The sequence below is a fragment of the Macadamia integrifolia genome, chromosome 3 (assembly GCF_013358625.1).
Source record: "Macadamia integrifolia cultivar HAES 741 chromosome 3, SCU_Mint_v3, whole genome shotgun sequence".
NCBI classification, from domain to species: Eukaryota; Viridiplantae; Streptophyta; class Magnoliopsida; order Proteales; family Proteaceae; genus Macadamia; species Macadamia integrifolia.
This window is the reverse complement of record NC_056559.1, coordinates 1,957,187-2,011,364: the sequence shown is the minus strand read 5'-3', so window position 1 is coordinate 2,011,364 and position 54,178 is coordinate 1,957,187. Positions and strand designations below refer to the sequence as shown.

At 40.0% G+C, this 54,178-nt stretch overlaps 2 protein-coding genes across 4 annotated transcripts; one reads left to right on the top strand and one right to left on the bottom strand.

Moving 5' to 3' along the window:
- Positions 1-34,670: 34,670 nt before the first annotated feature.
- Positions 34,671-36,127, bottom strand: LOC122073684 (protein FAR1-RELATED SEQUENCE 5-like). The gene is made up of 2 exons (XM_042638311.1): positions 35,557-36,127; positions 34,671-35,434 (listed from the first exon to the last, which is right to left on the bottom strand). Exons 1-2 carry the CDS (start codon positions 36,125-36,127, stop codon positions 34,671-34,673), a joined length of 1,335 nt encoding a protein of 444 aa, XP_042494245.1.
- A 2,420-nt stretch (positions 36,128-38,547) lies between these two features.
- LOC122074792 lies at positions 38,548-41,661 on the top strand. Of its 3 annotated transcripts, none has more exons than XR_006139045.1 (2): positions 38,548-38,829; positions 41,155-41,661. XR_006139045.1 is itself a non-coding variant. In XM_042639760.1 (2 exons), the coding sequence occupies exons 1-2, from the start codon at positions 40,544-40,546 to the stop codon at positions 41,439-41,441; spliced, it is 708 nt and encodes a 235-aa protein (XP_042495694.1). In that variant the 5' UTR covers positions 38,548-40,543; the 3' UTR covers positions 41,442-41,661. The 3 variants fall into 3 exon arrangements, 1 of the variants encoding a protein (XP_042495694.1); XR_006139044.1 differs by having other exon boundaries at positions 38,548-40,964; positions 41,068-41,661; XM_042639760.1 differs by having other exon boundaries at positions 38,548-40,964.
- The last annotated feature ends 12,517 nt before the right edge of the window (positions 41,662-54,178 follow it).

Sequence of the window (54,178 nt, the reverse complement as noted above, 5' to 3'; positions counted from 1 at the left end):
CGATGCCGGGCTGCGTACTCTGATGTTGTTGATAATTTCCTGTATATAATTGATATTCAAACTTTATTCTTTTTGTGTATATATATCATGCCTTCGGGCCCAAATGTATATAATTATGGTATCGCCATTTGGGTATCAGGTATATGGGAATTATTACAGGTAAAACTTAGTCTTCCGCTGATTTGATGAGTTGATGTTAGTGTGTGTATGCTGTGGTGGAATACAGTGTCTGATGATCCTGGTAGGTTTGGGTTAACCGGTGTTAACTCGGTCACCGCTCCGGTTCAGTGCGAACGGGGTGTGACATGTGCGGTCTGGCAGGCCAGCGCGCGCAGCATGCGTGCGGGCTGGCCAGCGCGCAGCATGTGTGCAGGCTGGCCCGCGCAGCATGCGTGCAGGCTGGCTTGCGCGTAGCATGCTCGTGAATTATGGAATTTTCTGACGATGATTTTGGGAGATTTGACAGTCCAATTTTGACATGCCATATACCGTCGGAATTGTATTTCTGAGAACTATCCATCTGTATGGTCATCTTGATCAGATTCCTTCGTATATAAAAAGTTAAATTTGGACCCTCTTCTTTTCTATGCAGGGGCTTCCAGGGTTTTCAGATAGGGGGATGAATTTGGGGTATTTGGGTAAGTAGGGGATTTTTCATGTTTCCAGTAGGCTTGCCAATGTGCGTACATACAAAAAATGTAATTTTTCAGGGACAAATACGGGAGATCCGACGGTCTGATTTTGACGTGCCATATATCATCAGAATCATATTTCCAAGCACTATCCATCTGTATAGTCATCTTGACCAGATTCCTTCATATATAAAAGTCAAATTTGGACCCTCTTCTCTTTCGCATAGGGGTTTTCAGGATTTTCAAATAGGTAGGGAATGTTTCTAGGTTTTTCAGGTCAATCATCATCTCTGTTGATCGGAAGTCGGAAGCCAAAAGTCATGTCCAAGATCTGCATTTCATCATAGCCAGAGGAGGGTGACAAACAAAATTGGGTGTCTACACCTCCCTTTCCCTAAAGCTAAGTAGTGAAGCCCTTTTAAGAGTTGCTCTCTAGTCAAGTAGGGAAGCTTCCATTATTTGTGGTGCATCCCTCAGGCTATGTAGAGAAACCTACTTATGTGCCTCTCTCTAGCTTTTTTCCCTTTTAGTTGCACTTTTATTATTTATTTCATCACTTTTACTTTATTACTTTTTATTTCAGCACTTTTACTTTCAGTTATTTACTTTTTATCTGTGTGGTTTGAAGTATTTAAATTCCTAGATGTGTTGGTTAGGACACTTTTAGATGCATTTGTTTTAGGGTAGTAGTTAGAAGTAGATCACCATAATTAATCGATATACTTTCACATTACTAAAAGAAGCCAAAAATAAAGTGGTTGCTCTCCTTATATTCGACCCGTAGCTACACTGATCCGTATACTTGCGGTTACTTTTAAATATCAAACAAGTTTTTGGCGTTGTTACCCGGGAGACAGTTCCATGTTATTTTTTGCTTTCTTTTGGTAAATCATAGTGCTTTATTTTTCTTTTTCTTTCATCATTTATTGAATTCCTTGGAAGAACAACTTGCAATAATAGTTGTATCGATGGAGGTCGTCAAGCCTCACAGTATGGTAAAGATAGGTTTTGCCTATAGCAGTACCTTAGGAATTGAGCAACCCCGGATCCCTGCCGGCAAGCTCCCAAAAAGCCAAAAAAAAAAATTCCATTCTTTTGTGCTTGTCTTATTCTAGTTGTCAATAGTTTTCTTTTGCATGAGTGTTAGGTGGATACGTAATACTGAGAATAGGTTAGAAAGAAGAGATCCACCAAGTAGTGACCCTATACGTATACTCTTATTAATACCTTTCAATATGGGAGAACAACAGCAAACCCTCCACCCAAATCTGTGAAAGATAGGTTCTACCCTGCTAGAGCAGCCCAACTTTCCTGCATAGTCTTACCGCAAGCCCAAGGCAATAATTTTGAGCTTAAATCTCAGTACATCACTATGTTGCCCCACTTCTATGGGCTGACCTCTGAGGATGCATACCTATTTCTAAGGGGATTTGAAGAGGTATGTGTTTTAATTAAGATCCAATAGCTTTTTGATGATGGTATTAAGTTTAGGTTCATCACTTTTGCATTGAATGACTAAGCTAAGAAGTGGTTATATGGGTTACCCACAAATTCCATAACTACATAGGAACAATTCACAGTTGTCTTCCTCAAGAAGTTTTTCCCAACTCACAAGACCAATAAGCTTAGAAGTGATATCCTTCAGTTTAGGCAAAAGCATAGTGAGTTCTTTTCTAATCTTATGGAGTGATTCAAGGATCTACTCCAAGAATGTCTTACCATGGCCTAGACTTATGGTAAGTTATGTTAAATAATTTATGAGAGTTTTGATAATCCAACTAAACAAATGATAGAGTATATGTGCCCTCCGGGATTCACATCCTTTACAGATGAAGGAAAGGCATGGGAATTCTTACCTACTTAGTTGACAAATCCCATGAGTGGGAATCAACCCAAGAAAGTGAAAGAACCATTGGAGGGAAAGGACGTTTTGTGGATGGGATAGTAGCCAAGGAAGCCCACTTGGATAGCCTAATCATAAGGATTGAGACTATTGTTCCTAGAGAGCCATCTTTAGTCAATATGGTTAAGATGTGCAGTTGGTGCCAGTCCCCTGGACATGTTATAAAAGAATGCCCCAACACCTCTGGGGGCACTTCAATTGACAGTGCTAATACCTTATATAGTAACACTTACAATCCAGGGTAGAGAAATCAGCCAAATTTCTCCTGGAACCAGGGCAACCAAGCAAGGCCTTCCAATTTCTATAGTCAAGGACAACTTGGATCCCAAAGGCCTCAACTGCCTTTTGCCCCAAATACTTTTCCTAGGCCAAATGTAGGACCTCAAGCTAGTTTTCCTAGGCCCCCTCTCTTATCATTTTATCAGCAACCCCTGGGTTTACCAACACTGGAGAGGCAAGTAGATTGAATGACTTGAAAAAGAATATGACTCTTCTTATAACAAGCCATCAAAATCTTACAAGAGAACTCACCCAAGTTGTCTCAATTTTGCATCAGAGGGAGAAAGAAACATTGCCTAGTCAACCAGATCCTAACCTTAGGCATCAATCTATTAGTTCACAAGCACCCACTAATGCATCACTGAATGTGGTACAAGATCAAACCCAACAAGGGCCCTCCAACCAATGTCATGTTGTTTATGCCCTTCACAGTGGTAGAGAGTGCCAACAGAGTGTTCCTAAATCTTGCCCATCTATTACTCTGGTTAACTCTCCTTCTATTGAGGACACAAGTGTGCCTCTTATTCTAGGTTCGTCTAATGAACCTAAAGCAACTAAAGATGATTTGGTTGAGAAAACCAAACATGATTCTTCTGAAAAAGAGCAAATTCCTAACAGTCCTTATATTCCCCTTATCCCCTTTCTTAATCACTTGGTAAACAAAAAGAAGACTGCTTCCATGGGCAATTTTTGAAGTCTTCAAAAAGGTATCAATGAACATCCCTCTTTTGGATGCCATATCCAAGATCCCGGCCTATACAAAGATCCTGAAAGATTTTGTAGAAGCAGCTAAGAAGGACATCAAGGTCATCTTAAAAAAAATGGTTGAAACACATAAAGATTGGGTGGACAAGTTGCCACTTGCTTTGTGGGCATATTGGACCTCTGTACGATCCTCGACAGGGGCAACCTCTTTTTCTCTGGTATATGGTGTGGAGGTGGTTCTACTTATGGAAATCCTAGTACCATCCCTAAGGGTGCTTCTTGATAGTCAATTACCTGAAGGAGATGGGTGAGGCCAAACACGATGAGCTCAACTTTCTCAATGAAAGGTGTATGAAGGCCATGGATAATCTGAAGAAATATCAACTGAGAATGGCAAGGGCCTTCAATAAGAATGTGAAGCCCCATCACATAGAAGAGGGTGAACCTATTCTTCAAGAACAAAGAGCCCCAATTTATAACCCAAGAGGGAAATTCATGCCCAACTGGAGTGGCCCATTGACTATCAAAGAGATTCTACTAGGCAAGGCTATGAAACTCATAGACCACAATGGCAAAGAAATACCCGGATTGGTCAACATGGATCAACTCAAGAAATACTATGTCTAATAGGGTGAATAGCCCAAACTATGTCAGACTTGATTCCTCTCAAGGAATATATAAGTAACTTGACATGTGCATGCACAGTCTTAACCATCTCAAGGTAATAAATTGGTTCCTAAATTAATAATCAAGGTATCTTAAAAGATCATCATAGTTTGTGTCCCCCAAGAATTGCCATTTGGTATGCATGGCCATTAGGTATCTGTCATTCACCTATGGTCCGTCAAATTCTTATCTAGTTTTCTATCCCCCAAAAGTCACCACCTAGCATTTATCAAGGCCAGTTTATTCCCCATCCTTGATTAACAATGGTAAAGGTTTGGTTGTGTCAGTAGTTAATGAGTAATTCTTTGATAAATCATCACATCTTCTCTTTGCTTATGATAACTGCAGGATAATTCATGGGCTCCTTGGATGAGACGTTGAGAAAATGGACCTTGGACATAAGCATAGTAGCACTAGGACTAGTAGAATCCATGAATATGTTAATGCTCGGCCGAATTGGGTGCATTAATCTATATCACAATCTTCTCCGATAGATGCCTTGGCATTGGGATGCTGATCTTCATGTATTTTAGTTTGGGTTGGTTGAGATCTGTCCGATTCTCGAGGAATTCTGAGTTTATATGTTATCTCCACCCAAGGGTAAGTTGATTCAACCATCTTTGAAGAAAGACTACTCAGAAGAGATTCAAGACCTTTTTGGATGGGAAAAGGAGAAATGATGCAATTCATCAGATATGGAAAGATTAATATTCCAAAGGTGGCCAAGATCTTCATTCAATACCTACCACTAGGAGGAATCCATCAGCAAAGGTCACAGGATGCTTATCTACTATATATGATAACTCGCTATGTTCTCAGAACTCCGAGACGTGGTGCACCAACTATCCTAATAGAAGTGATAAAGCAACTGAAGAAAGGAAGAGATATCATTCCCACAATCCTTGCAGAGAGATTCAAAGAACTTGATGACATAAGCCATAGCCATAGGTTTGGACTTTATTATTATCATGGAAGTCCCGCCATTTTCCAACTATGGCTACTTGATAAGCTGAAGCTAAACAGGTTATTAAATGGAGGTCAACTAGGGGCTCTTGTTATCAAGAAAGGAGGAAAGCCCCGGAATTCAAACTCACTGATGATTGGAAAGAATAGCTACAAGGAAGAACTACAAGGGACATTGCATGGTAGTGCCTAGAGAAGCCACAAAATGATTTTCTGATGTAGACCCCTGGCTACAACTATGTCAGGTTGATGGGATTGACTCACATGTCCTTTTATTTGCCTATGTACATCAGCCGACAATATGGGGCTCGAGGCAATGGACCCAGAGGAGTTAGTAAACTTTCACCCACCCCAAGAGTTGTCTCCCCACCTTGTTACTTACCTTTCTTGTCTATGGTAGGAAAGTTGTTCCCCTTCCCATGTAATTCACTTGGTAGTAGAATGAGGAAATATTTCATTTTCGTGTTATCCTAATTATTCTAATTATGACTTGAGTTGTGGAATTGATTATGCCTACAGATTTCAAACCATAAACAAAAAAAAAAAAAGACTTTCTTTGTGCTAAAGATAGGTTTCCATTCATAAGATGCCAAAATAAAATGATGAACAAACAAAGGGGAGGGAAAAAGAAAAAGAAAATATACATATGTTTATGTTTACAGGAAATACAGGAACAAATCCCTATGGGTCAAAAGTCATCATCTGAACTATGCTTGGCATCATCCTCATGGAAGGTCGCAAAACTGAAGGGTCCCAATCCTGAACCCGTCAGCTTCCATTCCTGGTCCTTAACCTGCCTCCGCAAATGGGCATTTTCCTATCGGTAGGAGCTAACCTATCTCCTCAAGGCCTCGTTCTCCCTTTACTGGTGGAAAACATGGAATGATTAAGAAAAGAAGCAATAAAAGAGGAAAGAGATAAAAAACAGGAGAGTACCCTCTCAACCACGACCTCGAACAAACCCTGATATATCCTCCTAAGTTCGGCATAGAGCTCCAGAGACACCTGAAAACAAGCATGTCAGTCAAAAGGAATCAAGAATCAATCAAACAAGAAATGTTTTGATACTCACACAGTTATATGGGATAGGAAGTCCTAGAGAGGCATCTCTGTCCACTCTATGCTGCAAGAGCTTAGGAATGCCTAGACGAGTCGCATTGGGATAAGACCAGCTCGGGAAAGCACTAAAGGGACTGATGGCCATTCGAAGAGGTCCCCTCACAACAATGGAAGACTCAATCTGAGATGAGGAGGCAGCACCTACTCATGACCGAGTAGGAGGGGGAGCCAGATGTCGTGCCCTCCATTGACAGAACATCAATAAAAAAAGAGAAGAATTTGAAATATGGAAAAAATTTTCAAGAAAGGAAACATACCAGTGGCCCCCTGGGACCAAAGGGAGCGCAGACCGTCTCCTCCTCGAGAAAGGCCTCGTAATCCCTGCTTTGATCTATGAGAGAGTCATCCCACACTCCTTCAGCCCATATCTCTATCTCACTCTCGGGGAGACGCTTCGGGTTAAGCATAGTTGATGGGGGATTGTAGGGACGAGAACGCATTGCAGGATCGGATCACTTAGGAGTGATGTGCTCCCCCAGATACCAGGCATAGCCCCAAATACCCCCTGAATAATGCCCAGCTCTCTATTAGGAATTTGGCTCGAGCAAACTCATCAGGGTTAAAGAATTGGAGATCCTGGAATGGCCTCAAGTTGACCTACAAAGTTAAGAAGAAGCGAGTACAACACAAGGCAAAGGAAAAACTTGACACTAGATATGGATTACCTCTGTAAGACCATCCAGAAGAGAGCAGGGAGTGGTCTCAGTGGGATAGCATTGGTTCCTCAATACCTGAGTATCTCCCCATCTATTAGCCATGGGGAATGGCAAACTTAGAGGATCCTTCAGCACAGGGGCTAAGATCTCTAGGTGCTGTAACACCAAGGATGAATTGAGATATCAAAATAAGGATGTGCAATAAAAAAAAAGAGAGAAAATAACAAAAATAAATGCAAAGTCACCTGGAGAATATAGCTTGCCCCCTTGAAGCCCCGATCCCCATATGCCGGTATGTCTAAGGTCCGCAGAAGGTATGCGTAGTTGGCCCCTCCCCAATCCCAAGAATCGGCCTCCTAAACATTCTGAAAGAGGTCAACCATGCGAATGTCCACTTCACCCCGAAGGTCACTAAAAAGACACCGTGCCACAGGAAACAAAAGAAAGGAGTGAGTTACCTGTGCAAGGTTACCTAGGTTCACCCTCAGATCTTTCCTCATCCAACGGGCACTGATGACACTCAAGTGGAAATGTGTCTGATCATCTGGAATCTCAATACCTATCACTTCTTTAAACTCTCGCACTGACAAAGTCTCGGGAATAGATAGAGGCCTCCCCCGGAAGGGTATGCTGGTCATAGCATAAAAAAAAAAGGGTATGATGGTGATCTCACCAGTAGGAAGATGAAAAGAATGGGTGCTTAGCCACCACCGCTCCACCAAAGCTCCTGCCACTGCCAAGCTGAATTTCCTAGTCTCTAGTGAAGCCAAGCAGTATAGGTAAGTTGAATCCACTTACCCCTTTGCCCTACGAGGAAGCATCTTATACCATTCCCAAACTATATTGAGATGGCCATACCTGGCCAATGTAGGGGGTGTTCCCTCACCATGTTCCTAAAATAAATGCAAAAAAAATGAATAAAAATAAAATAAATGCAAAAATGAACAAAATAAGCAAAAATGAATAATAATGAAAGGAAAAGGAAAAGACTTACCCATTTTCCCACACCGCATTACAGATGTGGTCTCGGGTCCAGGAAAGTGTCCACCCAATGTACCAATCTGCGGGACTGTCATCCCCCTGGGAGGATGTGCTACATCTCTCTCCACCGGCCAGCCGAATCTCTCCTGGAGTCCTTCTCTTTCTCCTCTCGGCCATATTTATCCAAAATTATAAAGAACCCCAACAAGTTTCACAATTTGCAAAGAACCCCAAGAAGTTTCATAATTTGTAAAGAACCCCTAGAAGCCTCACAAATTGCAAAAAAGACTAAAAAGACTTCAAATTCTCCAAATGGCCCCCTCCTCGAGAACTATGAAGATAAGGAGATCTTCGAAGAAATTTGAGAAAATCCGACGAAATGTGAAAAACTTTGAATCTTCGAAGAAACTCAAGAACTCGAGCTCATTCGCTCACGAATCATTCCCAACTCAAGAAACTCGGAATAGTGAGAGAACAGGAGAGGGGGGACCATTTTATGATTAAAAACTCTTCCTTCCAAAATAAAAGTGAGATTCTAATTCCAAGGTGCAAATCAAGAGTTCTTACCACAAAAACAAAATTCAAAGTAATTTCTTGTGGTAGGTAAAAAAATTAAAATCATATGGGAAGTAAAATCTACTTGGTAGATAAAATCACATGCAAATGGGAAAGTGAAATCTACTTGGTAGATTAAAACACATGAAGATGGAAGGTAAAATTGGTAGAAGGTGAAATCTAAGTCAAAGATTGTGAGATAGATGGAAATTATCACATAAAGTTTAAAGATTCCAAATCAAAAAACAAAGTTCAAAGATTCCAAATCAAAAGTCAAGATTTCAAATCAAAATCCAAAAATCAAAAGTCAAGATTTCAAATCAAAAATCAAAGTTCAAAGATTCCAAATTAAAAGTCAAGATTTCAAATCAAAAGCCAAAAATCAAAGTTCAAGACTCTAAATCAAGAGCCAAATTTTTAAGAACCAAGGGCTTGAATTCAAGGTCCCAATCTCATGACTCAAATTCAAAAGAAAGAATTTCATTGACTCGGCCCCAGGTGGCCCAATTTCATTGACACAGCCCCAAGTGGCCCAATCCCGTTGAATCGGCACTAGGAGCCCCAATCTCTTTGAATCAGCTCCGAGTGACCCGATCTCATAAACCAAACTCCCTAAACTAGCACATGGAAGCCTAGGTAAGGAAAATCCAAGAATCAAATGTTTTTTCCTATTGCAAGATTGGAAGAGCAGCGAATTTCTCTCTTATAACCATTGGTCCCAGATAATCCAGATTGGTTTGAAAGACCCAGCCTGGAGACCAAATTCCCATGCCGACACATGGAAAGCCCGGCCCAGGAAAAGTCAAAGATCAAAGTACTAACATCTTTTGCAGGATTGGAAGAGCAGCGAATTTCTTTCCTACAATCGACAGCCCAGGTAAAAACTTCAAAGTAGTTAAGAGATATTATTGGTTGCATTTTCAACTCTGTCATTGATGAGCAAGATGATGTCTATACATGCTTTGGATGATAAAATGTGGTAGTTCTTTTCTTTGCCCTTTGGCTGTTGGCATAAAACTCGGCCAAAAAGGGACATTATGAAGACACCCAATTTTGTCACCCTCCCTCAGCTATGTTGACTTAATGATCTTGGACGTGATCTTTTACTTCCGATTGATAGAGATGACAACTGACTAAGGTAACCATTCCCAGGAGCATTCCATACTCACCCAAAATTTCCAAAAAACCCATGCAAGAGAAAAGAAGGGTCCAATTATGACATTTTATATACGAAGGAATCCAGTTAAAGTGACCACACAGACTCATAGTTCTTAGAATTACTATCCAATGATATATGGTACGTCAAAATTGGACCATCAGATCTTCTGCAATCACTCCCGAAAATTACACCTTACGTGCCCAAACCCCGCCCATGCGAGCACCCATGCCTTTTCTTGAGTGCCCAAACCCCACCCATATGAGCACCCATGCCTTGCCTTGAGTGCCCAAACCCCACCCATACGAGCTCCCATACCATGCCTTGCACCCCTACCGGCCAAGCCCCGCATGTACTAGACTGAGCCCCACGTGTACCCGACCAAGCCTGCACATACCCAGCTGAGTTCCAGTACCCATGTCAGAGTTCCAGCACCCATGTCAAAATTCCAACACCCATACCAAAGTTTTAACACCCATGACAGAGTTCTCGCACCCATGTCGGAGTCCCAGCACCTATATCAAAGTTCCCACACCCATGTTGGAGCCCCAGCACCCCTACTGGAGCTCCAATGCCCCTGCTGGAGTTCCAGCACCCCTACTGGACCTCCAGCACCTCTAATGAACCTCCTGCACCCTTGTTGAAACCTCTGACACTCTCGTCAATTATCAGAATCTCTCTTCCAGTGATCGATTTAGAGAAGGAATTCCCTCTTCACCTGCCTGTGTACCCTACATTGCCCCACTAGCGTACCCTACACTACGACCTGCCATTGGTTCAAAAAGGAATATTTTTACATGATTGGTCCAAAAAAAATATCTTTCACCGTATTAGCTATAGAAAATTAGCCTCCACCCTATTGGTCTAAAATTTCTTACTTTCACCCCATTGGTTTAGAAAAATTACTTTTTAGTACAATTGGTTAAGGAATTTTCTCTCTCCTCCCTACTGATCCAAAAATTCTATAAATACCCCCCTCCCTTGGATTTTTCACACCAACATACCCCATAACAACAAGTCTCCTATTGAGCATCCCATAGTAGTGAAGCTCTACCCTCTCTCCTCCCCTTTCCCCTCTTTAGGTTTTTCAAGTCTTCGAAGAGATCTTCGTAGGATTCGAAGTATTCTTTGGATCTTCGAAGTGTTCTTTAGGCCTTCAAAACTCTTCAATCCTTTGCCTACATTGAGTGAGATTTCATGTAGGAAAAGTTTCCCCTTAGTCTCCCACCCCCTTTTAAGGTTCTTCCAGTCTATGGAGAGATCATAATATTCCTTCAAATCTTTGAAGTGTTCTTCGGGCCTTCGAAGTTCTTCAACCATTTAGATTTTAGCCCATTCCTAGTGGAAGCTCTGTCCAAGTGCCACCTCAGCCTAACCCTCCCATAGCCTATCCCCAGTAGAAGCTCTGCCTATGTGCCATCTCATCCTAGTGTTGGGAAACATGTCCACACTCCTTGCTATGTTTTGGTGTTAACAAACAGACAAACGTCTTTAACTTGGTTTGATAAAATGTGATTAGCTTAAAGAAAGTGTAATTAGTTTGAAGAAACACTTAGAAGGTCGAATCAAGACATCAAGGTTTGAACTCATGCAGACATGACCTTGAAGCTTAAAGACATTCAAGACCCAAGATAATAAAGACATTCAAGACCGAAGATGAAGACATCAAGACCCATAATGATGAAGATATCAAGACCCAATATGAAGACCATAGGATAGAGAATATATTTTGTAATTTGTACAAACATTGCATACACACGCACCTCATGCATCATACTAGAATGACCTTAGGTGGTAGAGTGCAATATGCTCTAGTAAACTATGAAAACATATTAACCTGACTCAAGGGAATTTTGGGCAACCTTAAATTCAGTATTGAGTCGTGATTCCAACGCAACTAATTTCAGGTCAATCTGAGGTTGGACCAAAACATTATGGTTAAAACACTAACGATTGGTCAGTATGATAGCATTCTGTCAAAACAGTCTGTCATGTTGGTGGTCGATCGAATGGAAGCCCCAGTTGATTGGAACTGTCCAAGACCATAGCCGATCGATCGGTAGAAAGTCCTGGTCAACCAGTGCCTCCCTGAAAAAGCTCCAATGGCTAGTTTTTTACCTTAACGGCTCTTTCTGGTCGATCGGCTACTGATGGCGATCGACCGGTGGTCCTAGAATACAATCGTTAGAGCCTGATTTTCTACCTAAAATGCTTCACTAAGCTCACCTATAAATACTCAAATCACTCTTAATTAAATAAGAATTAAGAAAGAGCATTAAGAGAATTATTGTAAGAATTCAAGAGTCATTAAGATTATTCTATCCAACTTGAGTTGTTTGATTACTCTAATCCCAGCAAAAGACTCAAGTCTCAATCAAGTCCTCCACTCTCTCCTGTGCAAGTCAAAGCCATAAGAGAGGAATTTAAAAAAGGTGCATCATTCATCTCTTATTCTTATCATTTGCATCACACTTGAGGTATTCCTCTTATTCCACTACTTCTTATTTATTTCTGTTTTTACAATTCTAGACTGTACTTAGGATTGTAAGGATTCTCTTATCCTAAAAAGAGGAAGGTGTCTCTCTACCTTCAAAAGAGATTGTAAAGGCGCCTCTCTGCCTGTAAAAGAGATTTGTAAGGATACTCTTATCCATGAAAAATATTGTAAAGGTTTTCTTCCCTACCTACTGTACTGAAAGGGAGAACTAGTGGAATACTTTACAAGAGGATTCTTGTAGGGAGTGGACTAGACTCAGATTGAGTCGAACCACTATAAATCTTGTGTGTGTGATTATGCCTATTTTAGTTATTCAACATCGTTTTTAACTTGCAATCACACTTGGGACCTATACATTGAAAAAAGTTAATTTCCACTAGTATAACCTATTCAATTGGTATTAGAGTGGGAGCTCAATTTATTTAAGACTATATCATCTTAAAAGTGAGTCAAAGACCATGGCCACATTCCAAGGACCACCAAAAGGCATGAACGCCTCGAGACCCCCTTACTTTAATGGAGAGAACTTTTCCTTTTGGAAGTGCAGATTAAAAAACTTTGTGTATGGTTACAACATTCTTGTATGAAGAGCCATAGATAATGGACTATACACCATCATCAAAATAGTTGATGAAAAGATAGTATCGAAAGATGAAGGGGAATGGACAGCTGAAGACATCACTCTCATCCAGTATAACTTCCGTGCAATCATGTTCCTTCAATGTGCCCTCAACGAACAAGAATTCAACCGAGTCATAGCATGTGACACAGCTAAAGAGATTTGGGATATGGTTCTTGTCACACATGAAGGTACAGCAGAGGTAAAGGAAAGAAAGGTAGACCAACTCGTTTCTGATTACAAATCCTTCTTTATGAAAGAAAATGAGTCAATAACTTCAATGTTTACAAGATTTACTGATATTGTGAACAGTCTCAAAAGTTTAGGCAAAACTTGTACTAACATTGAAAAAGTTAGGAAAATCTTAAGAGCCTTGCCTGCAGCTTGGAGACCCAAGAAAACAACAATAGAAGAAGCCAAAGACTTGACAAAAATCTCTTTGGACTACTTGCTTGGATCTCTACAAACTCATGAAGTAGAGTTGAACGTTGACAAACCAAATCCTGAGAACAAAAAGAGAACCATAGCTCTAAAGTCAACTCAAACTATCGAAGAAGTAAGCGATGATGAAGAAGATGAAGAATTCGATATGAAAAAAGAAATTTCACTCATCACGAGGAAATTCAACAAGTTCCTCAAAAAGAAAGGAATATTTCAACACAAGAACAAATCCTACGAAGACAAATCCAATGGGGAAAAAGGTAAATCTAAAATTAAACCCAAGAAAATCTCTTCTAAAGATATAGTCTGTTTTGAGTGCAGAAAGCTTGGACACTTCAGAACCGAATGCCCACATAAACCAAAGAAGAAGGCTTATGCAGCCACATGGGACTCAAGTGATAAAGAGGAGAAAAGTGAATTTGGAGAAGAAGTCACCAACTTCGCTTTGATGGCCATTAGAGATGAAGAACAAGAGGTATGTTGAACTCAACCTGAATCCTTAATAAGGGACTCTAATAAGGAGCTTCAAGAAGCCTTCGAGGCCTTGTATGAAGAAAGTATCAAATTAGAGTCTGATAAGAATGAACTTGAAAAAGAGGTTGACACACTAAATAAGAGAGTGGATGCACTGACCTCAAAGGTGAGTGAACTGGAGGAAGAAAGCTTCAAGTTGAACTCCACCTCTACACCTTCACCTAAGGGCAAAGAAACCTTGAAAATATTCTTGGATCTCAAAGGAAAGGTCCAAATGAAAGAGAAGGACTGGGTTACAATGGACAAAATCCATCTAGAAGTCAGAATCAAAAAAGGGGTGACCAAAGAAACCAACCATCCACCTCTTACATTAAATGTAGTTTTTGCAAAAAGACAGGACATTCCATAAACCAGTGTCACTCCAAGAAAAAGAAGAAACCCAATTCTCAAACTGAGAGACCAAGAGTCAGGCATGCCTACTATTATACGTCCCTAAGAAGGTAATATAGTTCTCAAGAAGACTCTAGGCCTATGCCTAGGTATATAAAAACCCAACCTCAAAGAGAATACTCTATTGAGAGGCCCCAAAGACAATACCAAGGGTATGAGAACTACCCTCAGGAGACTTATAGACCACAAGGGAAATACCAAGATCAAGGATCCTATAAATTTCAAAGATACTATACTCCTCAAAGATCAAATGGACCTTATGAACATCAAAGGACCCAAGGAAACCCAAAGTCGTCCCAAAGGCAGAACCAAAGACCTAAAAATTATAAAACCATTTGGGTTCCAGTAGGAAAGTTTAACACTAACAATAATGGACCTATGAGATTATGGGGACCAATATACGATTAAATTTTTGTTATAGGTTTGCTTGAAGAATAAGGCAGAAGCTGAATGGGTCATCGATAGTGGATGCTCCAAACACATGACATCCAATTAGAACCTATTCTCAAGCTTACGGGACTATGACGGAGGATGGGTCTCCTTTGGAGATGACAGCAAAAGAAAAATTGTTGGTATTGGAAAAATTAGACTTGGAGGTATTTCAATCTCAAATGTTTACTTTGTGAAAAATCTGAATTATAATCTCCTAAGTGTGAGTCAGTTATGTAGCATTGGATACAAAGTAGAATTTAATGTCTCCCATTGTTGCATTTAAGATGCAAATGATAATTCAATACTAAAAGGGTCTAGGAAAAACAATATCTATGTTTGTATGCTTGACGAATCAAGTTCCTTGAATGCATGCTTGGTTTCTAACCATAGTGAGTCTTCATTATGGCATAGAAGACTTGGACATGTAAATGTCAAGTTGATTCAAACCATTGCATCCAAGGATCTTGTGAGGAACCTCCCTAAAATCAAGTATGAAATAGATAATTTTTGTGATGCTTGTCAAAAAGGGAAACAAACCAAGGTTTCCCACAAGTCGAAGAATATTGTCTCTTCCTCTAGACCATTGGAACTACTTCATTTAGACTTATTTGGATCTATCAATATATCTAGTATGAATGGTAAAAATTATACCTTTGTAATCGTTGATGACTACTCTAGATACACTTGGACTATTTTTCTAAAAAACAAAAATGATGCCTTCGATGAATTTGTAACTCTATGTAATAGACTGCAAAATCAGAAAGGGTATACTATAACCTCTGTGAGGAGTGACCATAGAGGAGAATTTGACAATATAAGTCAATTTGACTTATATTGCAACAAGCATGGTATTGACCATAACTTCTTTGCCCCTAGAACGCCTCAATCTAATGGGGTAGTTGAAAGGAAAAATAGGTCATTACAAGAGACAGCTCGGACTATGCTTAATGAGTATTCATTGCCTAAGTACTTTTGGGCTGAAGCTATAAATACAGCCTGTTATGTACTAAATAGGATATTTCTTAGACCTTTACTGTCTAAGACCCCTTATGAACTGTACTTTGGTAAAATGCCAAAAGTAGACTACTTTAAAGTTTTTGGGTATAAATGCTTCATCTTAAACACCAAAAACTATCTTGGAAAATTTGATACAAAATCTAATGAAGGAATATTCTTAGGATATTCACTCAATAGTAAGGCATATAGAGTTTTTAATAAAAAGTCATTAATGGTTGAAGAATCTATGAATGTACGATTTGATGAATCATTACCTAATGACTTAAACAAATCTCCTATTGATGATGATGATATCATGATTGATGAGCTTAAGAACAAAGTTAATGATATTTCTCTTGATGATTCAAATGATGTCACCATCAAAAAAATAGAAACACTTCCTAAGGAAGTCATCCCGCATAGGAATCATCCCTTAGAAAACATCATAGGAGATCTAGATGGAGAAATCCAAACTAAATCTAAAACCCGAGAGGTATGCAATCATACTGCATTTATCTCAAGGATCGAACCCAAGAACATAGAAGAAGCACTAAAAGACAGTGATTGGATTATCACTATGCAAGAGGAGCTTCACTAGTTTGAAAGAAACAAGGTATGGAAACTTATCCCAAGACCTGAACACCACACCATCATTGGTGCTAAGTGGGTCTTTCGCAATAAACTGGATGAAGATGGGAACATAGTAAGAAATAAAGCGAGACTAGTTGCCAAAGGATATAATCAGCAAGGGAATAGACTATGATGAAACCTATGCACCAGTAGCAAGGTTAGAGTCCATTAGAATGCTACTAGATTTTACATGCCATAAGGACTTTAAACTATATCAAATGGATGTCAAAAGTGCCTTCTTGAATGGATACATTCAAGAAGAGGTATATGTAGCTCAACCCCCTGGTTTTAAAGACCCTAAGTTTCCAAACCATGTCTATAAACTTGAGAAAGCCCTGTATGGCCTCAAACAAGCCCCTAGAGCTTGGTATGAGAGATTAAGTACTTTCTTGATAGAAAGTGGCTTCTCAAGGGGGAGGATTGACACAACCCTGTTCATGAAGAACTTGAAGAATGACACACTCATTGTTTAAATTTATGTAGATGATATCATCTTTGGCTCAACCAACGAGAAAATATGTACTGATTTCAGTAGCAAGATGAGTAATGAATTTGAAATGAGTATGATGGGAGAGTTAAATTTCTTCCTTGGACTTCAAATAAAACAAACTGATAATAGAATTTTCATAAACCAAAGCAAGTACACCAAGGAGCTGCTAAAGAAATTAGACATTAATAGTCAAAAATCTTCAGACACTCCGATGAGCTCATCCTTGAAACTAACTAAGGATGAGGATGGCACTTCTGAGGATGTAGTTAGATATAGAGGCATGATTGGGAGCCTTCTATAACTAACGGCAAGTAGACCTGATATCATGTACAGTGTATGTGCATATGCTCGGTTTCAAGCTGATCCTAAGAAATCTCACCTCACAGCTATAAAAAGAAATTTTAAATATTTGAAAAGCACATGTGATATTGAGTTATGGTACCCCAAAAATCAACCCCTTGACTTGGTCAGCTTTTCAGATGCTGACTTCGCAGGCTACCATATCGACAGAAAAAGTACCAGTGGTACCTGTCACTTTTTCGGCTCTTGCCTTGTATCTTGCTTTAGCAAGAAACAAAACTCCGTTGCTCTATCTACCACCGAAGCCGAATATGTTGCATCTGGTAGATGTTGTGCCCAAATCCTTTGGATGAAGCAAACTTTCTAAGATCTTGGAGTGAGTTTCGAATCTTGCCCAATCATGTGCTACACCAGTGCCATAAACTTGAGTAAAAATCTCATTTTACACTCAAGGGCAAAGCACATTGATATTCGACACCACTTTCTATCAGACACCATTCAAAATGGTGATGTTTCTCTAGAATACATTGAAACCGAGAAACAACTCGTAGATATATTCACTAAACCACTAGGTGAAGAGTGTTTTAGCTTCCCAAGGAAGGAGCTTGGCATTTGCAACCCATTTGGTTGAATTAATAAACATTCCTTCATGCATATTTATTCCAAAAGCCCAAACTTGAAAAACCCTTTCAAAATTCACAATTTTCTAGGTTTTCAGGCAATTTTGGAGTCTTTCATTTGACTACCTCAAATCTTCCGATCGACGACCTCTGACCGAAAGGATTACCGGTCGACCGCCACAATCTACCGATCGACCGGTGCCACCTAAAAATCGATTTCAAACTCCTTTAAAATCAATTTTTTGAACCACTGTGTCTCATTTTAAAAACCCCTTTTGGCCTAAAACCCTATTTCAACTATTCCTCTCCCAAAACCCTAGCTTAGAACCCATTTCTAACATAGATCTCTCAAGATCCTCTCCCTTCCCTCTCAAAAAAAAACCCTTGCATCTCTTCTCTTCTTACACCCTTCATCATCATAGACTCTCACCGCCCCCACAGAGGCAAGAAGATGGTAGCTCAAAAGGGAAAAAGGAAGGCCTCTGACAAAGATATCTGGTTCTCCTCCTCCATTGCTCAAGAATCATGGGATCTCTACATCTCTCGACACATAGAGCAAGGTAGAACCATCAATTCCGAATCTTTGTCTAGGTATGACATCAAAGACCTATTTGATGCTTTGGGATGGGGCAACATTCTCAAACTAGAGTTCAACTGTTATCCCCACCTTGTCAAAATGTTCTTTCGCAACCTTACTTTCTCTGGTGAAGGTGACAACCTTCTAGTCCATTCCTATGTTAAGGGAGTTCCTATAGATATAGACATTCTGTTATTAGGAGAAATCCTAGACATCTCTATGGCAGGGTAACTCAAATACTACCAACCCAAGACCTATATAGAACAATTTATGGATGTTGACTGTGTGTACTCTAGCATCATGAAGGAATATGCTAATACTCACAAGATTAAGGCTAAGGAACTCACCGATATAGGGAGGATTGTAAATCTCATCATCTCCTACAACATCCTACCAAAGAGTGGTCATAGAGATGAAGTCTCCCCATTTCATGCTTATCTCACCTACTGTGTTTGCAAGATTGTGAGCATCAACCTTCCTTACATTTTTCTCAAAACCATGATTATCCATGGTGATAGACTTCAAAAGGGAAATCTTCCCTATGGAAGGATGATTTGCCAAATCCTGGACCACTTTCATGTGGATTTTTCTAGTGAATCATTTGAACATTTTCCTCAAGAGATCAATCTTTCCACTATTCGCAAGATACACCTTCTTCCCAAGCAGACCACTGGCTCCAAAAAGACTGATCCTAGACCCAGCCAGCCACAGCAACAAGGAAGTGATGATACGTCAGCCTATGTGACCATTGCCGATCTTCAGAAGGTTGGGAACATCATCCTTGCCCAATTGGTGAAGATGGAAAGAAAGCAGAATGAGATTCTCAAGCTCCTACGCAAAGATGAGGAAGATGAAGATGACAGAGAAGAAGAAGAAGAGGACGACACAGAGGATGAGGATGCAGAGGATTAGGAGTCCTTACTCCTTTTATATAATCTTACTAAACTCTTACTCTGTTTTTATCTTATGGAACTTAGTCTTTGTTTTAGTCTTTTATGTTACCTTTTGCTGAAATACTCTGAGATACAAAGTTGAACCTATGGTAATTTTCTATTTTTTGTATTATATTAGTTTAATTTTTCTTTGGCACATACTCAGGGGGAGCATTTTAATAACTTGTGTAGTTTTGATTCCCTTTTTTCTGTTAACAAAAGGGGGAGAAACATCTATAAACATCTATCTTTATAGTATCTATCTTTGTTGAAATGACAAGTATCTATCACTGAATTAAAATATCTTATTAAACTTTGCACTGTGCTACTGTCATTTCTTGTATTTGGTTATATTTCCTGTGTTTGTTTGTCATCACCAAAAAGGGGGAGATTGTTGGGAAACATGTCCACACTCCTTGCTATGTTTTGGTGTTAACAAACAAACATACATCTTTAACTTGGTTTGCTAAAATGGAATTAGCTTGAAGAAAGTGTAATTAGTTTGAAGAAACACTTAGAAGGTCGAATCAAGACATCAAGGTTTGAACTCATGCAGACATGACCTTGAAGCTTAAAGACATTCAAGACCCAAGATAATAAAGACATTCAAGACCCAAGATGAAGACATCAAGACCCATAATGATGAAGATATCAGGACCTAAGATGAAGACCATAGGATAAAGAATATATTTTGTAATTTGTACACACATTGCATATACACACACCTCATGCATCATACTAGAATGACCTTAGGTGGTAGAGTGCAATATGCTCTAGCAAAGTTGTGAAAACAGATTAACCTGACTCAAGGGTATTTTGGGTAATCTTAAAATCGGTATCAGGAGATGAAACTTTCATAGATATTGTAGGAAATTGAGTTGCGATTCCAACGCAACTAATCTCAGGTCAACCCGAGGTCGAACCAAAACGTTATGGTCAAAAACCTTACAAATGGTCAGTATGATAGAATTCTGTCAAAATAGTCTGTCATGTTGGCGGTTGACCTGCTAGAAGCCCCAGTCAATCGGAACCGTCTGAGACCATAGCCGATTGATCGGTAGAAAGTCCCGATCGACCTTTACCTCCCTGGAAAAGATCCAACGGCTAGTTTTTTACCTCAACGGCTCTTTCTGATCGATCAGCTACTGATGGCGATCGACCGATGGTCCCAGAATACGACCGTTAGAGCTTGATTTCCTGCCTAAAATGCTTCACTAAGCTCACCTATAAATATCCAAACCATTCTTAATTAAATATGAATTAAGAAATAACATTAAGAGTCATTAAGATTATTCTATCCAACTTAAGTTGTTCGATTACTCTAATCCCAACAAAAGGCTCAAGTCTCAATAAAGTCCTCCACTCTCTCCTGTACAAGTCAAAGCCATAAGAGAGGAATTTACAAAAGGTGCATCATTCATCTCTCATTCTTATCATTTGCATTACACTTGAGGTATTCCTCTTATTCCACTACTTCTTATTTATTTCTGTTTTTACAATTCTAGATTGTACTTAGGATTGTAAGGATTCTCTTATCCTAAAAAGAGCAAGGTGTCTCTCTACCTCCAAAAGAGATTGTAAAGGCGCCTCTCTGCCTGTAAAAGAGATATGTAAGGATACTCTTATCCGTGAAAAAGATTATAAAGGTTTTCTTCCCTACCTACCGTACTGAAAGGGAGAACTGGTGGAATACCTTACAAGAGGATTCTTGTAGGGAGTGGACTAGACTCGGATTGAATCGATCCACTATAAATCTTGTGTTGTGTAATTATGCCTATTTTATTTATTCAGCATCGTTTTTAACTTGCAATCACATTTGGGACCTATACATCGAAAAGAGTTAATTTCCACTAGTATAACCTATTCACCCCCCTCTAGGTTATTTTACCTAACCCTCCTATAGCCTATCCCCAGCGAAAGCTCTACTGGAGTGCCACCTCAGCCTAGCCTTCCCATAGCCTATCCCTAGCTAAAGCTCTGTCAGAGTGCCACCTCAACCCAAAATCCAAAAGTAATCGTTCCTAATTGGAACTCTGTTCGAATATCATCATAATCAGCATCTTTCAAGAAAGGAAGTTGGAGGTCAAGACCATCTTCCCCTAAGCCAAGAGAATTCACAAAAAAGTTCATACCAGCATCAACTAGGGGGTCCACCCCTCTTGACCAGAAATAGGGATCAAGCTCAGGTATAATTTATGAATAGAATTAGCATAATGTAGACTTTATATAGACCTTGTTTTAGTGTACATAGTTATTTAAATTCAGTCAATGTACATATATGTGATAACTTAGCCATGCATGCAAAATAGGAATAATTGTGAAAAATATTCATTCTTAAGCATCTAGTAGGAAGATCGGTTGAACCGGATAAATTGGGTGCCTAACACCTTTCCAATTCTACAACCTGACACTTACCCTAAATCTCTAGACCAGACCAACTTTCGGGTCTTTTCTTAGGAATTGGGCCCACCCCCAGGTCCTAGGCACATAACCCTAGGTAGTGAGTCCAAACCCTTTTGCATGATCCTGATCCCCATATTGGACCATCAGCAAACTCCCATCTCAAATGATGAAGTTTACACTTTTATGAAATAGGCCTCCATGTATCTCCAAGTGGCGATATGGCAGCATGGGACCTGCAGAGTAAGCACAGATGACACACCCCTCCCTCATGAAAGAGAAAGAGAGGAGAGAGGATGGAATGCATCCAAGTCCTTTCCCCCCAAAGGGGAGAAGAGATATCATCTCGTCTTCCAACCACTACCCTCATAATGTGTGATGCTTCAGATTTTGCCAGAGGAGCGATTTTGGGTCAAAAGATTAATAAGCTATCCACTGTCATTTACTATGCTAATAGGACCCTAAAGGATGCACAACTCAACTATACTACCACTAAAAATGTAATTTTAGCTATTGTGTTTGCACTAGAAAAAATTCGATCTGACATAGTTGGATCACATGTGGTGGTGTGCACTGATCATTCCGCTCTTAGATACCTTGTTCAGAAGAAGGATGTCAAAGCTCGTCTCATTAGATGGGTTTTACTTTTCTAAGAGTTTGATTTGGAAATTAGGGATAAGAAATGAAGTGAAAATCTAGTTACAGACTATTTATCCTAGCTTCCCAATTTCTTGACTGTCGATTCTCCAGCCAATGAGAATTTTTCACATAAACAGTTACTTGTAGTGTCCAGTGAACCATGGTTTGCTGATATTAACAACTTCTTAGTTTCAAGTGTGATTCTGGATCATTAATCCACCCAAGATAAGTATCTATTCCTTTTACAAGTTAAGCATTTCTTTTGGGATGATCCCTATCTTCTCAGAGTTTGTCCTAACCAAATTATCAAACGTTGTGTGCCTGATCATGAGCAGCACTCAATTTTATCTTTTTGCCATGATCATGCATGTGGTGGACACTTTGGACCTAAGAAGACTGCCGCAAAGGTTCTCCAATACAGATTTTATTGGCGCACTTATTTTAGAGATGCTTTTGATTTTTATAAGGTGTGTCTCACCTGCCAGTCTTTTAGCTATATCAATAAGAGGAACACGATGCCCCTCAACCCTATTTTGGTAGTTGAGAACTTTGATGTGTGGGGCAGCGATTTCATGGGACCATTCCCTAATTCCTTTAGGAATTGGTATATAATTTTGGCCATTGATTATGTTTCAAAATGGATAGAGGCCATATCTTATAAATCTAATGATCACAAAGTGGTGGTCTAGTTTCTCAAAGAGAACATTTTTTCCTACTTTGGTACACCACGTGCTATAATTAGTGATAGGGGTACTCATTTTTATAATCGGCCTTTTAAGGCCTTGATGAAAAAGTATGGAATCACTCAAAATTTAGCTACCCTTATCACCCCAAACTAGTGGCCAAGTGGAGGTATCTAATAGGCAGATCAAACAAATCTTGGAGAAAGCTGTTAATACCAACCATAAGGATTAGCCCCTTAGGCTCATTGATGCAATTTGGGCCCATCGGACTGCATTCAAGACTGACCTTGGTCAGTCTCCCTACCGTTTAGTGTATGGGAAAGCCGTCACTTACTAGTTGAATTGGAGCATAAGGCCTTTTGGGTCATCAAGAAGCTCAACTTTGATTTGTCTGATGTGGGTATTCATCATAGGATCCAACTATCTAAGTTAGAAGAACTTCGGAATGATGCCTATAAAAGTTCTAGGATTAACAATGAAAAGACCAAAGCCTTCCATGATAAGCACATTCTGCATAAATCTTTTACAATTGGTGATAAGGTCTTATTATACAACTCTTAATTGCATCTTTTCCTTAGTAAGCTTAGATCCCAATGGGATGGCCCGTTTATTGTACATAATGTATATCCCCATGGGGCTGCGGAGATTTTGAATCCAAGAACAAGGGTAATTTCAAAGGTTAATGGTCAGTGTTTAAAACCAGACCTCGAGCTTCCTACTGCTACTAGTGAAGAGGTCATGGATCTCAATAAACCTCTTTACATAGATGACTAATTTTTAACTGCATTATCTTTGCTTTTACTTCTTTCCATGCATTGAGGACATTGCATAACTTAAGTGTGGGGGAGAGAAACCAATTTCCTTTTTTTTTTTTTTTTTTTTCCTTTTGTTTGTGTTTATTTTTCTTTTTCTTTTTGAGCTTCCTAAGGATGAAATCCCACTTTGGCTTTCGGCTAATGATTATACCATTCAGTTGCTTAATGTATGAAAGTAAGAATTTTGATTAAGGTACCCATCTTGAACGCATAAAAACCCTATTGAGAAAAAGAAACAAGCTTGTGTCTTGAGGTGAGACTCTCTTTTGAAAAATAAGAAATCCTTGTTTTACAATGTTGGATATGTAAATCTATGGGGTCTTTGGGCTCTTGATTTGGGGCTGAGACCTTCTTTTTAGATTGGCATGAGTTGACAAATATACAATTTTAAATGAAGTGTGGAAAGTGATATAAATGAAAAGCAAGAGTTGATTTCCTTAGAACTACATAGGGCATTGTGCCTCAGAAAGTGTGGTTTCTTGATCGAAACTTTAAGGAAGAAATTTCTGAAAGAACTCTAGCGTCACTGTCTATGTAGGCATATGCAAAAAAGCGAAGCTACATAGTAACTTAGGTGTCTGTTGTTTGCTCCACCATATCATTCAGGCCAACAGTAGTGGAGTAGGATAGAGTTTACAATTAAAAAAAAAAACACAGCAGGAAAGTATTTGCAAATGTCATCAATGCTTTGGTAACATGTTTGGTCAAAAACACTCCAACACCTTAGTACTTGGTTCCCTATTACTTCACAAGTGATTTTCCCTTAAGATAGGGATGTTTTGGAAGAGACAAGGTGAGTTCAGAACTAAGAAGTATGCTGGTGTCTAAAATTGATATGGAGTAATAAAAATTCAAGTGTGGGGGTCCCTAGATCAAGTGTAAGATGAATTATCTTTGCTCTAGATAGGTATAGCCCTTACCTTTATCCAAGGTTGGGATTGATTTCTTTTTCTCTGAAATTTGGGTGTATATTAGCTGCAAACACCCACAAGACACAACTCGTCCACTAGGGGTGACCTAGGGGTTTCAAGGCTTGTTGCACATGCTAGGTGCAACCATGATTCCTGCGAAAGTGAGTTAGGTTTTTTGTTATTTACTTTTTGTTCTTTTTGTTTTGCTCGAAGACTAGCAAAGTTTAAGTGTGGGGGAATTCTAATGAGCACATTTATGAGTGAAATCTTAGGTAGTAAAGCATGCATTTTACATATTTAGAATGGAGCGACATTGGGTTTTTCTTTCTTTTTTGCAGGTTTTGCATTTACAAGGCCTTAAGAATATCAAGCACTGTATCTTTAATTTTACACATAAAGAGGTCCTGTTTCTTTTCATGGTTACGAAAAGGACAAAATTCTAAGCAAGATGGACATGTTACATTAAAGTACACATTCGTTTTGGCACCCGTACAAGATTCTTTTTGGGTCAAAAAAAGAATAATGGACCAGAACAAAATCAAGATGCAAGCCTATCCTGTCTGCAATTGTCTCAGGGGTACAAGAGAATATTCTAGATGCCAACAAAGAAGGAAGGATCCACACACTTCGGAGCTACACTCTCTCTCTTCCACCTTGGGCCATTTTTTTTTTTTTTTTTTTAGAGCTTTTGTGAAGATTTTCTCTCCTATTTTCCACCTAGCACAAGGGGGCATGGATGGAATTTCCAACTCAAATAGAAGATAGCCCAAAATTGCGCAAATCAAGGAGAGGAAAATCGTCCAAGATAGGTTTTTAAGCAAGATAGAAGAGAGAAAAGAAAATAAAGAGAAAAAAATAGGCAAAAAAAAAAAAAGAAAGAAGAAAATCGTGGAGATCTCCTCTCTCTCCTACGATTCTCTCCTTTTCTCTCTTCTCTCTCCTCTTTTTTGGCTAAAGATCATTTGTATTAAAAAGAAAAAAGAATGAAAAAATATTATAGGGAATTGATTGGAGAATTAGAAAAACCCCACTCAGATAAAGGGATGAAAGAGAAAAAACACTTTTCCACCTTCGCCATTGCCATCAGCAGAAAAGAACTTCTAAAACCTTCACACCTCCATAGTGACAATCAAAGAATAGAAAAAGATGAAAACTAAGTCATCCTATATCTCAGACAACTCGAAGCATCAATTTCCATATCCATCTTGACCAAAGCAAGCCAGGTGCTCACTGGGTCTGAAATCTCAAAACGAGCAGCCAATTTTGATAGAAAATCTGCTATAGAATCTGCTTCCCGATAGCTGTGAGTGATTTTCCACTCCACACCCTCTAGATACCTCTGACAAATAAGCTGTAGACATGCAACCCTAAAATGATGCAAAAGATAATGGAAAAACAAAACAAACAATGCACACAGATTTTACGAGATTCGGCAAGGTTGCCTACGTCCCAGGTGAGATGAGACCCTGCTTCACTATCAATGGAGAATAGGGTTACAACGCTCGTCCTCACAGCTCTCAGTATTGCTTGCATTACAGAGAAAGAAACCCTCGCTCCAAATATATAGCAAAAAACCCTAATCCGAAAAGTACACAATTGTCCTCAAATAAAAAATTCTAGGGGGGGGTTGCGCCCCCTACACCCCCTGCTATGTAGGGGGCCTCCTGCCCCCCTTGCAACCCCCATGGCTAGCTAATTGGCTCGCGGGACCGTTGTCCTGCCTGTCTAGGTGTTGTGCCAGTACTTCCTTGATTAAACTACGACGGAATACAAAACATCGTACACCAACAGAAGCCACCTTCGATAAACAATCCAAGGAACTTTGTTTTTGAGAATCAGAGTTACCATAGCTATCTAGATCTTTTGAACTCCCAGTTTTTCAGCATTCTCTATACCTGATATAATAGCAAAGAACACCGCCTCAAATTTCGTATGAATTCCAAGAGACTCCCTGTAATTAGCCATGACCTCCGCCCTTTCATTTCGAAAGACACCCCCAGATCCAGATTTTCCTGGATTTCCAAGAGACCAGCCATCTGTGTTCAACTTCCACCACCCTCTCAAGGGTCGACATCAGAAGATTTCAAAGAGATCCTTCGGCCTGCACTGAATTAAAGGAACTCACATTCTCCTAGCGCTCAACAGATCTAAGATTGAGAGAGACGAACCTGTGTGGACCAAGTGTTGAGACACTATTTCACGATTGATCATGGTAAAATAGCACTCCATTGGCTTATATTCTCCCTCATATCTTCTAGCATTTCTCTCCATTCAGATACTGTATGGAATCAGCACAAACCATTTATTCCAAATTCTTTGAAATGGGACCATTTTCGCTTTTGATTTCCACCATGAAATTAAGTCTTCCATCCCTACAAAAGTTGGCCATTGAAAGCCAAAACTGTTACAAAATTTCTACCACATTGCAAATGCAAAATTGCATTCATAGAACATATGATCTCTTGATTTCTCATCTCGACCACACAGGTTGCATCTAGAAGGCAATACCACCCCTTGTTTCTTCACATTTTCATCAATTGGAATTTTATTTTTGATCAGCCTCCACCCAAACACTGCTTGACGCGGTTGGATCTGTGAATTCCATATCAAAAACATCTACCCCACCTTAGACAATTTCCTTTTGATATTTTCCCAAGCCGATTTAATAAAAAGAACTCCAGAAGAAGTAGGCCGCCAATGACAAACATCCTACAAAATAGTCAATTTAATAGACTTGATCTGCTCAATTATAATTTCAAACAAAACAGCTTCTACTTTTTGCAGTGCCCAACATCCACCTAAAATGAAAACTGAGACTTTTGCCCTCGGAGAATAAAAAGAATCAATGTTAAGACCTAGCATTTCAACAATAGGTTTATTTCTCAGCCCAGTAATCTAGCCCAAAATTAATATTCTGACCATTACCAAACGACCATTGCTCCTGAGACCCCACGGAACTCCAAATTTTCTTGATACTGGCCAGATGGAAGAAGACAGGTGCCATTTTTTCAGAGATCGGGCAGCTTTTAATAAACAAACGGGAAAAAATTTAGTCATAGAGGAATTTTCGTGATTGATCTGCCTTGCCCAATTTACACAAACAAAAACAATTTTAGAATTTTCTGAGGTTAGCTTGTGTCTGTCAGAATTTTCCTCGCGAGTCGAGGTTTCTTGAAACCGTTTGAAGGTTCTTTCTTGCCTTAGGTTGGGTTTCGCAGAGTGGGGCTTTCTCCTTCCCGAGAGAGGTACCAGGTTGCGTGGGTCTCTCACCGACGCTTCCCTCCATTGAAGGTTTCGGATGCCTCTTCCTTCGAGTTGGTGCTCTGTTCTCTTATTACAACCAGACTCTTGATTCTCTTTAGGCTTTGTTTTCGTTTGTTAGTGCTGCATTCTCTGCTTTCCAGAATTTTCTCCGGATTTGTTCTTTGTTTGCTAAAACTATATCTGCTCCAGTTGTGGCGGATTTGTCGTGTTGGATCCTGTTGTGGCTTACGTCTCCCTGGTTAGACTATTAGGATTAAATCGCAATGGTGTCGGTTTCCTGATTTCTTGTATAATGTCCGATCGTTTCTGTTTGTCTTGATTTTGTATTCTTGATTTTTTTTTATTTCTTCTGAAGATTTTAGTGTTTCTTTCTTGTTAGATCTTTTCTTCGTTTGTGCGATGTTTAGATTGTAATGGTATTAGTTTCTTGATTTGCCTTTTAATGTTTGATCTTACTTGGTTTCTTTTTCTCCTTTTCTGCAGGTCTCTAGACTGTTAGGATTAAATCGTAATGGTGTCGGTTTCTTGATTACTTGTATAATGATCGATCACTTCTGGTTGTACTGTTTTGATTTCTTGATTTTTTTGATTTCTTGATTTTCTGATTTTAGTGTTTCTTTCTTGTTAGATCTCCTTAGTTTATGCGATGATCTTAGGTTTTAGATTGTAACGGTATCGTTTTCTTGTTTGCCTATTAATGTTTGATCTGATGTGGTTTCTCTCTCTCTTTTTCTGTAGGTCTCAACATTTTACTATTCTTGCGTAATTTTTAGATGTGCTTATCCATTTCTTCACTTTAGTCTGTTTGTTTGTTTGGTGCAGAATAGCAAATCCTTTGGATGGATCCAGAGTTAGACGGTGCAATCTCGTCAGAATGGCCGGAGCTACTTCAATCAGAACCAGAAGAGGTGGATTTGGATACATCTAATCTAGGAGTTGACTCTAGCTTTGTTAATTGGACTTTTGTCCTAATCGGAAAGGTTTTCTCCACCAAGCGAATTCCTACAGCTCCTGTACCAAAAGGACTTGGAGTGGCCTGGAGTCTTCAGAGAGATCTAGAAGTCAGATCAATGGGGGAAAATGTCTTCCTCATCCAATTGGCTAGTTCTACAAAAGTGATGGTGGTTCTAGATCAAGGTCCATGGCTGATCAAGAGTTGTCTTCTAGCTCTTCAACCCTGGACACCGTCAGTACAACTCCAGTCACTCTCCTTTGCCTCTTTTTCGATTTGGACCTATGTCTATGAACTGCCTTTCTTTCTTCACACTAGAGAAGTTGCAGTTCGTATTGGTGGCAAATTGGGGAATTTTCTGCAAGCCCAACTGCCTGTCTCTCTTAGAGCTCTAGGGAAGGCTCTGGCTATTCGTGTATCTCTAAGAATAGGCTCACCCCTGTGGCCAGGAATGCGCCTTTTTCGGCCAGAGGGAAGATCACTGTGGCTGGAATTCTGCTATGCCGAGCTACCGCTATTCTGCTATTTCTGTGGCTTGATTGGACATGATAGTCTCTCCTGCCCTATCCAAAGAGCTCTCCCAGGGGATTTTACCTCACCAAAGGCAATGGATCTAGATCCAGAGGTAAGAAAGCAATGTTGGGATGTCTCTTTTGGGGAATGGCTCCGACTGGGAGGATCAGTGGCCAGGCCAACAGCAGATGTCCAAATGCGGTTAGCAGCTAAGTCTATTCTCATAGGTTTGGAGCTCCACTCTTCTTTGCATACTTCTTCGGATTCCATGGAGCAGGATCAGGTCCCATCCTCTTTCACTGATGGTCTGCTGTTCTGGTTACTCCATTCGGCAGAACATTTTCACCGACGATCTAGTTTGAACGAGGTAAACCTAAACAAGCGGTTTGGAAGATTGGGAGGAGGCTTTCGGCGGCTTCCCCAATAGAACCTTCTGGATAGTGTAAGATTCCAGCCCTTGGACTCGGAAGGCCCAACTGCGTGTCAGCCCAAGTCAGCCCATTTTACTAGTAGTGTAGTTGGACCAAGTGAGGAGGCCGACTTTACATGTATGAAAACTTTCTCTGGGGCCCAATATGGAGGCCCACAATTTGTCTTTAAATCCCCAAAGGGTAAATTTCAGGATGTTGTGGGTCCTAAGGTCACCTCCCCCATGGGCTTAAAATCTAATCAAACATCTTTGGGCTCGCAACTACTTGATAAGGGGTGTCCTGTGGGCAGCCCGCTTACTCCTACAAAATCATTGAACCCAAGCCCATCCTTAAGGATAAAGAATGGAAGCCCAATCCTTCATGGGCATACACCTTTATCAGACCCAGTAACCCAGTGCCCTGTTGTCCATAGTCCTCGGGCTGGTCCATGGCAGGCTATCTTATTAGAAGCGCCAAATCAGTGTGACCAGGAGACTAATCTTGTTGACCCGTTTGCCCAACATATTACTGATGCCAATAGTACTCAAGCACTTAGCACTGTGGGCCTGGGGAATGGTGGGAATTTGGTGTCTGGTGCTGATGCTTCATCTTTACAAGCTACCATGTCACGGGATCTGCTATCTGAGCAAGATAATTATGATAGTGATGCATCACAGTGCCCCTTGACTTTGACAAAAGCATCTAGAATGGTTCTGATTGCTGAAGAAGTTCAAGAAAGAATGCAAGAGCCCTCCTCTGTTACCTTAGGGGAACTGCCATCTCCTTCACAATCGCCGGTGCAAAATAGAGTCTGTAAAAGACGGTTGGGGCGCTCCTCCACCCCTATTGCACAGAAATTTAAGAAAATGCGCATATCCTCTGATGCTGGGTGCCCTACACATAATAAAGGGGTTTTGTTCAAGAGAGCTCCTTTATCTGATGCATCCAATGGTCAAGGCTGGCGGAGGAAAATTAATTTTATGACAATTACTAATGCTGTGTCTACTGCTGAAAAAGGGTGGCTGCCCTAAAACAGCTGGAAAAACATCCTCTGCCGCGAGGAACTGGCACGGCGCGGCGAGGCGAGGCGCGAGATGACAACACGTGGAGCGAGAAAATCGAGCAGTGTTGGTGACGCTCCGATTCCTTCCACCCACTTCATCGGATTCCCATTTCACCCGATTCATTTCACCTGTTATAGGTTTCCTCATTTCATACTCCAAAAGACCAGCATTCCCCATCTTCCAGCGACCTCGATCGGCGACGGCGATAGGGTTCTTGTGACCGTGACGGAGCAGCGAAGATTTCTTAACCAAGTATATCAGCGACAACAAAGCCTCCTACGATCAGTCTTTCATTCTTGTTAGGGCTGTTTCACCTCAATCGTTCATATCCATTCCAACCTATGTGATTTCTTTTTCAGAGAGGCCAGCGATTCTTTTTACGGGAAACATCGACCAGCGACGAAGGTCGAGCAACCTCGACGGACCAGCGACCAAAACTTCTTGCAGTAGTATTTCATTATGTATGGGATTATTCTCTTGTATATGCCATTTGTTAGATGTTTCAATTATGAACACAATTTTTACCAACATCTGTTTCAAGTATGAAAACAATCAAACCTTTTCACTGAGCTGCATTTGGGTTATTTTCTTGACGCCTTAAATTCTATTGAATCTCTTGAAAAATCTGTAGAATTATGGATAAAGTTGATGTAGGTGAAGATGTTGAGACTATGCCTCAGAATGGCATGTTATTTAACTCAGAGAATGAGGCTTATGATTTCTATAACAGTTATGGAGACGGGCTGCAATCCCCTGTTTCAGCTCTTGGTGATGGGGGCAAAGCACGGCAGAGGCTTGGTGGGGATTTTCATTTCGGTGTCAACCCTTATAGGGCTTTTGGTGGCTGTGAGTCCTATGGGTCTCACGACTCCACCAGTCGTGGTTACTCAGCTTGGGGTTTGAGAGAGTTGAACTTGAACACAATGCCAATGATCCACTGTCCCCTGCCTTTTCATTTTGGATGAATCAGAAATAGCCTACCCCCATATATTTGGTATTTCAGTCAATAATTTTTAATCATTACTTAATCTTTTTGGATTTGTTTGCTAAATGTATGTATTCCCTTTGCCAATCAAACCTTTGTGAGGTGAATCTTTAGCTCAAAATGGAAGAGCAACTGGGAATTACCCAGAGTATGATGGTTCGAATCCATCAAGATTCTAATTACTTGTTTCTGTGTATATGGATGGTATTATTGTTGTTGTATACATTCTAAGATTTCTTGGTTGTTTGTAGAGAAATTAACAAAACTGAGACGTAGAGTGAAGCCAATAACTGGACCAGTAGTAGTGAGTGGCTTCCTTATGCTCCTAGGAAGCTTTCCATGAATTATCAAAACGTTTGATTGACTCAATTGATATATATATATATATATATATATATATATACAGTTGGTTCGTTCAATTGCATTACTAAGTGCTGAAATTTCTCCAAACACATCACGGAAGCCTACTAGTTTGGTGGGATTTGAAACAGGACATTACAGTAAGGTGAGTGGATTTGGTAAGTGGTAAGGTGGATGTATTGATCATAATTGATACAACCCAGCCCAGCCCCGGTGCACCCCTAATCAAAACAATGAGAGAGGGAAATAGAAAGATTTTGAGTCTCTTGATACTGTTTCTGAACTCTCAAGACTCGTTATAGGATATGGAAAGGGAAAGTTGGGTTGAGACTTACCCTAACTCCAACCCATACCAAACACCACTAATGACAGTGGTGGTAGAACTAAGGAAAGTGGTTGAAAATTAAAAGAAGCAATAATAAACAATAGCACAATGGTATGAGAAAGGTGATTACTTCATATGGGGGGAAAAAGACAGTAGTGAGCTTTTGTGGTTGTCTCAACATATTGGAGGGGCCTCTTTCCGGGCTTTAGTATTACATGTTTCAAAAGAAGGCCAGGACAGTTCAAATTTTGATAGATGGGGAGTTTGAAAACTGTAGTTGCAGGGATAGCAGCCAAGCAATATTGAAGTCAACTGATTCAACTCTATTGATTCCAAATAATCTTTCTGATTCAGAGCTCTCTTTTTTCAGATGGGTACACCATAAAAGGAGGGAGGGGGAAAATAACAGCACCTGATTCAGTACATTGGAGGAGCCACTGGGATTTTTGTGGTTGTTTCAATACATTGGAGGAGCCTCTTTCCAGACTTTTAGTATCACATGTTTCAAAAGACGGCCAGGAAAGTTAAATCTTGATGGTTGGGAGTTTGAATTTGAACACTATAGTTGCAAGGATATAAGTAGTCATCTGCTTCACCTTCCATGCCTTTGTTCTTTTTTCCACCAATCTATTGTGGATATAAGTAACAAATCCACTTCTAAAACACAAATGCATGCTATTGTTTATTTTTCATGGGCATATGATTGTCCTTGTCCAAAAAAGTTAAAGAGAGATTCAAGCAAGGGAACATGTGAGTCTGTCTATTGGAAAAACTAACTGTAAAGTTCATCAATTCTAGAATTTCCATGAAAAAGAAAAGACTTCTTCGCATGGCCAAATCGAATAGAAAATTTTGGCTCAATGGAGTGGCTTCTTGTTGAAATAATTGAAAAAAATCAACTTCTTTATTACAGGTAGGTACACATCTTCTTCCAAAGCTGGTCCCAACAGCCTTCCAAAGCTTTTGTTGGCAAACAAATTCTCAACTGGAGATTGCAAGTGTGGAGGTAATTACTCCAACATTGACTCAATAATCCGAGAGAAAATTACTCAATAATGCCCTTAGATCACTTTTTACCTGCCACCACATTGACTCAATAATCCGAGAGAAAATTGCTCCAACATGTATACAACAACAATAATACCCTCCATATGCAGACAAACAGGTAATTAGAATCTTAATGGCTTCGAACCATCATATCCTGGGTAATACCCAGGTGCTCTTCCACTTTGGCCTAAAGATTCACCTAACAATCTAAAATGGTTAGAACAAGATAAGATCCAAACATCACATAATGACAATTCCCATAAACATAGAGCAATAATGTAGAAATAGATACGAATGATCAGCCATAACAAAATTAAAATTATGAGATCTAAAAGTGCAGCCGCAAATCAAAATTACTTTGTTCTTAACATCAAAATGAAAGAAAAGAAATCATTTATCTTGAAAATGATGTATAGGCGTTGTTGATACTTGCGAGGATAACTGAGAAAGAGCTTGCTCATAGGTTCCCTGCACAAATATAAGTTCAGAATGAGAATTTGTAAATCATTAATTTGATTGTTAGGTGAATAAGATTGAGAAGGTATGTTGACAATTACCAATAAGACTTCTGCGAAACTAAATGGCATCATATTCGATAATGAAAATTCATCAAATGGTTCAGGAGGTGAAGCTTCAGAAGCTTCAATGATAATCGGTCCTCCACTTTTCTTCTTTTTTTTTCCATTGTTTTTCAACCCAACTCTTCTTCCTTTTACCACTTTTACAAGATTTTTTCTTCTTCAATACCAAAACAGGATTTACAACTGGGACCTGAGTAGGCACAACATCAGGTTGGTTATCAGATTCAGTGATACTTTGAAGCTGTTTATATAATTCTTTAGAGGCATTTTTTACCAAATCAAATCCTTTAGCACTCTTTGAAGCTTTCACTGCTATCTTCACAAGTTGTGGACAAAGAAGCCTATATTGTTGAGTATAGTCTAGGTTTACATCTTCTACAATTGTTTTCCTTTACTATCTTCTATTATCGTGCTTCTTGCTGACCGTGTCCATTGCCACAAAATATAAGCATCGGGAATATATTTAATATCTAGGACATCCAAACTTTCAATGAATGGCAACAAAGAATCCTAGATGTTTCATATTTCTAGCAACTACAACTAATTTTGGGGCCATCTAGATTACAAAGGACCTTGTACACACGGTTTGAATTAAGAACCCCAACCAGATATTGACACAAGGTAGTACCTACACTCCGAAAATTTATTTTACACCCAGTTATACTGCTCCTGAAATTGCTCAAAAGCATAAGGAGTATAGACTTCCCCAACTTGTTTCATAACTGGTGACATATAGAACATTTTTCTTGGTAGTTTGTTCCTTGCATCAAACTCAGCTTTTAATTCTTTAGCTCGCTTATCGTTGACAATTCTTTCAAAATGCTTAAAAAATTGCACAACGTCCATTGTGGATTTTAAATAATCCTTCAAACCACCATTCAAACTCTCACTGAGTTGCGTACTCCGCATACCTAATGTGAATGTATTTTTTATATAGTAGCTTGCCCACTTATATCTAATCTTGTAGATACGATTCAACCATGTGCTATCCTCCATTCCGTGATCAGTAAGTAATTTATGCCAAGCTTCCTCAAAATGTAATTCATCCTCATATTGAAATATATATTTTTTCAAATCAGTGAGAAATGAAGAGCCTTCTTTCATTAAATATCCTAAATGGTTAATGCCATGTTGCATTATATGCCATGTCTTTAGCCACGTCTCCAATAATGCATTCGCTATAGCATCTTGATCTGTCAAGATTGTTATAGGCTTCTTATGCCCATGTGCTTCCGCGAATGCATCAAATAACCACTTGAAACTTTCAGCCGTCTCGTCATATAATAGTGCAACCCCAAATATAATGATGCCTCTGTGATGATTGAAGCCAACAAATACCCCAAATAGCCTACACTCTTTGTTAGTGCAAAATGTAGTGTCAAAACTAATGACATCACCAAAATGTGCATAATCTATTCTCATATTCACATCAGACCAGGAAATATTATTTATTTGTTCTTCATTGTCTAACTGCATTGAGTATTTAAAGAAGGATTGATCCAAATTTGTTTTTCAAAATATTTCAACAAAATACCTACTTCACCATAAATGAGCGAACGCTGCCTTTTAGTTCGAAGATAGTTCAAATGATTTTCACTCGTGTACCCCAGATTCTCTATCCCTCCAGCCTGCCTACCCATGTACTCAAATAAGTTTTTAGGCTTAATTCCCGAATCATCAACCAAATTAATTTCATGTCCATGTAAATCAGAAATCTGCCTCCGTGAACGCATAAAATGGGTAGTACCCTCAACATGAAGTTCATTGTTATGTTCTTCAACTAAGTCATGACACTCGTACTTTCCATTTTCTATCAAATGTATGGTCATCCGTGCCTGACATTCTGTTCTTGTTTCAACTCGAGATTTACTTGTAAGACCATCTCTCTTATCTTTTCCATGAGAACCAGCTTTACTACATACAAATCTTCTATTTGTCATGACGGTCCTATCTTTGTTGCTCCAATGAGCATAATCTTTCCTAATACTAAAATCCACTGCTCCTCCATAACTGTTATAGAAATCATAAGCCTCATTCTCTGAGTTAAATAACATGCCCTTCCGAGGCTTAATCTCAACATCTTCACCTACATCAACTCTATCCATAATTCTGCAGATTTTTCAAGAGATTCAATAGAATTTAAGGTGTCAAGAAAAAAACCCAAATGCACCACAGTGAACAAGGTTTGATTGTGTTCATACTTGAAACAGATGTTGGTAAAAATTATGTTCATAATTGAAACATCCAACAAATGGCATGTTTAATATAGCATATATACAAGAGAATGATCCCATACATAATGAAATTTTGCATTTCCTAAAAAAAAAAAAAAAAAATGAGCAAGTGAAGAAAAGCTCGTATTACAGAGAGCTGTTTTCCTCTTTTTTTTTTTTTTTTTTTTTCTACTTGTAGCTTGTTGCTTGAATGTCGTCGTTGGTCGATGTTTCCCGTAAAAAGAATCGCTAGTTTCTTTGAGGAAGAAATCACACAGGTTGGAATGAATATTAACGATTGAAGTGAAACAGCCCTAACAAGAATGAAAGACTGATTGTAGGAGGCTCTGTTGTCACTGATATACTTGGTTAAGAAATCTTCGCTGCTCCGTCGCGGTCACATGGACCCTATCACCATTGCCGGTTGAGGTCGCAAGAAGATGGGGATCGCTTGTCTTTTGGAGTATGAAATGAGAAAACCTTATAGCAGGTGAAATGAATTAGGTGAAATGGGAATCCGACGAAATGGGTCGAAGGAGTCGAGGCATCACCAACACCGTTCGATTTTCTCGCTCCACGTGTCGTCATCTTGCGCCTCGCCGCGCCAGTTGCTCGCGGTAGAGGATGTTTTTCCATTTAATCACCACGGGGGCCATGACTCTTTTATGTTGGAACTGTCACGGGTGTGGTCAGCCTCTGACGGTTCAGTATTTGAGCAGTTTATGCTCTAGTATCAGACCAAGCATCCTCTTTCTGATTAAAACAAAGCAACAACAAAGGTATATGAATAAGATCAAGCGTAGGTTAGGCTTCCCTAACTCCTCCTTTTTAGATCCTCAAGGGCCTGCCGGTGGTCTTGCTTTATTTTGGGATGACTGTATCTCTAACTATTCTTTCTACTTCTTGCAGATTTTTTGATTTGACCCTGGATGCCCCTTTTCTTTTTTCTCTCATCAGACTTACCTTTGTATATGGTGACCCTCAAACAGACCTCCGAGCCGCCTTCTGGAGTGAGCTAGTTTTACTAAGCCAGTCTATCTCAAACCCATGGCTTTGCATTGGTGATTTTAATGAAATCTTATGTTTAGATGAGAAGTTTGGAGGGCGACAAAAAAGTTTGACCCAAATCTCTGTGTTTTCTGATGCCATTAATAACTGTAATTTACTGGAATTGTCTTTTTCAGGTCCTCGCTTTTCTTGGTCAAACAAGCGACATGGAGATCAATTGATAATGGCTAGTATTGATAAAGCCTTTGCAAATGGCGAGCTCCTTGGACAGCAAAATCTGTTGGAGGTTCGGCGACATACTATTGTCGGGTCAGACTAGGGGTGTCAATCGGTCGGTTCGGCTCGGTTTCAGTCCGGGTTGAGTCAGTTTCGGTGTGGGAAAGCTGAAACTGAAACCGAACCAATAAGGAAATTCCGGTTTCGGTTTGGTTTCGGTTTTGATACGGTTTGATTTTGATTTGTCTTTGGTTTCTTAAATCGATTTGTAACCAGGTTGATTTTGGTTTTTGGTCCAGTTTGGATTCGACTTTCCATACAAATGTATACAAAACTATGCAAATTTTGATTTTTTTAATGAATTTTGGAGTGTTTCGGTTTCTTATCGGTTTGGTTTCGGTTTCGGTCCGGGTTTTGAGCCGATTTCGGTTTGGTTTTGGGTTCATCCGGTTTCCGGTGCGATTCGGTTTGATTTTGGGGTTGCAATACTCCAAACTGAACCGAACCAATAAGGCTTTGGTTCAGTTTGGTCCGTGTTGTTATCGGTTTGGTCTGATCGGTTTTATCAGTTCGGTTTAGGAATTGACACCCCTAGGTCAGACCATATCCCGATATCAATTCATTTCCACCCGCAACCTAAATGTAACGATCGACAATTCATTTTTGAGTCAAGATGGGTGGGCCACCCAAATTTGGAGAGTGTAGTATCTCAGGCCTGGGCTCATAACTCTCAAGGATCTACATCCTATAGACTCCAATAGAAACTTCGAAACCTTTCCAAAAAAATAGTAGAAACTTCGAAACTGTAGCTTCCGGCTAAAGCGGTGGAGTTGGGAAAAAAATCATCTGCAATTCCGATCTCGTACAAATTTGTGAAATACCCCCTTTAGGGGATGACACGTGTATTGATACCAATGCAATGATCCAGATCTGATTTAAATGATTTAAGGTTTTATTAGTTGTAAGAGATCTGGACCATTGTATTGGTATCAATACATGTGTCACCCCCTAAAGAGGGTATTTCACGAAATTGTACGATATTGGAATTGCAGACGATTTCAACCCGTAGAGTTGTGAAATGTTTAAAAATGGGCAGTTAGAAATAACAAAGCTCACTGAGCAGCTGGAATCTGTACAAAGCCATCCGCAGCGCGAATCCATTCAAGAGAAGGAGATTTCAGTGAGGCAGAAATTAGAAGAAGCCCTAGTGGGTGAGGAGCGCTATTGGGCTCAGAGATCTAGGATCCAATGGATCAAAGATGGAGACAGAAATACCTCTTTCTTCCATACGGCTACTTCCCGAAGACGCGAGCTCAACTACATCTCTTGTCTCCGCAATTCTAGTGGGGATTGGATCCCGGAAAGCCAAGGTTTGTCTGATCTTATTACAAGTTATTTTTCAAACCTCTTTACCTCCTCCACTATGGGGAATATTGCTGATTTCTTGGACTGTGTCCCTACTCGGGTTACTCCTGAGCAGAACCAAATACTTTGTTCTCCATTTACTGCTAAAGAGGTTAGGGTTGCTGCCTTCCAGATTGGGGTTTTTAAAGCCCATAGTATTGATGGACTTCCTGGGAAGTTCTATCAGTTGCATTGGAATATTATAGGTGCTGATGTGGTTAATGCTGTACAATGGTTTTTTAACTCTGGTCACATGCGTAAGAGCTTTAATGAAACAGTCATTGTCCTAGTTCCAAAACATAAAAGCCCTAGTGAGTTGCACCATTTCCGGCCCACTAGTTTGTGCAGAGTCATTTACAAAATTATTGCAAAATGTCTTGTGAATCGGCTCAAACCTTTTTTACATTCTTTAGTTCATCCATTTCAGAGTGCTTTCATCCCTTCTAGGGCCATTTCGGAAAATGTATATATTGCACATGAAATTTTACACCAAATGAAGCACTCTAGTCAAAAAAAGGGTATATGGCTCTAAAGTTGGACCTTAGTAAGGCATATGATAGAGTTGAATGACAATTTCTAGAACATATGCTGCACAAAATGGGATTTTGTGCCACGTGGGTCAATTGGACAGTGCAATGTGTGTCCTTGGTTTCATACCATATCAAAGTACATGGTAGCATTGTTGGGAAGGTCACCTCTTATAGGGGGCTCCGTCAAAGATGGCCCCTAAGCCCCTATCTTTTCATTTTATGTCAAGATGCTTTTTCTTGCAATTTCATTAAGGCTGAGAGATGTAAGGAGATATATGGGTTTAAAACTAGTAGATCGGGTCTTGTAATATCCCATCTCCTTTCTGCCGATGATTGTCCCTTTTTCTCCAAAGCAGGGGGTAATGAAGGTCGGCAAATTTCTAGGCTCATTGAGAATTATTGTAGTGTTTCTGGGAAAATGCTTAATGTTGATAAAACCAGTATTTGGTTTAGTCCTTGTACTCCCATCTCTTGTCGTGGAGAGGTCTTTAATGCAACCGGGTTTAGGGAGGTTCCTGACCTTGGCAAATATTTGGGTCTTCCAACCAATTTTGGTAGATCCAAAAAGACTCTCTTTTCTTACATTATTGATATAGTGCAGAATAGACTTTCTGGGTGGAAGGAAAAACTACTGTCCGCAGTAGGTAAGGAGATACTCATTAAGTCTGTTGTCCCTGCTTTGCCCTCTTACACTATGTCAATGTTTCTCCTTCCTTCCTCTTTATGCTATGCTTTAGCTAAAATTGTTAAGACAGTTTTGGTGGAAGGATAGCACTGGGAAAGGGGTTTGCTGGATTAAATGGGCCCACCTTTGTAGGAGTGAAAAAGAGGGAGGGCTGGGGTTCAGGGACATCCACTGCTTTAATATTGCTCTTTTAGCTAGACAAGGGTGGAGGCTCATTCAAAATGAGTCCTCCCTTTGGGCTCAGGTGTTTAACGGTAGATATTTTAATTCTTCTTCATTTTTGGAGGCTAAGCCTAAGGGTAGTTGCTCCTGGGCATGGCGTAGCCTACTCAAGGGCTGTATAGAGCTATTGGTAATGGCTGCTCAACAACTATTTTTAAGGATAGATGGATCCCTGCTCTACCGGGTGGGATAATCATTAGCCAAAACCAACATGCATCTGTCTCTTTTGTGTCTGAACTTATTATGCATACTGTTAGGAAATGGAACTTACCTCTCCTTAGATCTATCTTTATGGAAGATGAGGTAAAGGCCATTTCCCAAATTCCCCTTTGTTTGTCTCCAAAAGATGACAGTTGGCCCCTTTGTTTGTCTTCAAAAGATGACAGTTGGGTCTGGGGATTGTCAAAATCAGGAATTTTCTCTGTAAGGTCTGCTTATTATACATCTCTAGCCCGGCTCTCAACTGGATCTGCATCTTTTGATCCCTTTTGGGTTGTCCTTTGGAACCTCAATATTGTTCCCAAAATAAGATTCTTCATTTGGAAGTGTTGCTCTAACTCTATTGCAGTAAAAAACGTTCTCTTTATAAGACATCTGGCCGCTGATACTCTATGTCCACTATGTAGCAGTAAGGATGAATCTATTGTGCATGCGCTGTTCCATGGTCAGTGTTTCAGGGATTGGTTAAATTTCGTTTTTGTGAAGTATATAAATCTGTGCCTAATATGCAAGATTTTCATATTCTTTGGTCTTCGGTGATCTGGCAGATTTGGAAGAGTAGAAATGGCGTAGTTTTCAATCGTACCCCCTTGATCTTTAAGGAGTTTTAACTGCGGTTGCTGCATCCATTGCAGGACACATTCATTCTGAAACCCTTTCTGTCCCTGGTAGGCCTTGGCTGAGAGAGGTCGCTACGGGGCTGCTTCAACCTGAGTGCTCAGTTGTGCATACGGATGGTGCTTGGAGGGCTTCAACTTGCAAAGGCAGTAGAGGAATTATCATTGAATCTTCATCTGGGGATTTCTATGTGGCTTACTGCCGTAGTGGACTCTGTTACCCTGCTATGGCTACAGAAGCTGAAGCAATCCGTGATGGCGTCCTTCTTGCTGTGTCATTAAATCTCTCTGCTGTTTTGATTTGAAGTGATTATTTGCCTCTGGTTGTGGCATGTAATAGGCGCAATGCCTCGTTAGATTGGGCTGCTCGTTCGATTGTTGATAATTTGTTGAGATTAATAGGTTCTATTTCTTCTGTAACCTTTAGGTTTGTTCTTCGTGAGTCAAATAGGGAGGCACATTTTCTTGCTAAGGGTGCTTCTTTGTTCTCTCTTTCTCATGTCTGGTGGTTCCATCCCCCCCCCCCCCCCCCCCCCCACCCCCACCTTCACCTTTCTTGTAACCTTTGCTTTTCTGGGAAGGATTTGTTCCTTCTCTGACTTCTTTTAATAAAATTTGTAGTTCTGTAAAAAAAAGCAATTTACATAAACATGCAAAATTTACATCTTGCAACCTCCTTATTCCTAAACCTCTCTCGCATTTGGGTTTGCAAGTGTCCTCTCATTTGACTACATTTTTTTTTAAACAATTCCATATCCCCTGACCAGATGAAGTTGTGCATCCATCTTTCCACCAATTTAATGGAGGAATCAGGCCACCAATAAATACCAAAATTGTGAATTGGGATGCTTGAAATCATTGACCTCACCAACTCAACCTTTCTTGCCATAGATAATAACTTACCCTTCCAATTGGCCAATCTACCCTTTATCTTATCCAGTAAATGGAACAAAAAATCTTTTTTAACTCTCCCTTTAAAAATTTCCACCCTCAAGTATTTTGTAGGTAATCTAGCTGGTTGAATACCCAAAAGGTCAAAAATATAGTGTTTTCTGTGGGGGGCCACTTTTTCCAAAAAACAAGCTACTCTTTTCAAGGTTAAATTTTTTACCAGAGAAAGCCTGATATTTAACCAAAAAAGATTGTAGGCTCTTCACATATTTTGTTGATACATTCATAAAAATAAAAATGTCATCAGTAAAAAGTAAGTGAGAAGAAGTAGACACACCTCTAGGGCCTGGAAGTGACTTCAACAGCCCCTCGTGAATCATTGCCTTCATACCTCTACAAAGGACCTCTTCGGCCAGAATAAACAATATGAGAGATATTGGGTCACCTTGATGTAAGCTTCTACCCACTTCAAAAAACCCCATAGGGCCACCGTTTACTAAGACAGAGACTCTAGAGGAAACTAGCAAGTGATGGATCCATGAAATCCACTTCATAGAAAAGCCAAATTTTTCCAAGGTTGCGAATGAAAAATCCCATGATAGCGAGTCGTAAGCTTTTTGAACATCAAGCTTCAACCCCATTCCACCTCCCCTCACTGTAGAATGCATCAAATTTTCCAACTCTAATGCAAGACTGATATTTGAAGAAATAATTTTCCCTTCTAGAATGCCCCTTGTTCCTCTGAGATCAACATGGGCAGCAACACTATCATCCTTGATGACATAATTTTAAATATGACTTTACATTAAAAATTACCCATACATATGGGGCAAAACCTATCAAAGAAGCACCATTGACCTTTGGAATCAGGGTAATGAAATAGTTACTTATCCCTTTTGGCAACGTTCCTACAACAAAGAAAGAGATAACAACCTTACAAAAAGCATCCTCTACTATCTCCCAACACTTCCTAAAAAACTTTCCCGAGAAACCATCAGGACCTAGAGAGCTTTCAGGATCTAAATCCCACACAGCCTGCTTTACTTCATCCCTAATTGGAAGGGACTCCAAGTTTGCTACAGTGACATCAACAAATACCTTGGGAATACATTCCAACAGCTCCGGATGCACGGACACTTCAGCAGCTTCATGAAATTTCTAGAAAAAGCTAATTATATAGGAGGCAATATCCTGCTGATCCGAAATCCAAGAACCGTCCCCCCTTTTTAAAGAGTGAATCTAATTGCGAGCTCTTCTTATCTTCACAGAAAGATGGAAAAATTTAGTATTTCCATCGCCCTCTTTCATCCACCTCAGTTTTGGTTTCTCTGCCCATAAACGCTCGTGCATATGATTGGCTATGATTAATGCCGTCATCAGCTTCTTTGTTGAACAATTCATCAGACATACCAGACACCTCGATCACCTACTACACCTTTTTTAGTTCCATCGAAGCCTTTTCCACCTCTTCATTTAAATTTGGAAACGTTTCTCTCGCCCATATTTTTAGCTTCTCCTTTACATGTTTTAGCTTCTGGGCAAGAGCAGATATAGGATTTCCTCCAACATGCACATTCCATGCACCTTCCACTATAGACAAAAAAATTTTATTTTCCATCCAGAAACCATGAAACCGAAAGGGGCAGTTATTCGGCTTGGGCACACACTGAGACGGGACAAGAAGAGGAGTGTGATCTGAGCCTGAACTCACCAACACCCGCTGCCCAATGTTTTTGAAGGTGTCCAACCATTTTTCATTACAAAAGCTACAGTCAAGAACCACTGCCACACGACGTCTTCACCGATTGTTTGACCAAGTGTACTTCTTCCCTTGAGAAGGAACAGGTAATAACCTACATACATCAACCATTGCCTGGAACTCAGCAGCAGAACTAAGAATAAAATTAGCCGGGCCTCTTTTTTTATGGGACGTCAAGGTGGCATTGAAGTCCCCTATTACAGCCCAGGGCATTACTGAGGATACCTGCAACTCCAAGTCTAGCCACAATTGACGATGCAAAATTTTAAAAACACTTGCATGAATAAATGACATGCCCACTTTCTCTCCCGCCCAATCCAGCATTGTAGAAATATGTTGCTCAAACATAGCGACCACCACTGGGTTTTGAAGACCCCTTTTCCATATTATCCATAAATTAGGCACTTTATCTTGCCTCAAATTATGAATGAAATCTACTTCATAACCCATTTTACTAAATAAAACGAGGAATTTACTTACCTGAACCATAGGTTCAGCCAAGCATAAAAAATCTGGAGCAGAGTCCTTTAACATACATCGAAGGGCACTTCTCGCTGCGTCCTTCCTTACACCCCAAATGTTCCAATAGAGAACATGCATGGATCACTGTTTAGAGGGACGATTTTTGTCAAACTTTTTTGCCTGACCTCCACCCTTCTTTTTCTGCTTGCCACCTGCTACCAAGCCATCCCCCTCCTTCTCCCTAATCTTTACAGCCTTATCCACCAGCACCACCTCTTCATGAACTACCAAAACAGTCCCTCTTGTGCATTCTACCACTGCCATTGAGGACACAACATGGTCACTCCTTATTACCGTATCTGAATGCTGGCTTCCAAATGCACCCCCACGGTCACGACCACAAGCATTAGCCTCTCTTCTAGAGCGGTTTGGGTATCGTGCTTCTGAAGCTTGAACTGTTGCAGCATTTATAGTCTCCAATTCCTGGCCGACTTCCATCTCAGGTAAATCAAATTGAACCGGGTTTGATTCCGGGTTGATTTCCAAACCCACCTTAGTTGTACCTGTTTTTGACTCTATAGATGCCTCACTCTCGGCCTTATTTTGAGAAACATTATCCATGTTTCCTCCCTCCTTTCCAAATTCATTTGGACTCAAAAAGGAAGAGTCCAAATAGATTTGAATTCCTCCTTCAAGTGGATGCTCCATACTTGGAATATTCCTATCAATAGGGATATTCTGATTTGGAGAATTTCCTATCTCGTTTGGTAACTCCCTCACCGAGTTACCCCTAGCTAAGTCAACCTCTTCATGCTCGTACACCGCCCCTGGAATTCCCGGTTCCTTCTCTACAATGATGTTCTTTGTATCTTCTTCTTTCTTTAGTCTATAGTATGAAATCAAGTGCGCGAAGCACTTGCAGTATCCACAATGTTCTCTATGATCTTTATAAATGATTTTTTTACGAAAGCCAAACATTTGAGAAGTGCCTGGCTCAAGCCTTTTGATCTGAACCTCTTCCACCCTTGTGGATGCTTCAGAAATATCGATCTCCACCAGAATGCGAGCAAAATATCCCAAGATACTTTGCCTTGTTTGCCTATCTAATGCCACAGGGCATCCCACACCCTTCGCAATAGATAACAAAAAATTTTCATGCCAATACTCCAATGGCAGATTTGGCAAACGAACCCAAACCAGTTTGGTGATGGGCTGCTTCTCATGGATATTGAAGTTGGGTTTCCAGTGCTGAAACCGAATCAACTGATTTCCAATCCTTAAAGGACTTCTTCACCATATCGCTGCTTTGTCTCCCTCACATTGAAATTGGAATATCACATATCCCTTTCCCAAGGGATGCATGGTCACACCCTAGCTTAAATTCCATGTATCGAGCCTCTTCTCCCAATGCATCTAGAGAAATAAGCTGGAAATTTACCCGACCAATCAGCGTAAAATGGAAATTTTGCCTCTTTGTTTCATAATCCTACTGAGGAATTATGATTCTTCGAATGTTTCCTGCCTAAATCGGATCTGGTAAAGAGTCGATCACTAGCCATGTAGAACCTCCCAACGCTCTTGCATAAGAACGCTTAGGTGCAGCTATCTCTGTAGCACGAGCAGGGGCAGGAATCTTTGGGCCACGATCCAGAGCTTCCCTTGCCCCACCATCATCTTCCTCCTCCTCAGTAGTCCTACCTCCCAAATCACCACACTCTCTCTCCTCCGCTCATTTTTTCCCGCCCCCAAGTGCTCCCTCTTTGTTTGTTCTCTTCTCTCTCCTCCACATCATCACCTTAGACCTAAATCGTTGGACTCTAAATCCCAATTAGGAAACCTAAATCATTGTATTCTCTCTCCCCTATCTCCTATGATTTCTCTCCCATTCTCTCTTCTCTCCCATCCACCTCATCACAACCTAAGTCGTTGGACTCCCTCTGTCCTATTCCCTATAAATAAAAAGTATCCAAGAGGGGAGGGGGTACACTACTCTTTTAGGGTTTCTCTCTTTCTCTAGCACTTCACTTTTAGGGTTTTCTTTTCCCTAGTCTTTCTCTAGGTTTTCTTTAGTTCTTCTTCTAGTATTCTTCTTACTTTTTTATTTAAGCACTTATGTAATGGATTTTTTTTTAATGAATGCAAGTTTTTATATTTATTGTTCATGGTATTCAGTTGTAATTTTACCTTCTAGTTCTAGGCTTATTTCTAAGTGACAAGAACCAAGTGTGGAGCACAAGTTTTCAAGTTCAAATTTTCCTTCTCCAGGCCTAGAAATTTCCGATTTGGTTTATTCCAGATCTGGTTTTTAGGGCTGGTAGTATTTCAAATCAAACTAGAAGCAACAAGTTTTAATTCAAGTATGGAAGTTCAGGTAGGTAGGCTTCAAATTCCAAGATGTGTTGGTTAGGATGCTTATAGATGCATTTGTTTTAGTCGGTAGTTAGAAGTAGATCACCATAATTAATTGATACACTTTTGCATTATTAAAAAAAGTCAAAAATAAAGTGGTTGCTCTCCTTGTGTTCGACCTGTAGCTACACTGATCTGCGCGTTTGTGGTTACTTTTAAATCTCAAACAGTTGTTTTGATGGTTGAATGCCAACTTGTATTGCCCCCATTCTTTTGGATTCGAACTTGTAAAGAACCTCAGATACATCTCCATAGTTCAGTTAACCACCTCACTTTGGCCATCCATATGTGGGTGATATGCTGAACTGAGATTGAAACTGGTGCCATTGAGTTCAAAGAGTTGTTTCCAAAAATTTTTAGTGAACGTGGGATCCCGGTCACAGACTATTGTTTTTGGCATTCCATGCAACTTGAAGATGTTGTCAAAGAAGAGTTGAGCGACTCCCGTAGTTGTGTAAGGATGAGATAGAGGTAGAAAGTGGGCATATTTTGAGAGTCTATCAACCACTACCAAAATAACCATTTTCCCTTTGGAAGTGGGTAGGCCCTCCACGAAATCCATAGAGATTTCTTCCCAGACTCATTCAGGTATAGGTAACGATTGAAGCAGTCCAACTGAAGTTTGTAACTTTGCTTTGTGACATTGACACGTGTCACATTGGGCTAGTCTTTCAAGGATTGACTTTCTCATATCTAGCCAATAGAAAGTAGTCCTTATCCTTTGCAACGTCTTCTGATATCCCTCGTGAGTGCTGTTTTGGAACTGGTCAATGATAGTGCTAATCGTGGGAGAGTTTGTAGGGAGATAAATTCTTGATTTAAAATATATAACTCCATCCCTAATTTCCCATGGGCCCACTACTTTGTCATCCACTATATTTTTTTTAGTAATTGTTGCAGCTCCACGTTACTCTTGATCTCCTCCTTGATCACCTCCACCCAAACATAAATTGGGTAAGATATGGCTACTAGTTGGTGGGACGCACTCTCCACGTTTTCCTCCTCATTCCTTCTAGATAGGGCATCGACCACTATGTTCTCCTTACCTTTTTTATACTCCACCATGAAGTCATAGTGCATCAATTTTTACAACCACCTCTACTGAGTTGAGGCAGTTATCTTCTGCTCCCAGAGATATTTTAGGCTTTTTTGGTCTGTCCTCACCACAAATTGTTGACCAATTAGGTAGGGCTGCCATTTTTGAAAGGCCACCGCTAATGCCAGGATTTCCTTCCCATAGGTGGAGAGTAGTAAATTTTTCCCCCTGTAAAGCATGGCTAAAGAAGGCGATAAGCCTCTTTTGTAGGAGAACAACTCCTATTCCCAATCCACTCACATCACACTCCACAGTAAAAGTGGTTGAGAAGTTGGGTAGGGCTAAAACTGGTGCACGTGTCATCTCCTCTGTCAGTCCTTCAAAAGTCTCCTCTGCCGTAGGTGTCCACTTGAACATATTCTTCTTGAGAAAATTAGTAAGGGGCCTCACAATCTTTCCATAATTCTAGATAAATTTATGATAATACTCTGTAAGACAAAGGAGTCCATGCATAGCTTTAACTGATTTCAGTTTTGGCCAACTCAACATCGAGGAGATTTTATCAGGGTCGACTGCTACTCCATTGGAGGAAATAATGTGTCCCAGATAATGAACTCTTGATTGTCCAAATTGGCATTTCCCCTTCTTCACAAATAAGTTATGTAACCTGAGGAGTTGCAATGTGATCTCCAATTATTACAGATGCTCTTCCCATGTGGTACTATAAACCAAAATGTCGTCAAAGAAAACCAATATAAATTTTCTTAGGTAGTCTTTGAATACTTGGTTCATGAGTGCTTAAAAAGTTGAGGAAGCATTGGTGAGGCCGAATGGCATTACTAGGAACTCATAATGTCCATGATGAGTTTTAAAGGCCATTTTTTCCGTATCCTCAGGAATGACCCTGATTTGATGATATCTGGTCCGAAGGTTGAGTTTGGAGAAGAACCGTGCACCATGGAGCTCATCGAGAAATTCATCTATTAGAGGAACTGGGAACTTGTCCTTAATGGTGATTTTATTTAATGTGCGATAATCCATGCACATCCTCCAAGTACTGTCATGTTTCTTGACTAAAATCACTGGAGATGAATAGGGACTGTTGCTGGGTCGGATAACCCCTAAAGAGAGCATCTCTGCAACCAATTTTCAATTTCTTTTTTTTTGGAAATAAGGATGTCAATAAGCCCTTGCACACACTTGTTGGGAATTGCTCTTGAGAGGAATTCGGTGGTCATGAAATCTGGTCGGGGTAGTTCGCTTTGTTCAGCAAATACATCCTGATAATGGTCTGTAGACACCAAATTTTGTCCCCCCCTCAGCAATGACGAATTACGGGTAATGAGGAGACAAATATTCTCTCTTTCGAAAAGAATTCAAATTTTTGGCAAAAATACAGATTATCCCAGAACTTGTGATCGGTCAAACCCGATGTTGTTTAATGATGCGGGGAAGGAGACCAAAAGTGATCGATGCCTTTTTTCATAATAGGACAGTTGAGCCTAGCATATGCTCGATTCCCGTATCATTGGAAAGCATTCAGATATATGGTCCAATTGATATCTTGTACAGAAAAACCAGATACCTAGATGTGCCGTATTGCCTACCTAAACTTTAAACCAGTTAAATCTGAACCAAACCAAATCGACCCGAACCAAACCAAACCTAAACCAAACTAGACCAAACCTTAAACCAAACCAAATCAAACCACCCTAAACCAACCCCCAACCAAAACTTGCCACCTTTTCTCAGGTGATAAAATTTTCACTGCAATCCTGTAAGGCTACTGCTTTGGGTGATAAAATTGCCACCGCAACCACATAGGGCTACTGTCGCCCAGCCTACGGGGTAGCTGACCAGTCTATGGGCATACTTGGAGGTATATCGGGGTGCCACGACCTTTTGGAGGCATATCAAAGTGCCATGGGGGGAGGGACCTTACATGGATGTGTGTAAGGGCCTTACCCCCTTCTATACCCCCTTACACGCCCCTAAACCCCCTGTATATGCTCTTACATGGAACTTTTACACCGATGCCTCATTTTTTCTATAAATAGAGACCTCGAGTCACCGAGAAGAGCCCGGCAAAAAAAAAAGCCCCTGAAGAAGAAACCCTGTTCCAAAGACCAAAAACCCACAGAACAGTCCTGAGAAAAAAACCCTGTTCTAGAGACCTAAAGGAATGTCAGTGCACATACCAGGGCTAGCTATTTTTTCTCCAGAGGCAACCATAACTTCAGAAGGTTGCTGACACATTGGAATGAGTCCTACTTTGTTGGCGAGCTTTAAACTCAAGAAGTTGTGTGTACTCCCTAAATCAACCAAGATAGTCACTGCCACATGTCCCAACTATCCAATAAGGCACATTGTTTCTGGGATTCTTACCCCACACATTGCGTGTAAGGAGATCTCAGGGACGCCTCCCACATCTTCCTCTGGTTCTGGATCTGGTTCATCTGTCTCTTCTTCATCACAACCTTCGAGTAAGAATAGCTTCTTGCACCTCTGTCCAGGCACAAATCGCTCGTTACAATTGTAACAAAGCCCTTTAGATCGCCTCTCCTGTATTTTAGATGTCGTTATGCGCTTAACAGGTAAGGTGCTTCCTCCTCCCATGCCTTCCCTGCTCATGGTGTTGGCTTTGCATGGCTTGAATTGAGGGTTTGCACGCCTTTGTGAAATGTTTTGAGCCTTATATAGGCGAGCTAAGCCTATTGCACATGAGAGTGTAGCAGGTCGTGTAGCCAAGACATCGGCCTTGATGTTATCCCGGAGTCCACTCACAAAACAACTCACCTGTCGTTTAGGAGAGAGTTGTCCTACCTTAGATAGGATCTTCTCGAACCTGGCCTGATAGTCTCACATAGAAGATATCTGTTGGAGTTTAGTCAGTTCACTAAAGATATCCTAGAAAAGGGTAGGTCCAAATCGCACATAGAGTCCTTCATAGAAGGTTGCCCATAAGACCACATCGTCTCCCTGTTTGTACAATTGGTACCATAGCTGAGCTTCCCCTTCAAGGTGGAATGAAGGCAATGCAACTCTCTTGTCCTCAGGTGTTTGATGGAATGCGAAAAATTGCTCCACCCTGTAAGTCCAACTAGCAGTGTCCTCATCTCCATTCTATCGAGAGAAATCTAGTTTGACCATTTTGGTTAAGTAGGACTGCTGACTTTGGTGCATGCGCATTGTCAGATTGTTCTCCTGAGATCAAGGTTCTCCTTGGGTTTGTGAGGCCGCTCGTGAGTTTTCCCCATTCTCCCCTTCAACTCGGTTTGGTAGGGTAGTACTCATACATTCAAACTACTCACTGATCTTGTTGAGCACCTCCTGATGTCCATCTAACTTCTTCAGGATTTGTTGTTGCCCTTCATTGAGTGAACTTACTTCACCTTCCAACTGGTTCACTCGTTGCTCCATCCCTATGCTCTGATACTAGGCTGGTATATACATGGATGACCCCTTCTTCCCTATGTTGCCAAAAGTGAGTGAATGGGAAAGAGAGACCAATATAGGGTTGGAAAGAGTAGAAAAAACAAAACAATGGCTCTATCAAGGAAGCCAATACCTCCCTACTCGTGAGAGAAGATTTGAGTTAATTTCCAAGCTACGTTCTCCATCTTCTATTCAGGTATTTAATAGCAAAATAAACACGGTTACACCCCACTACCTCACCCTATAACACCTCCTACCATAACCCTTCCAACCCATTACAAATAACCTCCCATGATCGTGGTCACGATCTGAATAAAGTGACAACTGAACACATAAAATAACAACTACCACATTTACATCAAATAATAACTACTAACACTAATATCTGGATTTCACCCAAGAGACGTCGTAGGTAACACATGACTCATGCATTACCTCCCATGCTGACCTGGCACGTAACATAGTGGCAGAATTCTTGATGTCCATTCTATTCTGGTTAATGTTTTTTTCCTGTTAGTGCTAGATTCTAATTAAATGTCTACTCTTCACCATCTACCATTGGCTCGAAGGTAGGTTGTTGGTACATATACATATATTAGAGTCCATTTAAATTAGAAATGCAGTGAAAATAGACAAAAAAAAGCGTGAATCTGATTGGTGGTAGAAGTTGCAATGGGTGAAAGGACCTCCCTTCTAATGTTTATAGTAATACAAAATATGCTGCTTCTCACCCCCAACCCCCAAGAGAAAGGCCAACAACAATGCTAAATCAGAAGAAAAAATTCACTTTATTTCCAATCAAAACTTTTTTGTGTTTCACCATTCAACTTTACTTCTAATTAAAACAAGACCCAATGCATCTGAATCAAGTTCTGATCACAAGTTTGCTCCTTATGATGGCTCATCTTTCATCAATCAGTCCACTACTTGCTGTCACCATAAATCTCCTCTACGTCTTTGGCAAAATTGCCAGCCAAGAGCCAGGTGATCAGTTGTAAGGCATGGCCTTTAAAGTTTAAACAACCTTGCATGGAATCGATCCCCTCTAATTCTCCTTCCCACAGAATGTACTGTGTGACAAGAAAGCAATAGCTACTTCCAATGCATTAACCATACATAATACCTTACCTAGCTACCTCTCGTTTGTCTCATGACTTTTTCCTTTTGCTAGTAAATTAGGAAAAAGTTAGTTTCTTTTTCAGTTTCTTTCTCTTTTTCTTTTTCTTTTTCCTTTTTCTTTTTCAAAGGAAAATATAAAATCAACAACTATACAAATAGGCAGTAGTAAGACGGTGGACTTGGTACAACAGTAAAGCTGTTCATTAAAACCAAATGATTGTAGATTTGAGTTAATAAATAATCTCTTCGCAAAGCAAGGATAAAGCCGCGTACATTATGACCCTACTCAAACCTCACAGTGGGAGGATCCTTCAATCACAGTGTAAGCCATTTTTATATAGCATTAATTGTCTTAACAAAGTAGGAACAACATCGCAACATTATTTTGGAGAACTGCATACATATTATTTGCCACTGAGACACTACATTTATTTTTATTTTATTTTATTTTTTTGTGCAAAAGCCCCTTAGGGCCAAAAAAACTAACAAGCCCCAAGAGGTAGAAACGCAAAACAATATCCAACAAATTCTCAAGAAACAAGGATACCCAATGACCCTTATCAGGATAATCAATCGTCCATTTAGAAATAGAATCAGCTAAAACATTCTCCGGCCTATATACATGATGGAAACACATAAAAAAAAAAAAAGGAACAGTATTCTAAATTTGTTATATTAAAGTCAGCCTGTTTATTAAGATGTTTAGCACATTATTCATATTATGGGAGAAGATTCCAGGAAAGAAGTGGTGAAAAGGGATGTAGATGCTTTCCGTTTAACAATAAATATTGTCTTTAAACAGGTTGAATGGTGAAATAGGATTCATATAGCTGAGTCCACTGAAATTTGTTAGAATGCTTAGTCAATTTTAGTGTTCCTCTGAGTGTGTGTGTATATATATATATATATATATATATATCTCAAACTGATGGTGTTATGGCAGTTTTGGATTAAGTAACGCTAGCTCAATTTGGTGAATGTCATGCTCGATTTTCTATACATATAAAGTATGAACTCAAAACATGGAGAACAAGTTAATTATATATCATTTATGTTTGATTTGACAAACACAGCTTGATGGCCCAGCCTCATTAGATATTATTATGAAATAGATCCTATTTTGCTTACTCAGGTTCTAGTCAATCAGTATGCATGTATTTCATCAACAAAAGATGACAGAATTTATCATAACTATGTTCGCCTATTCCTCTAACATGTCAAGGATGAGTGGATCCTGAACAGCTATTTGGCACATGAAAGCTCACTTGTAGGCCGCCAAATCTCCAAGATCCCTTGTTCAGATATCAAATTTCAGTCTCAATACAATTTGCCAAAACATAAATTATAGTTAACTGGTCACACCTTTTATATCCAGACACAGGCTGCAGTGTGAAAAGACCATGCTACCTCCATACGGTCAATGCCCTTGCCTTCTCTCCCAGTGGCTCATGTGCTGGTATATAGCCACATGAGCTGTTAGCATTCTCTTGTAGATATGTATTATTGAATGGAGTGATCCAAGGCCCTTGGGTTACTTAAGTTATTAAGAGAAGGATTTTGCTGTTGACTAAATCTTTTTCCTTAGTAGAGTTCAAGCATGTTTGGAGGGAATTAAATAGGCCAGCAGACTGTATGGCTTCTCTTGGACCTCCAAATGAAGAAATCCTGATTATGCCTAATGAGTTCCCTAATAATCTGAAGATGTTTGTGGAAGAAGATGCAGCCCACATGGTGCATTACAAAATCTAAAGTGCATTTTCTATGATTATTGTAATTATCTATTTCTTAGCAAGGCATGTCCTGCTTGTGCTAGGAATTCCCTATCCTTTCTTTACGTTTGTCCTAAGAAGGTAACAGGAATTGCCTACTTTTTGTACTCTATTTTTTTTTCCTCTTTCAATACAAATATACAATTTATCAAAAAAAAAAAA

Bases quoted from the DNA above. Each gene is read 5' to 3' on its own strand.
- LOC122073684 (XM_042638311.1), bottom strand. From the start codon at position 36,127: ATGGATAGAGTTGATGTAGGTGAAGATGTTGAGATTAAGCCTCGGAAG. The intron at 35,435-35,556 runs GTATTTTGTTGA...ATATGAGAATAG, and splicing joins GCTCATTTATGGTGAAGTAG to ATTATGCACATTTTGGTGAT.
- LOC122074792 (XM_042639760.1), top strand. From the start codon at position 40,544: ATGCATACTGTTAGGAAATGGAACTTACCTCTCCTTAGATCTATCTTT. The intron at 40,965-41,154 runs GTCAGTGTTTCA...CATCCATTGCAG, and splicing joins TGTGCATGCGCTGTTCCATG to GACACATTCATTCTGAAACC.